Raw genomic sequence first — 72089 nt, 5'->3', positions numbered from 1 at the left:
GGATGCTGCCCTTCCCGTGGTTGTTCCTTCCCGGGGAAAGGCCTGGCTATTCACTGCTTGCGTCGAGAAACACGTGATGGTGTCTCCGCAGCTTCTTTACATGCATCTGCATATTTCCCATAAGGGATGGGGGCAGTGTTCTGGAATCACTGCGTTGAGAAACACGTGATGGTGTCTCCGCGGTGTTGGATGTTTTGGTCTCCCCAAGGCCAATCATCTGTGCCTTTATAGCCTTTTTACTAGGCACTGCTCCTAATAGCCAGATTCCTACTCCACACTGATGAGGGGCAAAAACCCCGAAACAGCTGTCTGTGGATGGATACCATGCTTGGCATAGGTGGCTTTCCTTCATAGGATGCTGCCCTTCCCGTGGTTGTTCCTTCCCAGGGAAAGGCCTGGTTATTCACTGCTTGCGTCGAGAAACACGTGATGGTGTCTCCGCAGCTTCTTTACATGCAACTACACAATGTAAGTGGCACAACGTGGCTGGCAGATATATCAAAAAATACAAGGACTGTAGTACAATTTCAATCTCCCTACAATGATCAAAGGACAAGTATGGCAGCAATAAAAAGGACTGCTGCACACAAAAGTGTGGACAAAGAAACAAGAGAACTGTGCAGAAAGGAGCAACAGGATTTTTGCTTTTAAAAAAGCAGTTGGTTTGCACAGCGGCGTACAAACAGCAATGCAGCTATCAGGGAGCCTTATAGGGCAGCCTAATAAGCTACAGAGCTGATGCACAAAAATATAAACTCCACTGTCCCTGCAAAGAAAAGGTTTTGTTGGACAGTGGAAATCGCTACAGCACAAGCAGTTTGGGGGTTAATCTTCCCTCCCTAACTATATCCTTTCTTCTGCAGCAACCTCTCCCTATGCTGTGATCGGCAGAAATAAGATGGCGGCCGGCGTGCACGCCCCTTTATAGCCCCTGTGACGCCGCAGAAAGCAAGCCAATGACTGTAATGCCCTTCTCTAAGATGGTGGGGACCGAGACCTATGTCATCATGCTGCCCACACTCTGCGTCCGCCTTCATTGGATGAGAAATAGCGCTGAAAGCATCATACGAAACGTGACTTTGGCGCAAAGATCGCCGACCTCATGGCCGAGTCCACACTAGGATCGGCGATTTTTGAAATTGTCCGATCCGTTTCGCTCAACCCTAGCCGTGACAATAGAAAACTTATGGAGGGAGTTGAAGCTCCAAGTTGCCAAGCGACAACCTCAAAATCTTAATGATTTAGAGATGATCTGCAAAAATTCCTCCTGACAGGTGCGCAAACCTCATGTCCTGATCCAGACCAGGTTTTGAGTCCTGTCTTCCCCTGTTTCCGGTCTGGTCATGCCAGGGGTTAACTTTCTCAGCCTCAGTCTGATCTCAGGTTTGCTATTTATCCACGCTGTGTGCTGCAGACCATTTCAGTTATAGCTTCTGCCTACAGCGTGAGTAGCTGACCTCATTTGCCCTGATTTGTCCTGCTGCTTGCTAACTGAGCCCGTGTGTTCATCCTCATTTTCCTTTCCAACTCTCTGTTCCCCTTTGGTGTATTGACTCTGGTTTTTTTTACTCGGCTTGGTCCCTCACCTGTTTTGTCTCTTGTCTTTGGCATATATGCTCCTGACTGCTACTGACCCATTTGGCTTGTTATTGACTCTGTTTGCTTATTCCCTTTGTACTGTGCTACAGTCTTATAGTGACCCGGTTTGTTTTGACTGTTCTGCTGCCACCTAGTGGTGGCTTCGCTGCTGCATTGCAGGTCTGGTCCTGCTGTGTGCAGTCCTCCCTCCACTCTATTGCCACATAGTGGAGCTTGCAATTACCTGTAGTGCAGCAGTGTGACACATCAACTGCAAAAAACATCTGACTGCTGTGCTTGCCAACAAGGGTTTTGCCACCAAGAATTAAGTCTTGTTTGCCAGAGGGATCAAATACTTATTTTTTAAAATTCCTAAATAAAGAAAATAAAATGTTCCAATAAATACATTTATGTAAATAAAAAAACAATAAAAGTACACATATTTAGTATCACCGCGTCCGTAACGACCCGACCTATAAAACTGTCCCACTAGTTAACCCCTTCAGTGAACATCGTAAGGCTACTTTCACACATCAGGCTTTTTGTTTCAGGCACAATCCGGCAATTTTTGGAAAAAAACGAATTTGGGTTTTTTTTACGCCGGATCCGTTTTTTTCCCATAGAGTTGCATTAGCGCCAGATTGTGCCTGATGGCCAGACATTTCATATGTTTTTTTCCGGATCTGTCCAAATAGTCGTTTCCGGTGGACGGGAAAACGTTCACAGCAACGTTTATTTTGTCCGGCGAAAAAATGCACAGTGACAGAAGCGGACAAAAACACATGAAATGGAGGTGTGAAACAATGAATCTGGCACCTGGATCCGGTTTTCAAAGCATTTTCCATACAAATCATGCAGATTTTCCGTTCTGGTCTCTCTCTCTCTCTCGTCCCCGAAACAGGAAGTCAAAAATCAATGTGCATTAAAGAAGGCCGGATCCAGATAAAAAATGGATCTGGCGCATTAGTTTTTCACAATTTGCGCCGGATCCGTTTTTTTACAAATTGGCCGGATTTAGCCTGAAAACAAAAAACTGATGTGTGAAACTAGCCTAAAAAAAAAAAAAAAAACAGGCAAAAAACAATGATTTATCATCATACTGCCGAACAAAAAGTGGAATAACATGCGATCAAAAAGACGGATATAAATAAACATGGTACCGCTGAAAACGTCATCTTGTCCTGCAAAAAACGAGCCGCCATACACAGTCATCAACAACAACAAAAAAAAGTTATAGCCCTCAGAATAAAGCGATGTAAAAATAATTATTTTTTATATAAGTTTTTATTGCTTATAAGCGCCAAAACATAAAAAAAGATATAAATGAGGTATCGCTGTAATCGTGCTGACCCGAAGAATAAAACTGCTTTATCAATTTTACCACACGCGGAACTGTATAAACGCCCCACCCCCCTTCCCCAAAGGAAATTTATGAATTGCTGTTTTTTTGTTCAATCTGCCTCCCAAAAATCGTAATAAAAAGCGATCAAAAAATGTCATGTGCCCGAAAATGGTACCAATAAAAACGTCAACTCATCCCACAAAAAACAAGAGCTCATGTGACTTTGTGGGCCAAAATATGGAAAAATTATAGCTCTCAAAATGTGGTGATGCAAAAACTTTTTAGCAATAAAAATCGTCTTTTAGCGTGTGATCGCTGCCAAACATAAAAATCCGCTATAAATAGTAAATCAAGTCCCCCTTTATCACCCCCTTAGTTAGGGAAAAATAATAAAATACATTTTTTTTGTATAAATCATTTTTATTGGTCACAGCAATAAAGAATAAAGGTAAACAGTACAAACTGGTAAATCTGTGCGATGGTAGGCAGTAATTACAAGTCGAACAAGAGGAGCATTGTTACATCATTTAAGTCTTATAATTTAACTGTCTGATTAATAATGCTATTGGCTGTCCCGAGATTATGAGATAATAACAATAGAAAACAGCCGGGATAGTTGGTAACCATTGATTGGTTCCTTTGTATTCATTTAAAATACTATATATATAATCAAACTGGATATGGGGAGGACAAACATAGAAAGTCAGAAAGGGCAAAGAAAGGAGGGCAGGAAGAAGAAGAGAGGGATGGAAGAGGGTGTGGGAAATTCAGGGAAGGAGTGTGGCTGCCTCCGTACCCCAGCGGACAGAACGCACGCCAAGAAACGGCCCGGAAGTACACGAAAATAGGCTATACAGTGTGTCGGGTTCTGGAAACCCAGAGATCTAGTTCAGGAGTTTCCCTAAAAGCGATCCAGGGTGCCCATACGTTGTAGGTTTTTTCTGCGTTACCTGGTGACTGGTTTATCAGCTGCTCCATTCTATAAATGCTATTAAGTTCCGCCACAAATTCTGTACGGGAAGGAAATTTTTCTTGTTTCCAAAACCGAGGGATTAGATTTCTGACTGCGGTAAGAAAGTGTCTGAGGATACCCCTCTTGAACCTAGATATTGACAAGTCGCATAGAGACAACAATGCTAGACTTGGTGAAGGTTGGATCTGTGTGATAGACAACCTGTTATGAAGTTCAAAGACAGCCAACCACAAATCCTTTATGGGGGGGCAGTCCCACCAGATATGCATGTAAGAGCCTATCTCCTTTAGACATCTCCAGCAGGTGTCAGGGGTCGTGGGGAACACCGCATGCACCATGGAGGGGCATCTATACCATCTTGCTAGAATCTTATAGCTCCTCTCCTGTGATACCGCGCATAATGACGATCTAGACGAGAAGAGAAGAATTTTTCCCCTGTCTTCAGATGACAAGGGCCTTCCCAGATCGCCCTCCCATTTCGAGAAAAACAATGGCCAACCCTGCAGCGGAGCCCTCCCCTCTTGGAAGATTTTATACAGCAGCGAGACAGTATGATCTGGGGGATTTGCTGATATGCAAAGCTTCTCAAAGGGAGTTAGCGGCCTGCTGATATTGGCTTGTTTAGAGATTGAGTGGATATAACTTTTTAGTTGTTCATAGAAGAACCAATCAACAGAGTGTGTTTCCTCCTCTGGGAATAATTCCCGAAGGGACTTCATCCCAGTTTCTTTTACGTAGTCATGGATGATGGGTTTGGAATCTTTTCTCTTATTTAGAAATGTCTCTCTATTCAGCCCCGCCGGAAAAGCAGAATTGTCATAAATTGGAATTAAGGGGCCCGGGAGAGTTGTAATCTGAAGGTCTTTGTTTCGGTTTTTAATAAGAAGCAATATGTTTCGCGTGAGGAAGGGTATGTAGGTGCCTGGTCCTAGCCCCCTGCCTCCTGTCCAAAGAACAACTTGGGAGTCGCATCCATTAAGATCGTTTTCTAGGTTTACCCACTTTTTGTTGTTTTTACTGTGATAAAGGTCTAGGATACAAGTTCCCATTGATGCATAACTATAAATCGCGAGATCCGGGAGACCCAATCCACCCATCAGTTTAGATCTACTTAATGTTGTATATGAAATACGTGCCCGATTATGAGACCAAATAAAACGAGTAATTATTTGTTTGAGGTGGGAAAAGAAGGAAGCCGGTAGGTATAGGGGGATTGTTTGAAAAAAATATAAGAGGCGAGGCAGGAGGTCCATCTTAACTGCATTGATCCTACCCAGCCAGGACAGTTGGAGCTTGTGCCACTTCTCCAAGTCTGAGTTTGTTTTCTGTAGGGTTGGTGCTAGGTTGGTTTCAAACAGTTTAGACGTTTTGCTTGTAATTTTAATACCTAAATAAGTAAGGGAATCAAAGCACCATTTAAATGGGAAGGTCCTCCTTAATTGATCTACCAGAGGGAGTTGGAGTGAAATGTTTAGGATTTCGGATTTATGGGAATTCATTTTGAAGTTACTTAGGTGACCGAATTTATGTAGCTCTGAAATGATGTTTGGTAGACTCGTAGAGGGGGACGTAATATATAGCAGGATGTCATCTGCAAAAAGTGCTAGCTTATGCTCTTCAGAACGTAGTTTTATACCATTAATCGATGGGTTGTTTCTCAAGGCCACAGCTAAATGCTCCATTGTTAGGATATATAAGAGGGGAGAGAGTGGGCACCCCTGCCTTGTACCATTTCTGATCGGGAACATATCTGATAGTGAACCGTTTACCTTGACCTGAGCACTAGGAGAAGAATACAGGGCGGAGATCCTACGCAGCATGTTCTCTTTTAGGCCAATTTCCTCTAAAGTCTGGGAAATAAATTCCCAATGGACCCGGTCAAAGGCCTTTTCAGCATCAATTGACATGATACACAGGGGGTCCCCCTCTCTGCCCGCTCTGTCAATTAGAGAGATGGTTCGGATTGTGTTGTCTCTCGCCTCTCGCCCTGGAATGAAGCCCACCTGGTCCTGGTTTATTAGTTTTGGTAAAAGGGGACATAATCTATTGGCTAACATTTTTGCATATATTTTAATATCTAGGTTTATTAAGGAGATCGGGCGGTAATTATCGCACGTAGAAGGATCCTTGCCCGGCTTAGGGAGAACTGTTATGTGAGCGATGAGTGCCTGTGTAGGGAAAGAGCCCCCAAGAGAGACAAAATTACAAGCCTTCAGAAGTATTGGACTTAGCAGTGTGTTGAATGACTTGTAAAAGCCTGCTGAGTACCTATCAGGGCCCGGGCTCTTGCCCTGTTTCAAGGCGCTAATGGTTTCAGAAACCTCCTCCACTGAGAATTCCTTTTCAAGATCAAGTAGATCACCTTCAGGCAGAGTGGGTAGTTTATGTTCCTGTAAATATGATTTGATTTTATTACGGAGAGAATGTAGTGGAGCCTCTTTATAGTGACCTGCTATGTTATAAAGAGATTTGTAGTATTCGCTGAAATTGGAAAGAATATCTCTGGTATTAAACACTTTCTTCCCCTCTTTGTTTTTAATAAAAGGAATGTAGGTATTGGGGTTACGTTGATTGAGGGCTCTGGCCAAGAGTCTACCACTTTTATTACCGAGCTGGTAGAAGCGGCTCTTGAGTCTTTCTCTGAGGCATTTGGATTTTTGGTCTATTATAGATAGCAGTTTTTGTCTGGCCGAGGAGAGCCTAGCAAATGTGCTGGCTTCAAGGTCTCGTTTATGTTTGTTTTCTAATTGGTGGATTTGTTCTGTTAAGCTAAGTATTTCCGCCGCTCTTTCTTTTTTTAACCTAGCGCCATGAGAGATGAGGACGCCTCTTATTACACTCTTCAAAGCTTCCCATTTTATAGTGGGGGACGTGGTGTCTTCCTCGTGGTCAGTCAGAAAATCTGTAATTGTTTGATCAATCCTGGATTTACATATGGGATCCTGTAGCAGGTTTTCATTCAGGCGCCAAGAGAAACCTGGTCTCGAGGCAGAATGAAGTGAGATTGTTAGGTAAATAGGAGCGTGATCTGACCACAATATCGACCCCACGTCCGCCTTTACCTGCATGTCATGCAACTTATGTGAAACGAAAAAATAGTCTATTCTACTGTAAGTGTTATGTATTTTTGAGAAGAAGCTATCGTCCTTAGTTGTTGGGTTAAGAACCCTCCAGACATCTACCAGTCTCATGCTGCGCATCTGGGATCTTATTTTTTTAATAGAAGATGCAGGATATGAAGACTTACCCAAAGAGACATCCACCGCAGGGTTCATAGGAATATTAAAGTCACCCCCAAGTATCACAGGAGAGGAACCAGCAAACTCCTCGAGACGTCTTTTGCTGTCGGCTCCAAACTTCTGTTGCCCTTGGTTTGGGAAATATACGTTAGCGATTACAAGTTTATGTGCTGCCCATGTGATGAGTAGGAAGATATATCTGCCATTTTTGTCAATTTGTGAGTCTAAGATCTCAGGCACAAAGGATTTGTGGAAGACTATTGAGACACCTTTTGACTTTGAAAATGGATTTGGGCAGTGATACCATTTAGGATAATTTTTCGTGATACAGTGTGGCACCACACCAGTTTTGAAATGTGTCTCTTGGAGCAGTAGCACAGAGACCCCCCGTTTGTGGCTATCAAAGAGGACCCGCCGTCTTTTTTCTGTTATATTTAGCCCCTTAACGTTGAAGGAGCAAAATTTAATTTCATCCATTATCAAATACCTTTGCGCCATTCCGCAATACCATGCGTCCCATCCGCCAGACGACGCGACAGCCAGGGGTAGTAGGGAAGAGACAATAGGAGGGAAGGGAAAAAGGCAGGGTAGAGAAGAAATAATAGAACATGGAAAACATTAAAGAAGGTGCGTTAGGATTGACGCACCAGGTCAGACTATACATCTGTGTAGTTAGGGCAAAAGAATGGAGAAGGAGAAGTCTCCTCCCCTCCCTTCACCCGTGCACCTTAGGTGGATAAGGGAAGCCAATGGAAACACCGACCCCCCCAGTCCCCCCGAACTTGGTAGGTCCCATAAACGAGAACTTGCAAACATGTAACATCTGGTTAAACATAGTAATAGTCCCTGCAGCGGCGAGATGTCCCGCATGCCATCAGAGAACACAGGAGAAAAAAAAAGAAAAGAAAAAAAAAAAAGGGGGGGGGGGAGGGAGGGGAAAAGGGTGGGAATTTAGGGGAGAGGGAAGAAGGACAAATTCACCGATGACAGGCAGGACCCCACGCGCCCGGGTGCTCAAAGAATAGGATCAAACCTCCAAGGCGAGCCCATGGTGAGACAGACCGCCCTGCCAGGAGACTCAGCCGATTAACAATAAGTGTTCATGAGACCACTCAACTGCAGCAGAGTATCTGAGTATATTGCAGCAATGAATAGAAACTAATTGAAACTAAGAAGAAAATGGAACAAGAGAAGAGAGAAAAACTTCATGGAGGATCTGAGGAGCCTTCGGTGGTATGACGATTCTTGGAACGGGGAACCTTGAGCCACCTTGGAGGAGCATCTGGAAGTGTCGGAGCCAGAGGCCAATCCGGAAGATTTATTAGTGGAAGTTCAAACGTGCCTAGGAAGTTAGCCAGGTTCCCAATCCGGCGGAAGTATGCGCTTTTGCCACCTTTGGATGCTGATAGTTGAAATGGGAACCCCCACCTGTAGGGGATATCTCTTTCCTTGAGAACCTCCAGCAAGGGCTTCAGAGCTTTGCGCAAGAATAGAGTGCGCCTGGATAGATCTGACAGGAGTAGGATTGGATGACCTTCAAACTGGAGGGGTCCCTTTTTCCTAGAGACCATCATGATGGTCTCCTTAATTCTGAAGTAATGCACCCTGCAGATGACATCTCTGGGGCGCGACTCAGACGTGGGTTTAGGACCAAGGGATCTATGAATCCTGTCGAACTCGATGGTGTTGTCCTCGTGGTCACCGAGAATGTCCAGAAATATTCTCTGAACTGTACGATCTAGGTCCTGAGGACTGACAGATTCTGGTAGGCCTCGTATACGGATATTGTTACGCCTATTGCGATTTTCCAGGTCTTCAAGACCAGATGACATTTCCTCCAGTTTCATGGTGTGGTCCATTAAGATTTCTCTGTGTGCCTGAAGTTCCTGTGAGATATCCTCCTGAGCCTTTTCCACATCCTCTATACGCGATGTGAATTCTGTCTGCAAATTATGTATCTCCTTTTTGTACGAGTTCTCAAGCCTGCATGCAAAACTTTCCAGGTCCGTTTTGGTTGGAAGAGCTTTAATGTATTTACTCAGTTCAGCTATATTCATGTCATCAAGCAAGTCTCCATCTCCACCACTGTTGTCTGTTGATTTTTTAGGGGAGATATGTGAGGTCTGTGGCTCTTTTGAGGAGGAACTATTTTTATGCGGGGTTTGCGACATTGTTGATCTGGTGTTCCTTGTTTGAAGTGGCTGGTTTAAGAACCGTTCCATGTCCTCTATAGGAGGCTCCTTGTGTAAGCTTGTGGGTTGCCCAGAAGTCCTCTTAGTTTTACCCATATATGTCTGCTGCTATTAATTGCCTGTGGTAGTGTTCAGGGGAACATGGGGGGTGCAGCGATCACCACATTAGGCACAGTCCCCCATCAGCAAGCCCCCTCCGAGGTGCATTTGATTATGATCTTACAGTTAGTGGGGCATATACAATGTCCTGAGCCTGGAAAGATGAACCTCTAGATGTTATACCCGATCCCAGCACTAGGTGTCGCCAGAGGTCTGGGTTTGTAGATTATATGCTTGCTAAGTAGTATGCTGGGATTCTGTTTTCCAGCACCAATGTGGACAAGGCACTGTGACAACTCAGCAAAGGGCAATGGCAGGGTGACTGTCCCACCTCTGCAGTAAGGATAATAAGCAAGGCAATACGCAGGAGTGCCTCTCCGCGAGGGGATCCGTCCCCAAGATGGCGTCCACCCTCCCACTGGCGGGAAAATAATCGGCGCTGGGGGCACTATGGCGGGCGCCCCGGGGGGGGTCTCCTGTCCGACCAGCACCAGTCCTACCTTGTTCACCTTCCTCCTCGGTGGAGCGCGGTCTGCGCACTCCCCAGGGATTTCCCTGCAGGAGTTCCGGCCGAGCGCTCCCGCGGATCTTGTTATATTTTAACCTCCTTCACCCTCCTCTGTTATGTGTCCCCTTTCCACTGGTCCTCAGCGTGCTGTGGCACCTTTCAATATGGCGCCAAATTGTGGCGGGAGACTCCCAGCTCCGTTGCAGTCCGTCACGAACAGAGGTGAGAATGGAGGGAGTCGGGAGAGATCTACAGCGGTGAGTAATCGCCGTGAGCCGTGACCCCACAGCGACCTCCCCGCTCTCTCAGAGGAGCCGGGCAGAGGCGCCCAGGGAGCCGGCAGCAGAACTCTTCACTACTCGGCGTGCCTGTGCCATAAATCAGCTGGTGGAATGTGGAGAGGGCCAGCTCCAGCCCGAGCACTCAGGGGGACGGGAGGTAGGAAGCCCGGACAGTCTATATAAATGTTACCTCCGTGGTATGCACCGCTAGCCAGTCCGCCGACAGTCACGGCTCTTTGTCTTAGGAAGATGGCGTCCGTTCTCTTCCTGGTGCGTCTCCACTGTTTGTCTCCTAGCTCAGCCAGAGCTGCAGCAGAGACACTTTTTGGTACCGATTTTTCCTCCTTATGTCCCAGGATGAGTTCGGGTCAGTTTTCTCGGTTGGTAAAGTTTTATAACTTTAGAAATCCCTGGGTTGGGTAGGAGCTCTCCATTTATGCGACTTGTCTCCTGAGCAGTCAGGCCACGCCCCCAAAATACATTTTTTTATTTATTTCCATTTTCCCATTAGGGTTAGGGTTGGGGCTAAAGTTAGGGTTGAGATTAGGGGTGTGTTAGAGTTAGGTTTGTGGTTAGGGTTATGGTTTGGGATGGGATTAGGGTTAAGGGTGTGTTGGGGTTAGGGTTGGAGTCAGAATTAGGGGGTTTCCACTGTTTAGGCACATCAGGGGCTCTCCAAACGCAACATGGCGTCCGATCTCAATTCCAGCCAATTCTGCTTTGAAAAAGTCAAACGGTGCTCCTTCTCTTCCGAGCTCTACTGTGTGCCCCGTGATTTACCCCCACATATGGGGTATCGGTGTACTCGGGACAAATTGATCAACAACTTTTGGGGTCCAATTTCTCCTGTTACTCTTGGTAAAATAAAATAAAAAATCGGTTCTGAAGTACATTTTTTGTGAAAAAAAAAAGTTAAATGTTCACTTTTTTATAAACATTCCAAAAATTCCTGTGAAGCACCTGAAGGGTTAATAAACTTCTTGAATGTGGTTTTGAGCACCTTGAGGGGTGTTTTTAGAATGGTGTCACTTTTGGGTATTTTCTATCATATAGACCCCTCAAAATGACTTCAAATGTGATATGGTCCCTAAAAAAAAATGGTGGTGTAAAAATGAGAAATCGCTGGTCAACTTTTAACCCTTTATACAAACAACAGAGAACCCTTTATACAGAGAACAGAGAACCTTCCCCTGACGAAGACGCCTTAGTAGCGTCGATACGCGTGGGGCCGTCATCCCCCTCTTGGACTTTTCTCTATCAGCTACCCCCTCGCACTATTCAGCCCTGTGTAGGGACACACAGATTTTGTGTACCTGCCTCCCTGGCAACCCCCCCTTTTTTTGCCCAGTACCCTGGCCACCTAGGGACCATTTCTGTATCGATCTGGATTTGATTCCATACTAGGTGATGTATGATATGGGTTGTCAATATTTAGGTGTGTAGCAGGTGTGCGGGTATAGGGTGCAGCACCTTATTGGTTGTGGTGATATTCGGTGCACTCTTTTCGCATTACTGCTCCCTCACTAGGGGCTATAGACTTTATTTAATAACTGCTATAGTAGGGGTCTAGACGGATTTCAGTACGGGGCCTTGATGATTTCTAGTGTGACCATTTTGGACTATATGAATCTGTTATCCTGATCTCATGCCCCGTGTAACATTTGCATGTTCATCTATATTGTTTAGTCCTGGAGGAGGAGGGTTGGTCTGCTCTGTTTTTAAATGTTTTTAATTGTGTGTCCTGTTTATTGCCTTTTTGTTGTAATGATTTGTTAAAATAAAATTTATTATATACGGTTGATCCCAGTTTGTGCATATCCTTCTCTTGTGCTTTCAACTTTTAACCCTTATAACTCCCTAACAAAAAAAATTTTGGTTACAAAACTGTGCTGATGTAAAGTAGACATGTGGGAAATGTTACATATAAAGTATTTTGTGTGACATTTTTCTGTGATTTAAGGGCATAAAAATACAAAGTTGGAAAATTGAGAAATTGTTAACATTTTCACTAAATTTACGTTTTTTTTCACAAATAAACACAAGTCATATGAAATAAATTTTACCATTACCATGAAGTACAATATGTCTCGAGAAAACAGAATCACCGGGATCCATGGAAGCGTTCCAGAGTTATCTCATGAAGGGACAGTGGTCAGAATTGGCCTGGCCATTAACATGTAAACCACCCTTGGGGGTAAATGGGTTAAAATTATAGACTGTCAGTGTTCATGTCTTTGTTGGTGGGCAAACTTACAAAATCACCAAGGGATCAAATACTTACTTCCCCCACTGTAGAATGATACCATCATCCCCCCGATCCCTTCATAGTGTTACTGTATAATGTCCCAGCATTCCCAGCAGTGTCACCTCTCCAGTCAGCAGCTCAGTCATCTTGTAGGTGAGTTCTAGGATCTTCAGGTCATTGATGTCCTCATGTATCAGGGGGTAAGGTGGAGGCTCATTGTTTGGGCTCAGGGGTCTTCCCCATCCCTCAGACACAGGGTCCTGACAGCGCTCACTAGAGGTCTTCTTCACTACTGTGTAATCCTGGTTATGGAGAGACACATTATAAATCTCACTACAGACATTTCCAGAGTCCTCACCTCTCCAGTTCTGTCCATCTGTTATTCCCATAGATAAGAATGATGTAATGTGACGTCATCAGAATCTCTCACCTCTCCAGTAAGCCGGAAGAGGATCTCTAGGGTGAGGTGTATTATCCTCTCCGCCATCTTATCTCTGTCCACATCCATCCTTGATGGGTCAATCAGGAAAATTCTCTTATATAGAAGATCTTCACTGACAGGATCCGATATTGTAGAGACCTGAATGAGAAGATGAGTCGATGTTTCCAGGATTCTTCTTAAACACGGTGGCTCAGTGAGTTGTGGGTTCAAGTCTCACCAAGGACAAAATCTGCAAGAAGTTTGTATGTTCTCCCCGTGTTTGCGTGGGTTTCCTCCAGGTTCTCCGGTTTCCTCCCACAATCCAAAGACAGACTGATAGGGAATTTAGATTGTGAGCCCCATCGGGGACAGCGATGATAATGTGTGTAACCTGTAAAGAGCTGCGGAATATGTTAGCGCTATATAAAAATAAAGATTATTATTATTATGGGAATTGGCTGTGATATCCCCTGTGCAATATATTTCTAGTATTAATGCCCCAGCAATAGGGAAACTCCACAACCCTCCACCCGCAGAGCTGCACAGTGGCGCTAGTGATGTGTCGCTCGCGAACGATCCGAGTCAAAGAGCCAGCACCTTAGTGAGAGCCACTCTGAATGAATCCACTGGGTGTAAAATCCTTGGGTTCAGCTCAGCGTAGATGGGCGGGGTTTCGGATGCCTTACGTCAGCATAAATATGTATTCCCGTATTGTGAGCACATTTTTATTAGAGATCCATTTAGGATCCAAAAGAGACAGGCTGCCCATCACTACCGCACTCCACATATATGTCAGGGGTGTCAAACTGCATTCCTCGAGGGCTGCAAACAGGTCAAGTTTTCAGGATTTTCTTGCATTGCACAGGTGATAATTTAATCACCTGCAGAGAATGATTCCAGCACCTTGTGCAATGCTAAGGAAATCTTGAAAACATGACCTGTTTGCAGCCCTCAAGGAATGCAGTTTGACACCCCTGACATATATGGCTGCTCTGTGCACACGACCTGTGATGAGGTCACGGGAGGGGAGGAGCCAGGGGTCACATGATCAGGGGCCTCAGTGTATGCAGGACTCTGCTGTGGTTTATATGTGGGGTCAGGAGGGGTTTACAGTGTGGATGTTGCAGAGCCGTGTGTATACGAGGTGTACGGAGCGGAGCCATATGTGTACGAGGTGTACGGAGCGGAGCCCTGTGTATGCGAGGTGTATGGAGCGGAGCCCTGTGTGTACGAGGTGTACGAAGCGGAGCCCTGTGTGTACGAGGTGTACGAAGCGGAGCCCTGTATGTACGAGGTGTACAGAGCAGAGCCGTGTGTGTACGAGGTGTATGGAGTGGAGCCATATGTGTACGAGGTGTACGGAGTGGAGCTGTGTGTGTACGAGGAGTACAGAGCAGAGCCGTATGTATGGAATGGAGCCACGTGTGTACGGAGCAGAGCCGCATGTGTACGAGGTGTACGTAGCGGAGCCGCGTGTGTACAAGGTGTACGGAGCGGAGCCGCGTGTGTACGAGGTGTACGGAGCGGAGCCGCGTGTGTACGAGGTGTACGGAGCGGAGCCGCGTGTGTATTAGGTGTACGGAGCGGAGCCACGTGTGTACAAGGTGTACGGAGCGGAGCCGCGTGTGTACGGAGCGGAGCCCTGTGTGTACGAGGTGTACGGAGCGGATTCGTGTGTGTACGAGGTGTGCGGAGGGGAGCCGTGTGTGTACAAGGTGTATGGAGCGGAGACATGTGTGTACGGAGCTGAGCCGTGTGTGTACGAGGTGTACGGAGCGGAGCCGCGTATGTACGAGGTGTACGGAGCGGAGCCGCATGTCTAAGAGGTGTACGGAGCGGACCCGCGTGTGCACGAGGTGTACGGAGCGGAGCCGCGTGTGTATGAGGTGTACGGAGCGGAGCCGTGAGTGTACGAGGTGTACGGAGCGGAGTCGTGAGTGTACGAGGTGTACGGAGCGGAGCCGTATGTCTACGAGGTGTACGGAGCGGAGCCGTATGTCTACGAGGTGTACGGAGCTGAGCCGTGTGTGTACGAGGTGTACGGAGCGGAGCCGCGTGTGTACGAGGTGTACGGAGCGGAGCCGCGTGTGTACGAGGTGTACGGAGGGGAGCCGCGTGTGTACGAGGTGTACAGAGCGGAGTCGCATGTGTACGAGGTGTACGGAGAGGAGCCGTATGTCTACGAGGTGTACGGAGCGGAGACGTGTGTGCACGAGGTGTGTGGAGCGGAGCCGTGTGTGTACGAGGTGTATGCAGCGGAGCCGTGTGTGTACGGAGCGGAGACGTGTTTGTACGAGGTGTGCGGAGCGGAGCCGTGTGTGTACGAGGTGTATGCAGCGGAGCCGTGTGTGTACGAGGTGTACGGAGCGGAGCCCTGTGTGTACGAGGTGTACGGAGAGGAGCCGTATGTGTACGATGTGTATGGAGCGGAGACGTGTGTCTACGAGGTGTACGGAGCAGAGACGTGTGTATGAGGTGTGCGGAGCAGAGCCGCGTGTGTACGAGGTGTACGGAGCGGAGCCGCGTGTGTACGAGGTGTGCGGAGCGGAGCCGTGTGTGTACGAGGTGTATGCAGCGGAGCCGTGTGTGTACGAGGTGTACGGAGCGGAGCCCTGTGTGTACGAGGTGTACGGAGAGGAGCCGTATGTGTACGATGTGTATGGAGCGGAGACGTGTGTCTACGAGGTGTACGGAGCAGAGACGTGTGTATGAGGTGTGCGGAGCAGAGCCGCGTGTGTACGAGGTGTACGGAGCGGAGCCGCGTGTGTACGAGGTGTACGGAGCGGAGCCCTTTGTGTACGAGGTGTACGGAGAGGAGCCGTGTGTGTACGACGTGTACAGAGCAGAGACGTGTGTGACTGCTGCTGAATATGAGACCTTTTTTTTCCTCCAACAAAATGGCAGCTGCTCTTGCACAGCAGAATCTATCACTTGCCGTTCGTTGTTTGGTTAAAATTGATAAGGCAGCTTTATTCTTTGAGTCAGAACAGTTACAGCAATACCACATTGATATCATTTTTTTATATTTATTTTCGTGCATCACTTTATTCTGAGAGCTATTATTTATTATTATTTTTTCGCTGATGGAGCTTGTTTTTTGGGGTAAATGATGACATTTTCAGCGGTACCATGTTTATGACATTCGTCTTTTTGATCGCATGTTATTCCACTTACTAGATGGTGGCCCGATTCTAACGCATCAGGTATTCTAGACTATGTATGTATGTATATATATAGCAGCCGCATACCATATAGCAGAGGCCACATAACACAGATAGCAGTATATAGCACAGCCATGTAGTATATAGGAGCCACGTAGTATATAACACGGCCACGTATGTTGTGAATTCTGTGGCAGAGCTCCCTCCTGTGGTCACAAGTGGTACTTCGGCTGATTCTCTCTGTAAGCTTCCGTTGGTGGAGGGAATTGGTACTGCGGCTTCTGAGTTTCCTCCCTCAGGTGATGTGGTGAGGTCGTTAGGTGCTGCTCTACCTAACTCCACCTAGTGCTTTGATCCTGGCTTCCTGTCAATGTTCCAGTATTGGACTTGTTTTCCTCCTGGATCGTTCCTGTGGCCTGCTGCTCTGCATAGCTAAGTTTTCCTTTGCTATTTTGTTTGCTTTTCTTCTGTCCAGCTTATCTATTTGTTTGCTGGAAGCTCTGGGACGCAGAGGGTGTACCTCCATGCCGTTAGTTCGGTACGGAGGGCCTTTTTGCCCCCTTTGCGTGGTTTTTAGGGTTTTGTATTGACCGCAAAGTTACCTTTCCTATCCTCGCTCTGTTCAGAAAGTCGGGCCTCACTTTGCTAAATCTATTTCATCTCTACGTTTGTCTTTTCATCTTACTCACAGTCATTATATGTGGGGGGCTGCCTTTTCCTTTGGGGTATTTCTCTGAGGCAAGGTAGGCTTATTTTCTATCTTCAGGCTAGCTAGTTTCTCAGGCTGTGCCGAGTTGCATAGGTAGCGTTAGGCGCAATCCACGGCTGCCTCTAGTGTTGTTGGATAGGATTAGGGATTGCGGTCAACAGAGTTCCCACATCTCAGAGCTCGTTCTATGTTTTTGGATTATTGTCAGATCACTGTATGTGCTCTGACCTCTATGTTCACTGTGGTACTGAATTGCCTAATCATAACACACGTAGTATATAACACAGCCCACGTAGTATATAGCACAGCCCACGTAGTAGATAACACTGCCCACGTAGTATAAAACACAGACAGCCACGCAGTATATAACACAGCCCATGTAGTATATAACACTGCCCACATAGTAACATAACATAGTAACATAGTTAGTGAAGCTGAAAAAAGACATTTGTCCATCCAGTTCAGCCTATATTCCATCATAATAAATCCCCAGATCTACGTCCTTCTACAGAACCTAATAATTGTATATAGTAACATAGTTAGTGATATAACACTGCGCACATAGTATATAACACTGCGCACGTAGCATATAACACAGACAGCCACGCAGTATATAACACAGGCCACGCAGTATATAACACTGCCCACGTAGTATATAACACAGCCCACGTAGTATATAACACTGCTCACGTAGTATATAACACAGCCCACGTAGTATATAACACAGTCCACGTAGTATATAACACTGCCCACGTAATATATAACACTGCCACGCAGTATATAACACAGCCTACATAATATATAGCATCCACGCAGTATATAACACTGCCCACGTAGTATATAACACAGCCCACGTAGTATATAACACTGCCCACGTAGTATATAACACTGCCAAATAGTATATAGCACTGCCCATGTAGTATATAACACTGCCCATGTAGTATATAACACTGCGCACATAATATATAGCATCCACACGGTATATAACACAGCCCACATAGGATTTAACATTGCCCACGTAGTATATAAAATTGCCCACGTAGTATATAACACTGCCCACGCAGTATATAACACAGGCCACACAGTATATAACACGTAGTATATAGCAGCCTCACAGTATATAACACAGCCCAAGTACTATATAGCACTGTGGGCACCATATCCAGGTTGAAAAAAGAATGAAAATAACAAATAGTTATATACTCACCCTCCAGCGTCCAGCGAAGCTGTCCCTATGCGCGTGATGCGGCCACCAGCTTCCGTTCCCAGCGATGCATTGCGAAATTACACAGATGACTTAGCGGTCTCTCGAGATCATCTTGCGAGACCGCAATGCAAGGCCCGGAGCATAGCAATACGCGGGAAAGGCGCCGGACGGTGAGTATATAATGATTTTTTATTTTTTTCTTATTTTTAACATTAGATCTTTTTACTATTGATGCTGCATAGGCAGCATCAATAGTAAAAAGTTGGTCACACAGGGTTAATAGCAGTGTTAACGGACTGCGTTACACCGTGGCATAACGCGGTGTAACGCAGCCATTAACCCTGTCTGAGCGCTGACTGGAGGGGGCACTGACAGAGAGTAAGAAGGGGCGAATTCGCGGCCGGACTGTGCCTGTCGCTGATTGTGTCGCAGGGTTATATATACTTCGGCCGCGGCCAATCAGCCACTCGGGATTTCCGTGACAGACAGACAGACAGACAAACAGACAGATGTGCCCCTTAGACGATTATACAGTTAGGGCCAGAAATATTTGGACAGTGACACAATTTTCGCGAGTTGGGCTCTGCATGCCACCACATTGGATTTGAAATGAAACCTCTACAACAGAATTCAAGTGCAGATTGTAACGTTTAATTTGAAGGGTTGAACAAAAATATCTGATAGAAAATGTAGGAATTGTACACATTTCTTTACAAACACTCCACATTTTAGGAGGTCAAAAGTAATTGGACAAATAAACATAACCCAAACAAAATATTTTTATTTTCAATATTTTGTTGCAAATCCTTTGGAGGCAATCACTGCCTTAAGTCTGGAACCCATGGACATCACCAAACGCTGGGTTTCCTCCTTCTTAATGCTTTGCCAGGCCTTTACAGCCGCAGCCTTCAGGTCTTGCTTGTTTGTGGGTCTTTCCGTCTTAAGTCTGGATTTGAGCAAGTGAAATGCATGCTCAATTGGGTTTAGATCTGGAGATTGACTTGGCCATTGCAGAATGTTCCACTTTTTGGCACTCATGAACTCCTGGGTAGCTTTGGATGTATGCTTGGGGTCATTGTCCATCTGTACTATGAAGCGCCGTCCAATCAACTTTGCAGCATTTGGCTGAATCTGGGCTGAAAGTATATCCCGGTACACTTCAGAATTCATCTGGCTACTCTTGTCTGCTCTTATGTCATCAATAAACACAAGTGACCCAGTGCCATTGAAAGCCATGCATGCCCATGCCATCACGTTGCCTCCACCATGTTTTACAGAGGATGTGGTGTGCCTTGGATCATGTGCCGTTCCCTTTCTTCATCAAACTTTTTTCTTCCCATCATTCTGGTACAGGTTGATCTTTGTCTCATCTGTCCATAGAATACTTTTCCAGAACTGAGCTGGCTTCTTGAGGTGTTTTTCTGCAAATTTAACTCTGGCCTGTCTATTTTTGGTATTGATGAATGGTTTGCATCTAGATGTGAACCCTTTGTATTTACTGTCATGGAGTCTTCTCTTTACTGTTGACTTAGAGACAGATACACCTACTTCACTGAGAGTGTTCTGGACTTCAGTTGATGTTGTAAACGGGTTCTTCTTCACCAAATTAAGTATGCGGCGATCATCCACCACTGTTGTCATCCGTGGACGCCCAGGCCTTTTTGAGTTCCCAAGCTCACCAGTCAATTCCTTTTTTCTCAGAATGTACCCAACTGTTGATTTTGCTACTCCAAGCATGTCTGCTATCTCTCTGATGGATTTTTTCTTTTTTTTCAGCCTCAGGATGTTCTGCTTCACCTCAATTGAGAGTTCCTTTGACCGCATGTTGTCTGCTCACAGCAACAGCTTCCAAATGCAAAACCACACACCTGGAATCCACCCCTGACCTTTTAACTACTTCATTGATTACAGGTTAACGAGGGAGACGCCTTCAGAGTTAATTGCAGCCCTTAGAGTCCATTGTCCAATTACTTTTGGTCCCTTGAAAAAGAGGACGCTATGCATTACAGAGCTATGATTCCTAAACCCTTTCTCCGATTTGGATGTGGAAACTATCATATTGCAGCTGGGAGTGTGCACTTTCAGCCCATATTATATATATAATTGTATTTCTGAACATGTTTTTGTAAACAGCTAAAATAACAAAACTTGTGTCACTGTCCAAATATTTCTGGCCCTAACTGTATATATAGATTATTCAGCGGTATGATGATAAAGCATTGCTTTTTGCCTCGTTTATAAATTATTGATTTTTACTGTGTTCACTGAAGGGGTTAACTAGATGGACGGTTTCATAGGTTGGGTCTGGAAGCGGGGATACCAAATATGTGTACTTTTTAAATAAAAAATTCTAAAATTATTATTTTATATATATATTTTTTACCTTTGTGATTTAGGCTAGTTTCACATTTGCGGTTAAGTCCGCAGCGTATTTTCCGCAACCTCAAATGCATGCAAAAACGTATGTAAACGTCTGATAACACAGTGTTTTTTATCCGCATCAGCTTATAATAATAATAATAATCTTTATTTTTTTACACAGCTTACACATGATTGTAAAAAAAAAAACGCAACGTTTGCATGTGGTTTTACATGTGTTTGCGCATTTTATGCGCATGCGTTTGATATTTCCAGGAGGGTGTGTCTTTAATGGGCATGTCTAAATCAGTTCCTGGACATGCGCAGGCCGAAGTACGCAAGCGCATCAAACGCATGCGTACGCAAAGACATGTGTACGCATGCGTTCCCATAGACAGTAATGCCTTTTTTTGCCGCAATCCTAGCGCTAACAATCGCATGCGTTTCTCGGCGACAAATTGATGCCTCTAAAATTACTACATGTAGCGTTTACAGCGCCAAGCTGCAGACGACGAAATGCCGCATGCGTCATCAAATGCGGCAAAATGCAACCAATCGCAGACACCTGCGTCCCTAATGTTAAAGATAGGAATACACAACGCATGCGGAAAATTGCAGCACAAACGCTGTGGACACAACCGCTAATGTGAAACCAGCCTTAGTCTCATTATGGGACTTTCACTTTCACAGCTCTGATGTTATAAAGCAAAGAAGGGCAGGAACATTGCTAGGCATTAGGGTATGTGCACACGATATGGATTTTGCTGCGGATCCGCAGCGTTTCCGCAGCTGCGGGTCCGCAGCAGTTTCCATGCATTTCCAGTACAATGTAAACCTATGGGAAACCAAAAACGCTGTGCACATGCTGCGGAAAAAAACGTGTGGAAACGCAGCGGTTTACATTCCAAAGCATGTCACTTCTTTCTGCGGATTCCGCAGCAGTTTTACAACTGCTCCAATAGAAATCCGCAGTTGAAAAACCGCGGTGAATCTGCGGTAAATCCGCGATAAATCTGCAGCGGTTTTTCAATTTATCAAATCTGCTGAAATCCGCTGCAGAAAAATCCGCAGTGGACCCAGAATACATGTGCACATACCCTGTCACGATATTGTATGAAATATCATATAAGTTTAGTTTCTCTTGTTAGCCCAGGCTGTGGGCTAAAACCCCCCTTCCCTTTCACTCAGGCAAGAGCTTGCCTTGTCAATGTATGTGGGGGAGTTTTATTGAAGAAAGGTATTTACGACTGGCATAGCTGCAGTGGAAAGTTGTGCTAGCTAAAACCGGCCTGATTCCCTTCTGTAAATGCAAGAAGTCCTTTGTTCCATTATTGTAAGATATTGAGCCAACGATTTAGGCTAGAAAAAGGAAAAGTACATATTGTTAGCATTCATCGGCGGTTCTGTCAGCCACTCTAAACATGAGCTTCTAACTCCATCAGGTAAAAAGTAGGGATTTCTCTGTAATTATGCATCACATATAGGACATATTTGATCTAATTAGAATGCCAATGTTAATACGAGATGAATGCTGGGTGTGTTATGATTCTGACATGTTCGGTAGCGGAGATACAGGCATTAGACAAACTTGTGTGAAATTTAATAAGACTGAAGAGAGATGAGGTCTGGGTAAGCCAGCCCTGTTGGTGATGTCACAAGCTGCGGTTTATAAGTTTTTGCAAGACCCCAGCAGTTAGTCTGTCTGCTGGAGCCTATGTGAGTCTGACTTGAAGAGCTGTTCCTAACCAGAGTTCTAATGCACTGGAACAGATGGAAACTCCACCAACCAGCCTGGTTGCCTGCAATGCTCTGAACACATGTAAATTTAGAGGGTTAAATTGCCGGGGGCATCGTTCCTGGCAATGATTGCTGGCTGTCATCTGTCAAATCAGCTGAGCACCAAGTGACGATTGTGCACACAGCTCCTGGACGTATCTGTACCAAATCTGTGATGTCGGAAAGCCAAACTTCCAACTCCGACTCCTCAATTTCCCTGACTCCGACTCCACAGCACTCGTCACTACTGAGCATGTGCATAAAGTGCAGCACAGATTCATCTCAACTAAAGGCCAAGATTTACGGCACATCCTGCACCCAATGTATTATATATTATTTCATACTCCAACTTCACCAAAATAGACTCCGACTCCACAGCCCTCATGTATATGTCCAAGGTCCAGAAGTCCTTACCATGCTGGACATATGGATACATCTAAGGCTGGCGTCACACTCAGCGTATGAAAATACGGTCCGTTATTTACGGCCGTAATACGCAGAAAAGTCCCCAAAATAGTAATCCATATGTCATCCGTAGGCAGGGTGTGTCAGCGTATTTTGCGCATGGCATCCTCCGCATGTAATCCGTATGGCATCCGTACTGCGGGATTTTCTCGCAGGCTTGCAATACGGACATACAATGGATCCATGGGCTCAATAATCGTAAAAACATATATACTGTCTATATATTTATATATATATATATGTCAGTGAGACACACATATATATATATATTTATATATTGTAAGATTGCTCTCACTAAGTGTGTTGGGGGACACTCGCTTGGCACGGGATTAACATAGTCAGGCACGATTTTTGAACACAAAACAGTCCATGCAGTGTATTAAAGTGTCATAAACCGGGTTATGCACCGTCCATATTATACTTTCATCAAACACAAAAGGCACCAACTGGTGATATTAACTTGCAGCTTTGACTTAACACTTAATTTACGGCTTTAACTCACGTTTACGGCTTTGTCTCACGTTTACGGCTTTGTCTCACAGACACTAAACATGCTGGACCTCTCACTTCGCCCAGTTACCATGGGTGTCTGTACGCCGTACTCTTCACCAATGTCCCAAGTCACATACAGCGCATATGACACTGGGTCGCGGTCTCTAAACACACCGAACCTCACTCCGTTCAGTCATCGTGGGAGACCACACAGATCATAGAACATTACAAGCACCAACAGTCTGTATAGGTACCTGACGGGAGCTCCTGCTCCACCTGCTGACTCCTTGTCAGTCCATTCCTCCGGGAAAGCTGCCTCACAGGGATCACCAACTTGCCTGGCGGCATATCTTAGTCAGTCCAGACCCACCGAAGGATGGTAGCTTCCCCTAACATAGTCCGTCCAGAACCACAGTCACTGTGTGCTATTCAGGGATCCGGTCCTACTCCCAGAACCTCCCAACACTCCAGCATCACCAGGTCCAAAGCCCCACCATGTGCTATTCAGAACTCCTACTCCCAGGAAATTCAACACAGGTTGTTCAGTGTGCTATTCAGGACTCCTACTCCCAGGAAATCCAACACACCAGGCTCACCAGGTCCAAAGCCCCACCATGTGCTATTCAGGACTCCTACTCCCAGGAAATCCAACACAGGTGGTTCAGTGTGCTATTCAGGGATCCGGTCCTACTCCCAGAACCTCCCAACACACAGGCTCTCCAGGACCTTCCACTGGAACCACACAGGAACACACAGGTCACTCACAGCAACCATACACAGGAACTATGTGACCCACACCCTGGTCACATTATATACCCTTAACCACTCCCCTGGATAGGAGTGTGGATGTGTGGCTAGTTTGTCCCACCCATCTCACACAACTAACCTAGTAAGTCTCCCTTACAGCTACACCATACATATACACACTTGAGGGACTACAGGTCCCAGAACAACAACATTGCATCAGACTTACTACGCAGACTCCCTCTGCGACACATATCGGCCATTCACAACACAGCCAGTCACTGTTTCACCACGATTATCACAATAGATATGCCTCCATGCACATCCCAAAGAGCACTAACAGTGCCTCCTAGCTGTCACAGGGGTCACTGCATCACAATATATTAATACTTCATACAGGGCTAGATAGGAGAAAAGCCGGTAATTCAATTGCCGGCTTTTCCTATCTCCTTCTCAAACCCGACATGATATGAGACATGGTTTACATACAGTAAACCATCTCATATCCCTTTTTTTTTGCATATTCCACACTACTAATGTTAGTAGTGTGTATGTTCAAAATTTGGGCGCTCTAGCTATTAAATTAAAGGGTTAAATCGCGGGAAAAAATGGCGTGGGCACCAGCACAATTTTCTCCACCAGAGTGGCAAAGCCAGTGACTGAGGGCAGATATTAATAGCCTGGAGAGGGTCCGCGGTTATTGCCCCCCCCCCTGGCTAAAAACATCTGCCCCCAGCCACCCCAGAAAAGGCACATCTGGAAGATGCGACTATTCTGGCACTTGGTCACTCTCTTCCCATTCCCGTGTAGCAGTGGGATATGGGGTAATGAAGGGTTAATGTCACCTTGCTATTGTAAGGTGACATTAAGCCAGATTAATAATGGAGAGGCGTCAATTATGACACCTATCCATTATTAATCCAATAGTATGAAATGGTTAAAAAACACACACATTATTACAAAGTATTTTAATGAAATAAATACACAGGTTGTTGTAATATTTTATTATACTGGTAATCCACCTGAAGACCCTTGTCAATTGAAACAAATGTAAACAAAACAAACAACAATATTACATACCTTACGACGATCAGTCTCGTCCCACGATGTAAATCCATCTGAAAGGGTTAACTAATTTTACAAGCAGAAGCCTGCTACTGCAGCGCCCCTGCCTGTAAAAACCTGGCGAATTAATGGAATGCAGGGGAATGACCTGTAGTTACCTCGAGTCGCGGTGATGCGCCCTCTGCTGTATGTCCTCATATGAACTCGAGCCTGGGAAAATATTCTGAAAAGTTCCCATCTTCCAGATGTGCCTTTTCTGGGGTGGCTGGGGGCAGATGTTTTTAGCCGGGAGGGGGGGGGGGGGAAATAACCATGGACCCTCTCCAGGCTATTAATATCTGACCTCAGTCACTGGCTTTACCACTCTGGCGGAGAAAATTGCCCGGGAGCCCACACCAATTTTTTCCGCGATTTAATCCTTTAATTTAATAGCTAGAACGGCCAAATTTTGTACATACACACTACTAACATTAGTAGTGTGGAATATGCAAAAAAAAGGGATATGAGATGGTTTACTGTATGTAAACCATGTCTCATATCATGTCGGGTTTAATAATAATAATCTTTATTTTTATATAGCGCTAACATATTCCGCAGCGCTTTACAGTCCTGCACACACCATCATCACTGTCCCCGATTGGGCCCACAATCTAGAATTCCTATCAGTATGTCTTTGGAATGTGGGAGGAAACCGGAGTGCCCGGAGGAAACCCACGCAAACACGGAGAGAACATACAAACTCTTTGCAGATGTTGTCCTGGGTGGGATTAGAACCCAGGACCCCAGCGCTGCAAGGCTGTAGTGCTAACCACTGCGCCACCGTGCCCCAGGAGATTGCAAAAGCCGGCAATTGAATTACCGGCTTTTCTCCTATCTAGCCCTGTATGAAATATTAATATATATACATATACTGTATGTGTCTCACTGACATATATATATATATATATATATATATATATATATATATATACATATATATATACTAGCTATTGAACCCGTTCTACGCCCGGGTGGCGAGCATTTATATTGGTATATGGTCTCCATCCTGGTATGTGCTGCTCCATCCTGCGTCCCCATCCTGTCATGTGCTGCTCCATCCTGCGTCCCCATCCTGTCATGTGCTGCACCCATCCTGCGTCCCCATCCTGTCATGTGCTGCACCCATCCTGCGTCCCCATCCTGTCATGTGCTGCACCCATCCTGCGTCCCCATCCTGTCATGTGCTGCACCCATCCTGCGCCCGCATCCTGTCATGTGCTGCACCCATCCTGCGTCCCCATACTGTCATGTGCTGCACCCATCCTGCGTCCCCATCCTGTCATGTGCTGCACCCATCCTGCGTCCCCATCCTGTCATGTGCTGCACCCATCCTGCGTCCCCATCCTGTCATGTGCTGCACCCATCCTGCATCCCCATCCTGCCATGTGTTGCTCCCATCCTGCCCCCCCGTCCTGTCATGTGCTGCTCCCATCCTGCGCCCCCATTCTGTCATGTGCTGCTCCCATCCTGCACCCCCGTTCTGTCATGTGCTGCCCTATTCTGTCATGTGCTGCTCCCATCCTGCGCCCCCGTTCTGTCATGTGCTGCTCCCATCCTGCGCCACCATTCTTTAATTTGCTGCTCCCATCCATATGCCCCATACACTGCTCCATAAAGGTTTATGGCCCCCATAAAATGCTCCATAGTATATGCCCCGTACACTGCTCCATAAAGGTTGATGGCCCCCATAAGATGCTCCATAGTATATGCCCCCGTACACTGCTCCATAAAGGTTTATGGCCCCCATAAGATGCTCTATAGTGTATGCCCCGTACGCTGTTCCATAAAGGTTTATGGCCCCCATAAGATGCTCCATTCTATATGCCCCCGTACACTGCTCCATTATGGTTGATGGCCCCCTTAACATGCTCCATTCTATATGCCCGGCCGTAGAAGACCGTATAACGGATCAGTAAAATACGGCAGATAGGAGCTGGGCCATAGAGAATCATTGTACCGTGTGCAATCCGTATTTTCTGCACCTCTCATACGTCCGTAAAACTCGCTAGTGTGACGCCGGCCTTAGGAGTTAACGAGGGAAGAGCCCATGCAGCCAATGAAAGAGCTTCTGAGCGAATTGTCCAAATACTTTTGGCAGCTCCATATTACAGAGCTGTAATTCCTTACTCCAATTAGGATCTGAAGACCCTCAAATTAAGGCCGGGATCACACTACAGCGAGATATGGCCGAGTCTCGCAGGTTAAAACCAAGCTCTGGCAGCGGCACTCCAGAGCGGAGCGTGTGGCCGCATAGTAATACATGGAGCCGCACGCTCCGCTCCGGAGTGTCGGTGCCAGAGCTTGGTTTTAACCTGCGAGACTCGGACGTATCTCGCTGTAGTGTGACTCCGGCCTAAGGCTGAGAGTCGGCACTTTAAGCCAAGACTAATTATATTATTGTATCTTCAATATGTTTTGGTAAACAGCTAAAATGCCAAAACTTGTGTCCCTGTCCAAAAATATTCTGGACCTAACTATCTAAAGGTGCTATTGACATGAAATTCTCACCAGATGTCGGTAAGAGCCCATCCAATCCACACAGGCAAAGAAATCAAACCAAAGATGGCCATAAATTGTGTGTAATAATGAGGAATGACCCAGGGGAGATACAAATACGTAGAAGGAGCCGACTCTCCTGCTGTGGATCAATGTTTGGGAGCGCGGAGCATTCGACCAGGCGTGAAGTAACCAGTATAAAGGTGGGTTTCCGGCTCCAGGTAACAATGTGTTTATTTGGGGCCTCGGATTCCAATCTTCTTTCCATGACGGTGGGGATCCTGCATATGACGGACATAAAGTGACGCGTTTCAGACCTGCTAAGATGAATCCAGCACCGGAGATGTAATAAACGGCGGTGACAGGAAGAATCTCCGCTCCGTACATACACATCATACATATGGCATACACTGATCATGTGACCCCCTGACTCCTCCCCTCCTGTGACCTCATCACAGGTCCTGTGCGCACAGAACAGCCATATATGTGGAGTGCGGCTCTGCAGGTGGAGGTAAGTGCAGATCATAGAATGGTAGAGTTGGAAGGGCCTCCTGGGTCATCTGGTCCAACCTCCTGCTCAATGCAGGAGTCACTAAACTCTCTCTGGCAGATGTCTGTCCAGCCTCTGTTTGAAGACTTCCATTGAAGGAGAACTCACCGCCTCTCGTGGCCGCCTGCTCCACTCATTGATCACCCTCACTGTCAAAAAGTGTTTTCTAATATCTAATCTTTATCCTCTTCCTCTCAGTTTCATTTCTTTGCTTCTGGTGTTTCCATGTGTGACGTCCCTTCAGATATTTGTAGACCATTGTTTTTTTGTTTGTTTTTTTACTGAATCATATTTATAAAAAAAAAAAATCAGATTAAACAGATAAACACAACAATTCTGCAAACAGAGCAGAGTAGAATAACAATACAATAAGAAAACCGACAATCCAACGCAAGGGGGGGGGGGGAGGGGGTAGGTACACATAGGTATGCAACTGTAGATTATTTAGATCGAAGGTCTAAACATTAACTAATCTACCAAAATACCGGTTCCTGAAAGTCAAAGCTCCATATAAACTAAACAGCCAGGCACAGAGCAAGAATTTGTCACGGGCCGAGATATCAGATCCCGGATCACCACAGCACAATCCTCTACACGAAGGGATAAAGGAAAACCGGCTATCAAGCCACGGCTTCCAGATCTGAGACTTTTTTGTTTTTGATGACGCAGATAACACCTGCGCCCGTTCGTATTGGCAATGAAGGTTCATCCTATCAATCACAGATTGTATGGTCGGTGCGCTAGTCACTCTCCACTTGGAAGCTATTGCCAGTCTAGCGGCTATAAACAAATGTGAGAACACACCTCTCAGTTCATGTGGGATCTCATCCAAACCAATATGCAATAAAACCATACTAGGTCGCAGGGCCATCCGAATCCCAGTCGCCTCCGCTATCACGTCCTCCAAACTAACCCAAAGATTCAGTAATTTCGGACACGACCACCACATATGGCTAAGCGTCCCCAATATACCGCAGCCTCTCCAGCACAATGGGGAGCATTGAGGGCCAAAATGGGCAACTTTAACTGGGTAGTAGTACCAGCGTAAGTGGACTTTTTTCAATTGCTCCAGATGGTTTACACAGGAGGATACTCTCCAAACCTCTAACACCGCATCCCGCCACCCATCAGGCGCTAGGGTGACCTGCAAGTCATCCTCCCACTGACACATTCAGGGCTCTATACAAAATAGATACATTGCGAGTACTAGGACAGCGCACCAAGAAAAGACCATTTACTGTACGAACTAAGTTGTTATTAAAAAAAGACGACAGTTGTGTAGTGTGTATAAGATGTCTTAATTGTAAAAACTGATAAAATCCATGCCCAATATCAGGGTGTTTCACAACTAGGCGATCAAATGGTTTAATCATTGTGTCATCAAGCAGCTGATGAAGTGATTTTACACCAGCCCGTATCCATGGCTGTAAATCTAAATATGGAATATGTAATTCTAGCGCCTTCAGTGACACTTCAGTTAATGGAATTTTAATAAGAGTCGGGACCGTCTGTCTCCAAAAATGCAGTGCAGTAGACATGGTCGGTAGAGGGAGCCTACCTGTCCGTGGCCCCAAAGCTTCAACCTCTAACATGAATCGGGTGGAACCTCTAGTTGCATAGAAATTTTCAATTTGCAACCATCTATGATCCTTATCAAGCTGCCACCAGTCCCGCAACCCTGCCACCACCGAAGCCTTATAGTACGCCATCAAGTTTGGTAATCCCATTCCCCCCAAATCATAAGGGTAGTACATAAGGGATTTAGCCACTCTAGGAGTTTTGTGGGCCCATATGTATCTATTTGTTAAGCGTTGAAGGTTTGCTATAATTTTGCTTCGAACCCTCAAAGGGAGACATCTAAAATAATATAATATCTTGGGGAGACTTTTCATTTTGAAAATGTTGATTCTGGCCACCCAGGATGTCATAAACATATGCAAGGAGTCTAACTCAGTCTTAATCTCCCTGGATAGAGCAGAATAATTCACCTCTATAATCTGTTGAGAACATGTAAGCTTTATACCACGAAAAAGGGATACCCTGATCAGTCCAACGAAAGGGAAACTTATTCTCTAATTCAGTTCTGACGACCAAAGGGACCGCGACAGGGAATTCCAAAGATTTGGATGCGTTCAGTTTGTAATAGGATACCGCCGCAAACTCCTCTAGCTCAGCCATTACGGCCGAGAACGACCGCTCCACACACAGTTTATGATAATGTCATCCGCGTAAAGACCAATCTTATGAGCAGCCGGGCCAACCATCAAACCTGAAATATCAAGAGTTAACACGGATTTTCTCCGCCAAAGGCTCCATGCATAATGCAAATATAATTGGGGATAGTGGACATCCCTGCCGCATCCCATTGGTGATCAGAAAGGGAGCAGACACTACTCCAGAGGCGAGAACTCTGGCAGATGGAGTGAATATATGGCTGAAATCGCTGATAGGCCCTCCAAACCGAACTTCCAAAGAACACTTCCCAAATAACCCCAATGTACCCTATCAAAAACCTTCTCAGCATCCAAAGACAGAAAGGCACTGGGAAGGCCTGACAGTTCCCCACCCTGATGAGATTCAACATTCGGCGGGTACCATCCTTAGTTTCTCGGCCAGCCACAAAACCGACCTGGTCGGGAGAGACAAGAGAGGGGATTATCAAATGAAGGCGGGAGGCTAACAATTTGGTATATATCTTTAAATCACAATTCAATAAACCAATGGGCCTAAAATTTCCAGGACTATCAGGGGTCTTACCTGGCTTAGGGAGAGTGGTAATAATAGATTCCAGATTGGAGACAGCAACTTTGCCTGAATCCCGCCAACTTGAAAACAACCTCAATAGATATGGGGCCAGAATATCTTGGAAAGTGCGATAATATTCATTTGATAGCCCATCCGAACCAGGTGCGGCGTGCAACTTACTACTTTTAATGTTTTTTTTAATCTCCTACTCTGTAAATGGGGCATTTAACAAGAGTAATTGTTCTTGGGATACGCATGGTAAATTAACTGACTGTAGGTATGAGTCTTTTGATACCTGGGTGGGTTGACGGGTCTGCTGGTCAGAATGTAAGTTATATAAATGGGAGTAATACTTTGCAAAAGTCTCTGCGATTTCAATCGGATTCCTAACCAAACACCCATTCTGACCTAGCAAACCATCCAATCTGGATTTAGCCTCTCGTTTGCGTACCCTACGGGCCAGTATATTTCCCGCCCTGTCTCCAGTGGCATAAAAGTGAGTTTTGAATTTACGTAAATTATGGGCATAGGTAGAAAGAAAATTCTCCCGCAATTTAAAGCGAACCCTGTATATCTCATCTGATACTGCCTGAGAGGGTGAGGTTTTGTTCAGTGATTCCAATTGATCAAGTCTAGTTAAGAGGTCATCCCGTAACCCCCTATTGCGCTTCAGTATGGAGGCTTGTTGGATGAGATATCCCCGAATAACCACTTTATGTGCAGCCCATAACGTTTCATCTGAAACTTCCCCATTATCGTTAACGTGGAAATAGTGGGTCAGCTCATTAGAGATACCACACGTCACCCTCTCATTTAGCAAGAGAGAAGGGTTCAGACGCCATCTAAAGGCAGGGTTCACATGATGTTTTAATGCTAACTGTAACACAATGGGGGCATGGTCAGACCAGGTAATTAGTCCTATGTTGGAGGAGATGCATCTGGAAAGAACCGTAGTATCTACCAGAATATGGTCTATCCGAGAGTATGTACGGTGTCGGAAAGAATAGAAGGTATAATCTTTTTCGCTCGCATGGGAGTATCTCCAGAAATCATGTAGATGATATTCTTTGGTTAAACCTTTCAACTCCCCCCTAGGCCGAATACCACCTCGTGAGCAGTCTAGATCTCTATCCATGGGGAGATTAAAGTCTCCGCAATATAACTTTTCACCCTGTGCCAAACCATCCACTCTTTGTAATACCATGCGGATAAATGATTGCTGCGAGTGATTTGGGGCATACAGGACTGTGATAGTGTGCAACTCGCCATTCAATGTGCATACGAGGATCAGAAATCTGCCTGCAGGATCCGCCACCCTCTGAATATACTTAAAGGCTAAGGTATTTTTAACCCCTTTCTGCCATTAGACGTACTATTGCGTCCATGTGGGGTGGGCTTTACTTCTCAAGGACGCAATAGTACGTCATATGCGATCGGCAGCGCTCACGGGGAGAGCGCCGCCGATCGCGGCCGGGTGTCAGCTGCTTATCGCAGCTGACATCCGGCACTATGTGCCAGGAGCGGTCACGGACCGCCCCCGGCACATTAACCCCCGGCACACCGCGATCAAAGATGATCGCGATGTGCCGGCGGTGCAGGGAAGCACCGCGCAGGGAGGGGGCTCCCTGCGGGCTTCCCTGAGACCCCCGGAGCAACGCGATGTGATCGCGTTGCTGCGAGGGTCTCACCTCCCTCCCTGCTCCCTCCAGCCCCGGATCCAAGATGGCCGCGGATCCGGGTCCTGCAGGGAGGGAGGTGGCTTCACAGAGCCTGCTCAGAGCAGGCACTGTGAAGCCTGCAGCGCTGCTAGTCAGATCAGTGATCTGACAGAGTGCTGTGCAAACTGTCAGATCACTGATCTGTGATGTCCCCCCCTGGGACAAAGTAAAAAAGTTAAAAAAAAAAATTTCAAATGTGTAAAAAAAATAAAAAAAAATATTCCAAAATAATGAAAAAAAAAATAAAAATATTATTCCCATAAATACATTTCTTTATCTAAATAAAAAAAACAAAACAATAAAAGTACACATATTTAGTATCGCCGCGTCCGTAACGGCCCGACCTATAAAACTGGCCCACTAGTTAACCCCTTCAGTAAACACCGTAAGAAAAAAAAAAAAAAACGAGGCAAAAAACAACGCTTTATTATCATACCGCCGAACAAAAAGTGGAATAACACGCGATCAAAAAGACAGATATAACTAACCATGGTACCGCTGAAAATGTCATCTTGTCCCGCAAAAAACGAGCCACAATACAGCATCATCAGCAAAAAAATAAAAAAGTTATAGTCCTGAGAATAAAGCGATGCAAAAATAATTATTTTTTCTATAAAATAGTTTTTATCGTATAAAAGCGCCAAAACATAAAAAAATGATATAAATGAGGTGTCGCTGTAATCGTACTGACCCGAAGAATAAAACTGCTTCATCAATTTTACCAAACGCGGAACGGTATAAACGCCTCCCCCAAAAGAAATTCATGAATAGCTGGTTTTTGGTCATTCTGCCTCACAAAAATCGGAATAAAAAGCGATCAAAAAATGTCACGTGCCCGAAAATGTTACCAATAAAAACATCAACTCGTCCCGCAAAAAACAAGACCTCACATGACTCTGTGGACCAAAATATAGAAAAATTATAGCTCTCAAAATGTGGTAACGCAAAAAATATTTTTTGCAATAAAAAGCGTCTTTCAGTGTGTGACGGCTGCCAATCATAAAAATCCGCTAAAAAACTCGCTATAAAAGTAAATCAAACCCCCCTTCATCACCCCCTTAGTTAGGGAAAAATAAAAAAAATGTATTTATTTCCATTTTCCCATTAGGGCTAGGGTTAGAGTTAGGGCTAGGGTTAGAGTTAGGGCTAGGGTTAGGGCTAGGGTTAGGGTTAGGGCTAGGGTTAGGGTTAGGTCTAGGGCTAGGGTTAGGGCTAGGGTTAGGGCTAGGGTTAGGGTTAGGGTTAGGGCTAGGGTTAGGGCTAGGGTTAGGGCTAGGGTTAGGGCTAGGGTTAGGATTAGGGCTAGGGTTAGGGCTAGGGCTAGGGCTACAGTTTGGGTTGGGGCTAAAGTTACAGTTAGGGTTTAGATTACATTTACGGTTGGGATTAGGGTTAGGGGTGTGTCAGGGTTAGAGGTGTGGTTAGGGTTACTGTTGGGATTAGGGATAGGGATGTGTTTGGATTAGGGTTTCAGTTATAATTGGGGGGTTTCCACTGTTTAGGCACATCAGGGGCTCTCCAAACGCGACATGGCGTCCGATCTCAATTCCAGCCAATTCTGCGTTGAAAAAGTAAAACAGTGCTTCTTCCCTTCCGAGCTCTCCCGTGTGCCCAAACAGGGGTTTACCCCAACATATGGGGTATCAGCATACTCAGGACAAATAGGACAACAACTTTTGGGGTCCAATTTCTCCTGCTACCCTTGGGAAAATACAAAACTCGGGGCTAAAACATATTTTTTGTGGGAAAAAAAAAGATTTTTTATTTTCACGGCTCTGCGTTATAAACTGTAGTGAAACACTTGGGGGTTCAAAGTTCTCACAACACATCTAGATTAGTTCCCTGGGGGGTCTAGTTTCCAATATGGGGTCACTTGTGGGGGGTTTCTACTGTTTAGGTACATTAGGGGTTCTGCAAACGCAATGTGACGTCTGCAGACCATTCCATCTAAGTCTGCATTCCAAATGGCGCTCCTTCCCTTCCGAGCTCTGCCATGCGCTCAAACGTTGGTTTCCCCCAACATACGGGGTATCAGCGTACTCAGGACAAATTGGACAACAACTTTTGGGGTCGAATTTCTCCTCTTACCCTCGGAAAAATACAAAACTGGGGGCTAAAAAATAATTTTGGGGGGAAAGATTTTTTTTTTTAATTTTCACGGCTCTGCGTTACAAACTGTAGTGAAACACTTGGGGGTTCAAAGCTATCACAACACATCTAGATGAGTTCCTTAGGGGGTCTAGTTTCCAAAATGGTGTCACTTGTGGGAGGTTTCTACTGTTTAGGTACATTAGGGGCTCTGCAAATGCAATGTGACACCTGCAGACCATTCCATCTAAGTCCTCATTCCAAATGGAGCTCCTTCCCTTCCGAGCCCTCCCATGCGCCCAAACAGTGGTTCCCCCCCACATATGGGGTATCAGCGCACTCAGGACAAATTGGACAACAAATTGTGGGGTCGAATTTCTCCTGTTACCCTCGGGAAAATACAAAACTGGGGGCTAAAAAACAATTTTTGTGGGAAAAAATTTTTGTTTTATTTTTACGGCTCTGCATTATAAACTTCTGTGAAGCCCTTGGTGGGTGAAAGCGCTCAGCACACATCTAGATAAGTTCCTAAGGGGGTCTACTTTCCAAAATGGTGTCACTTGTGGGGGGTTTCTACTGTTTAGGTACATTAGGGGCTCTGCAAACGCAATGTGACACCTGCAGACCATTCCATCTAAGTCTGCATTCAAATGGCACTCCTTCCCTTCTGAGCCCTCCCATGTGCCCAAACAGTGGTTCCCCCCACATATGGTGTATCATCGCACTCAGGAAAAATTGGGCAACAAATTTTGGGGTCCAATTTCTCCTGTTACCCTCAGCAAAATACAAAACTGGGGGCTAAAAAAATAATTTTTGTGGGAAAAAAATTTTGTTTTATTTTTACGGCTCTGCATTATAAACTTCTGTGAAGCACTTGGTGGGTCAAAGTGCTCACCACATCTCTAGATAAGTTCCTTAGGGGGTCTACTTTCCAAAATGGTGTCATTTGTGGGAGGTTTCAATGTTTAGGCACATCAGTGGCTCTTCAAACGCAACATGGCGTCCCATCTCAATTCCTGTCAATTTTGCTTTGAAAAGTCAAACGGCGCTCCTTTCCTTCCGAGCTCTCCCATCCACCCAAACAGTGGTTTACCCCCACATATGGGGTATCAGCGCACTCAGGACAAATTGTACAACAACTTTTGGGGTCCAATTTCTTCTCTTACCCTTGGGAAAATAAAAAATTGGGGGCAAAAAGATAATTTTTGTGAAAAAATATGATTTTTTATTTTTACGGTTCTACATTATAAACTTCTGTGAAGCACTTGGTGGGTCAAAGTGCTCACCACACCTCTATATAAGTTCCTTAGGGGGTCTACTTTCCAAAATGGTGTCACTTGTGGGGGGTTTCAATGTTTAGGCACATCAGTGGCTCTTCAAACGCAACATGACGTCCCATCTCAATTCCTGTCAATTTTGCATTGAAAAGTCAAACGGCGCTCCTTCACTTCCGAGCTCTCCCATCCGCCCAAACAGTGGTTTACCCCCACATATGGGCTATCAGCGTACTCAGGACAAATTGTACAACAACTTTTGGGGTCCAATTTCTTCTCTTACCCTTGGGAAAATAAAAAATTGGGGGCGAAAAAATAATTTTTGTGAAAAAATATGATTTTTTATTTTTACGGTTCTACATTATAAACTTCTGTGAAGCACTTGTTGGGTCAAAGTGCTCACCACACCTCTAGATAAGTTCCTTAGGGGGTCTACTTTCCAAAATGGTGTCACTTGTGGGGGGTTTCAATGTTTAGCCACATCAGGGGCTCTCCAAACGAAACATGGCGTCCCATCTCAATTCCAGTCAATTTTGCATTGAAAAGTCAAACTCCTTCGCTTCCGAGCTCTGCCATGCGCCCAAACAGTGGTTTACCCCCACATGTGGGGTATTGGCATACTCAGGACAAATTGTACAACAATGTTTGGGGTCCATTTTCTCCTGTTACCCTTGGTAAAATAAAACAAATTGGAGCTGAATTAAATTTTTTGTGAAAAAAAGTTAAATGTTCATTTTTATTTAAACATTCAAAAAATTCCTGTGAAGCACCAGAAGGGTTAATAAACTTCTTGAATATGGTTTTGAGCACCTTGAGGGGTGTAGTTTTTAGAATGGTGTCACACTTGGGTATTTTCTATCATATAGACCCCTCAAAATGACTTCAAATGAGATGTGGTCCCTAAAATAAAATGGGAGGTGGAGCCGCATATTGATTACTGTAATGAGCGGTACCATGTGACCGCTCAGTACAGGAAGAAGCTGCCGGCGCCGGGGAAGCCAGGGACCTGCAGGGACCGCGCCAGGAGCAGGTGTGTATAATTAGACAGCCCCCGCACCCCCTCCCCTGCCGCCCCCTGGGTATGACTCGAGTATAAGCCGAGAGGGGGATTTTCAGCCCCAAAAAATGGGCTGAAAATCTCGGCTTATACTCGAGTATATAAGGTGATAGATCACTTCATAGAGGATCTTCTAAAATTCACTCTTACACATAACTTCTTTCTTATTGGCAGGAAGTATTTCCACCAGCTCAGGGGTACTGCGATGGGGAGACCCTGTGCCCCCTCATATGCTAACCTATTCCTGGGCTGGTGGGAGGAAACCACAGAATTTAGGGATGATCATACGTGGTGCCATCCATATATTGGGGTATGGTATAGATAAATTGATGGCATTTTTATCATCTAGTCGGAGAACTCAATGTCAATAAAGTGGGCCTGTGATTTACATGGAGTTTAATTATTACCAATTGTCTTTCCTGGATGTATTAATCAAGACAGAACGGGATGAGACCCTAGGGACACTCATCTACCATAGACCTACAAGCACTAATAACCTGCTGAAGTGGGATAGCCACCACTACATTCTCCTAAAAAAAAAAAGGAATACCCAAGAACCAAGAATTGTTCTAATGTCACAGATTCTAATATACAGGCAATAGACATGAACACCAGATTCAGGAAAAAAGGGTACTCACAGTACATTTTGGGTTCGACACAAATGTTTGTAGAGAAACGGGATGGATAAGGGTAACGGGGTCTACCAAGCTGGGGTACCTCTTCTAGTACCACCCCGTATTTCAGGAGGTCCACTTTGCTTTGGCTGGAGTCTGAATGAAGGACGCTGGCTGGAATCGCTTGGTTACATGGGCGCATATAAAATCTCACTGCTTCTCCACGTATCTCCAGTCTGACAACACTTTATTCACAGGACACAGAATATATCACACAGATACAGAGGGCAGACCAATAGAAAAGCAGCAGGCCAGACATACATTACAATAGCCGCAGGGGGCCTGAGCCTGCCGATATTTACTGAGGGAATTACAAAGGTGGGGGGAGGACAGAAGGGGGATATTTTGTCCCCTCTGCCCAGGGGCGCAGCCTGTGGGCTGATGCATCTCACATGGAACCTATTATACATACATATAACTCAAAATATTCTGGGTGCTGTGGGGTTCTGTAACACGTATCAAGGCTCCCTTTTTCAGCGACGCGATCGACATACACAGTCTGATCCTTAACGGATCGGCTTGGGGATGTCCGAAGTTTATGGGGTTGGTACAAGTTCTGTTTGTCGACTTAGGGTACCGTCACACTATACGATTTAGCTACGATCACGACCAGCGATATGACCTGGCCGTGATCGTAGGTAAATCGTAGTGTGGTCGCTGGGGAGCTGTCACACAGACAGCTCTCCAGCGACCAATGATGCCGAGGTCCCTGTGTAACCAGGGTAAACATCGGGTAACTAAGCGCAGGACCGCGCTTAGTTACCCGATGTTTACCCTGGTTACAAGCGTTAAACTAAAAAAAAACAAACAGCACATACTTACATTCTGGTGTCCGTCAGATCCCTTGCAGTCTGGTTCCCGCACTCAGTGACTGCCGGCCGTAAAGTGAAAGTGAAAGCACAGCCGCTGTGCTCTGCTTTCACTTTACGGCCGGCAGTCACAGTGCGGGAAGCAGACTGCAAGGGACCTGACGGACACCAGAATGTAAGTATGTGCTGTTTGTTTTTTTTTAGTTTAACGCTTGTAACCAGGGTAAACATCGGGTAACTAAGCGCGGTCCTGCGCTTAGTTACCCGATGTTTACCCTGGTTACAAGCGAACGCATCGCTGGATCGCATCGCTAGATCGCTAGATCGGTGTCACACACACCGATCTAGCGATGACAGCGGGAGATCCAGCGATGAAAGAAAGTTCTAAACGATCTGCTACGACGTACGATTCTCAGCAGGATCCCTGATCGCTGCTGCGTGTCAGACACAGCGATATCGTAACGATATCGCTGGAACGTCACGAATCGTGCCGTCGTAGCGATCAAAATTGCACTGTGTGACGGTACCCTTAGTCCATCGGCGTTACCATTTTGCCGGGTCTGTAGTGGATAGTGAAGTCCAGAGGTTGTAGGGCTAAACTCCACCGCAGTAATCTGGCATTGTCCCTGGACACCCGATTAAGGCAGACTAGGGGATTATGGTCCGTTAGGGAAAACTGTCATCCATACAAATATGGTTGCAACTTTTTGAGTGCCCATACTACCGCCAGGCACTCCCTCTTGATGGCCGCATAGCTTACTTCACGGGGCAGTCAGGTAAGCTACCGGGTGTTCTTGGCCGTCCGGCCCGACTTGGCTCAGTACTGCCCCCAATCCAAACATAGAAGCGTCGGTGTGAACAAGGAAACGTTTAGTTGGATCGGGTGTGGCCAATACAGGGGTATTGGTGAGGGCGTCCTTTAGCTGGCAGAAGGCTTCCTCACACTCTGGGGTCCAGGTTACCTGGCGAGGTTGGTTCTTATGGGTCAGATCAGTGAGGGGCTTGGCTACGCTGCTGTAATTGGGAACGAATTTCCTGTAATACCCCGCTGTCCCTAGAAACGCCATGACCTGGGTTTTAGTGCATGGGGTGGGCCATTTGGCTATGGCCTCAATCTTGGCTGGTTCTGGTCTCTGTTTCCCACTTCCCACCCAATGCCCTAAATACTGAACCTCTGCTTTGCCCACGTGACACTTGTTTGAGTTCAGGGTGATTCCGGCCTTGTGGATCCTGTCCAGTACTGTCTCTATGTGATTTAGATGCTCTTCCCATGTCGAGCTGTAGATGGCGATGTCGTCCAGGTAGGCACAAGCATAGTCCTGGAGACCATCCAGATGCCGGTCAGCCAGCTTCTGGAAGGTCGCCGGGGCATTCTTCATCCCGAACGGCATAACTCGAATCTGGAATAAGCCAAAAGGGGTGACAAATGCAGACTTGGGAATAGCGTCAGGACTAAGGGGAATCTGCCAGTAGCCTTTGCATAGATCGATGGTGGTCAAAAACTTTGCCCCCGCCAGCCAGTCTAACAACTCATCCACACACGGCATGGGATACGCATCTGTCACTGTTTTCTCATTGAGCTTATGATAGTCTACACAAAACCGTGTAGTCCCATCCTTCTTGGGCACTAACACTATGGGGGATGCCCAGGGATTATCCGACTCTTCAATGACCCCTAAACGCAACATCTCTTGTATCTCTTGTCGCATCCCTTCTCGTACAGACTCAGGGACGTGGAAGGGGGGTTGTCGCAGGGGGGTCTGATCCTGGGTCTCAACCTTGTGTTGTGCCAGGCGAGTGTACCCTGGTCTCCCCGAAAACATTCTCTGTCACTGCCTCAACAACTCCACCGCCTGCTGTCTCTCCCGGGGGCCTAGGTCTTCACCCAAATGTACCTGCTCCCATGTTTTAGACTGAGTCCTTTCCCCTAAGACTTCAGGCAAGGGAAGTCCGGCTAAATCCTCTGCTTCAGGTGCACAGATGGCCACTACCTCTTCAGGGCGCTCCCGGTAGGGTTTCAGTATATTCACGTGGAACATGCGGATAACCCTGGGATTGTCACAATCGGTGACATTATAGATGGTGTCGACTATTTTCCCCACTACCTGGTAGGGCCCCTGCCATGTAGCTTGGAACTTGTTCTGCCTAGTGGGCTCTAACACCAGGATCTTCTGTCCTATTTCCAAGGTTCGCTCTCTGGCCCTCCGATCGTACCATACGCGCTGGTGCCGCTGGGCCACCTGCATGTTCTCACGTACAACCTGGGTCAGCTCCTGTAGGCGGTCCCGGAATTCCAGGACATAGGGTACAATAGGTACCCCTTCTATGATGCCCTCCCCTTCCCAGTGTTCTAGCACTAAGTCTAGGGGTCCCCTTACCGACCTCACATGACTCTGTGGACTCAAATATGGAAAAATTATAGCTCTCAAAATGTGGTAACGCAAAAAATATTTTTTGCAATAAAAAGCGTCTTATAGTGTGTGACGGCTGCCAATCATATAAATCCGCTAAAAAAACCGCTAGAAAAGTAAATCAAAACCCCCTTCATCACCCCCTTAGTTAGGGAAAAATTAAAAAATTAAAAAAATTTACTTATTTCCATTTTCCCATTAGGGTTAGGGCTAGGGTTAGGGCTAGGGTTAGGGCTAGGGTTAGGGTTAGGGCTAGGTTTAGGGTTGGGGCTAGGGTTAAGGCTACAGTGAGGGTTGGGGCTAAAGTTAGGGTTAGGGTTGGGGCTAAAGTTAGGGTTAGGGTTTGGATTACATTTACGGTTGGGAATAGGGTTGGGAATAGGGTTAGGGGGGTGTCTGGGTTAGAGGTGTGGTTAGGGTTACCGTTGTGCTTAGGGTTAGGGGTGTGTTTGGATTAGGGTTTCAGTTATAATTGGGGGGTTTCCACTGTTTAGGCACATCAGGGGCTCTCCAAACGCGACATGGCGTCCGATCTCAATTCCAGCCAATTCTGCGTTGAAAAAGTAAAACAGTGCTCCTTCCCTTCCGAGCTCTCCCGTGTGCCCAAACAGGGGTTTACCCCCACATATGGGGTATCAGCGTACTCAGGGCAAATTGTACAACAACTTTTGGGGTTCAATTTTTTCTCTTACCCTTGGGAAAATAAAAAATTGGGGGCGAAAAGATAATTTTTGTGAAATAATATGATTTTTTATTTTTACGGTTCTGCATTATAAACTTCTGTGAAGCACTTGGTGGGTCAAACTGCTCACCACAACTGTAGATAAGTTCCTTTGGGGGTCTACTTTTCAAAATGGTGTCACTTGTGGGGGGTTTCGATGTTTAGGCACATCAGTGGCTCTCCAAATGCAACATGGCGTCCCATCTCAATTCCTGTCAATTTTGCATTGAAAAGTCAAACGGCGCTCCTTTCCTTCTGAGCTCTCCCATGTGCTCAAACAGTGGTTTACCCCCACATATGAGGTATCAGCGTACTCAGGACAAATTGTACAGCAACTTTTGGGGTCCAATTTCTTCTCTTACCCTTGGGAAAATAAGAAATTGGGGCGAAAAGATAATTTATGTGAAAAAATATGATTTTTTATTTTTACGGTTCTGCATTATAAACTTCTGTGAAGCACTTGGTGGGTCAAAGTGCTCACCACACCTGTATATAAGTTCCTTAGGGGGTCTACTTTCCAAAATGGTGTCACGTGGGGGGGGGTTTCAATGTTTAGGCACATCTCCAAACGCAACGTGGCGTCCCATCTCAATTCCAGTCAATTTTGCATTGAAAAGTCAAATGGCGCTCCTTTGCTTCCGAGCTCTGTCATGCGCCCAAACAGTGGTTTACCCCCACATATGGGGTATCGGTGTACTCAGGACAAATTGTACAACAACTTTTGGGGTCCATTTTCTCCTGTTACCCTTGGTAAAATAAAACAAATTGGAGCTGAAATAAATTTTTTGTGAAAAAAGTTAAATGTTCATTTTTATTTAAACATTCCAAAAATTCCTGTGAAACACCTGAAGGGTTAATAAACTTCTTGAATGTGGTTTTGAGCACCTTGAGGAGTGCAGTTTATAGAATGGTGTCACACTTGGGTATTTTCTATCATATAGACCCCTCAAAATGACTTCAAATAAGATGTGATCCCTAAAAAAAAATATGGTGCTGTAAAAATGGGAAATTGCTGGTCAACTTTTAACCCTTATAACTCCCTAACAAAAAAAAAATTTATTTCCAAAATTGTGCTGTTGTAAAGTAGACATGTGGGAAATGTTAATTATTAAGTATTTTGTTTGACATATCTCTGTGATTTAATTGCATAAAAATTCAAATTTGGAAAATTGCAAAATTTTCTAAATTTTCGCCAAATTTCCAATTTTTTCACAAATAAACACAGGTAATATCAAATAAATTTTACCAATATCATGAAGTACAATATGTCACGAGAAAACAATGTCAGAATCACTGGGATCCGTTGAATCGTTCCAGAGTTATAACCTCATAAAGGGACAGTGGTCAGAATTGTAAAAATTGGCCCGGTCATTAACGTGCAAACCACCCTTGGGGGTAAAGGGGTTAAGGACGATTTTACATACAGACACACCCCTCCCCCTCGCTTATCCATTCGGTCATTTCTGAACAGACTATAACCCTGTAAGTTAACAGCCCAGTCATGGCTCTCATCCAGCCACGTTTCAGATATCCCCACCATGTCATAATTATGCTCCAACAACATTAATTCTAATTCGTCCATTTTGTTGGCGAGGCTTCTGGCATTAGTATACATACATTTTACGTATCTCTCTGCACCTCTATTCTTTCTTAAATTATTAACTGTTCTAACCCCACCCTCCATGCCACCGCCACCCCATCTTCCTTATTTGTGCCCAGGTCTCTATCTGCACTATCTTCCCCTCCTATAAAATGAATACCCTCCCCCCAATTCCTAGTTTAAACACTCCTCCAACCTTCTAGCCATTTTCTCCCCCAGCACAGCTGCACACTCCCCATGGAGGTGCAGCCCGTCCCTAGCGTAGAGCCTGTAGCCAACTGAGAAGTCTGCCCAGTTCTGAGGGAACCCAAACCCCTCCTTCCTACACCAATTCTTGAGCCACTTATTAACCTCCCTAATCTCCCCTTGCCTCTCTGGCGTGGCACATGGTACAGGCAGTATTTCGGAAAATACCACGTTGGAGGTCTTTGCTTTCAGCTTGCAGCCTAATTCCCTGAAATCATCTTTAAGGACCTTCCACCTACCTCTAACTTTGTCATTTGTGCCAATGTGCACTATGACCGCTGGGTCCTCACCAGCCCCTCCCAGTAATCTGTCCACCCGATCAGCGATGTGTCGGACTCGAGCGCCAGGTAGGCAGCACATCGTTCGACGATCCCTGTCTTTGTGACAGATTGCCCTTTCTGTTCCCCTAATAATTGAGTCGCCCACTACCAGCACCTGTCTGGCCTGCCCTGCTCTCCTATTTCCCTCCTTACTGGAGCAGTCACTCCTCCGGCTTTCAGAGGACATGCCTGGCTGCAGCAGTGCTACCCCTGTACTGGCACCCCCTTATCTGCCAACTTAGCAAACTTATTGGGGTGTGCCAGATCAGAACTAGCCTCCCTGGCACTCTTTCCTCTACCCCGTTTCCTAACTGTCACTGTCACGCTCATGCCCTGACTGGTGGGCGTGAGCTCGGGGGGTTTGTGGCCCCACTGTGCCACAAACCAGACTACCCTGGAAGGGGCGTGACTATGACAGCTGCCTGGGTTTTCACTGGAGCCTCTGATGGTGAGGTCAGGCTTGTGCAGCAGGCAGCTGCCAGGTGCTACTCCAGGGTGGTGTCTGGCTGTGGCTGCTGATCCCACTTGGGAGACAGGAACACCAGGATTGGTGCGGGCATTAGGCAGGACTGGTAGAAGAGCACGGCTGGAACTCAGACGAGTAGGCTGGCAGAGACACGGCAGAGAACACAGGACTGGCTAGGACAGCAGGAACACAGGACTGGAAGGCAGGGCAGGAACGGCAGGACTGGCAGGAACACAGGATTGGGAGGCACTGCAGAGAACACAGGACTGGAAGGCAGGGCAGGAACGGCAGGACTGGCAGGAACACAGGATTGGTTGATGTGGTATATGAAGGAACAGGTAGGGGCCTGTTCACACTGGAGGTGCAGGTACAGATATGTAGTTTGGAGGAACAGGTAGGGGCCTGTTCACACTGGAGGTGCAGGTACAGATATGTAGTTTGGAGGAACAGGTAGGGGCCTGTTCACACTGGAGGTGCAGGTACAGATATGTAGTTTGGAGGAACAGGTAGGGACCTGTTCACACTGGAGGTGCAGGTACAGATATATAGTTTGGAGGAACAGGTAGGGGCCTGTTCACACTGGAGGTGCAGGAACAGATATGAAATATGAAGGAACAGGTAGGGACCTGTTCACACTGGAGGTGCAGGTACAGATATATAGTTTGGAGGAACAGGTAGGGACCTGTTCACACTGGAGGTGCAGGAACAGATATGAAATATGAAGGAACAGGTAGGGACCTGTTCACACAGGAGGTGCAGGAAAGGAAACAAGCAGAAAGGAATGAGGTATGAAGAAACAGGTAGGGACCTGTTCACACAGGAGAGGAGTGCAAGACTGCAGATAGGAGTGGAAAAGCAGCAAGAGATAGCGTAGCAACAAAAGCTGAGCAGAGCCACAAAGAATGTGGAGAGAAGCTGCAGCAAGAGATACTGCAGAAGCTAAGCAGAGTGGAACCGCAAGAATTGCAGAGAGGAATTGCAGAAAGAGGTTTCTGCAGCAACGGGAGCGGAGCAGAGTAGAACGGAGCAGAACCGCAGGAGTGCGGAGCAGCGGTAAAGCTACCAAGATACAGAGCAGGCAGAGCCGCAAGAGTGCAGAGTGTAAGCAGACTGAGAACACAATGAAAGACACAGCAGGGAAGGAAGCCATAGACAAGGAGACAGAGATAAGACTAAGTACAGACAAGGCAAAGGAACAAGACACAAGGAGAAAGACACAGGGACAAAGACACAGGGACCAGGATATACTGCCTCCTGGAGGGCGGACAACAAGATCAAGGCAATAGCACAGAGAAAAGCCTCCAGCGAGGGAGAAACTCAGAACAGGACCTGGCATACTCAGAAGCAAGAAACAAACTGAGCTAACACATTGCACAGGCCCAGACCACAGGGAGGAGCTGCACTATATACAGGAGGCCTCTTGATAATTGGTCAGGAACTGATTAGACAGATGCACCTGATTCCTATAAGAACCAGAGAGTTCAGGTGCCGGCCCCCTATGCACACAGCCATGAGGCATGCAGAGAGCAGAGACACAGAACATGGAGCTGGCATGAAACAGAAACCACATCATGACCTGGAGCAGTGGGTAAGATAGTGTGAGAGATGTGAGGCCATGACGTGATGCCAGCAGAGTTGTTACAGTCACCCAGCTTGCTACTTCACTGTCCTGCGGCTCCATCCTACCATCCCCCCTCATCTATCCCATTGAGCGTTTGCTCAGTGAGCAGAAGACTCCTCTCCATATTGTCTGTGGATCTCAGTGTTGCCAGCTGCACATTTAGATCCAGAATCTGGGTTTACAAATGCACAATGTGCTCACATCTCGCACAGCAGTATGCACCCTCGACCGGCTGATCAAGGACTGCATACATGTGGCAAGATGTGCACTGGATGGCATTAACCCCTTTACCCCCAAGGGTGGTTTGCACGTTAATGACCGGGCCAATTTTTACAATTCTGACCACTGTCCCTTTATGAGGTTATAACTCTGGAACGCTTCAATGGATCCTGGTGATTCTGACATTGTTTTCTCGTGACATATTGTACTTCATGACAATGGTAAAAATTATTTGATAGTACCTGCGTTTATTTGTGAAAAAAACGGAAATTTGGCGAAAATTATGAAAATTTCGCAATTTTCCAACTTTGAATTTTTATGCAATTAAATCACAGAGATATGTCACACAAAATACTTAATAAGTAACATTTCCCACATGTCTACTTTACATCAGCACAATTTTGGAACCAAAATTTTTTTTTGTTAGGGAGTTATAAGGGTTAAAAGTTGACCAGCAATTTCTCATATCTACAACACCATTTTATTTTAGGGACCACATCTCATTTGAAGTCATTTTGAGGGGTCTATATGATAGAAAATACCCAAGTGTGACACCATTCTAAAAACTACACCCCTCAAGGTGCTCAAAACCATATTCAAGAAGTTTATTAACCCTTCTGGTGCTTCACAGGAATTTTTTGAATGTTTAAATAAAAATGAACATTTAACTTTTTTTCACAAAAAATGTAATTCAGCTCCAATTTGTTTTATTTTACCAAGGGTAACAGGAGAAAATGGACCCCAAACATTGTTGTACAATTTGTCCTGAGTATGCCAATACCCCACATGTGGGGGTAAACCACTGTTTGGGCGCATGGCAGAGCTCGGAAGCGAAGGAGTGCCATTTGACTTTTCAATGCAAAATTGACTGGAATTGAGATGGGACGCCATGTTTCGTTTGGAGAGCCCCTGATGTGGCTAAACATTGAAACCCCCCACAAGTGACACCATTTTGGAAAGTAGACCCCCTAAGGAACTTATCTAGAGGTGTGGTGAGCACTTTGACCCAACAAGTGCTTCACAGAAGTTTATAATGTAGAACCGTAAAAATAAAAAATCATATTTTTTCACAAAAATTATCTTTTCGCCCCCAATTTTTTATTTTCCCAAGGGTAAGAGAAGAAATTGGACCCCAAAAGTTGTTGTACAATTTGTCCTGAGTACGCTGATAGCCCATATGTGGGGGTAAACCACTGTTTGGGCGGATGGGAGAGCTCGGAAGGGAAGGAGCGCCGTTTGACTTTTCAATGCAAAATTGACAGCAATTGAGATGGGACATCATGTTGCGTTTGAAGAGCCACTGATGTGCCTAAACATTGAAACCCCCCACAAGTGACACCATTTTGGAAAGTAGACCCCCTAAGGAACTTATCTAGAGGTGTGGTGAGCACTTTGACCCACCAAGTGCTTCACAGAAGTTTATAATGTAGAACCGTAAAAATAAAAAATCATATTTTTTCACAAAAATTATCTTTTTGCCCCCAATTTTTTATTTTCCCAAGGGTAAGAGAAGAAATTGGACCCCAAAAGTTGTTGTACAATTTGTCCTGAGTACGCGGATACCCCATATGTGGGGGTAAACCACTGTTTGGGTGGATGGGAGAGCTCGGAAGGGAAGGAGCGCCGTTTGACTTTTCAAAGCAAAATTGACAGGAATTGAGATGGGACGCCATGTTGCGTTTGAAGAGCCACTGATGTGCCTAAACATTGAAACCCCCCACAAATGACACCATTTTGGAAAGTAGACCCCCTAAGGAACTTATCTAGAGGTGTGGTGAGCACTTTGACCCACCAAGTGCTTCACAGAAGTTTATAATGCAGAGCCGTAAAAATAAAACAAAATTTTTTTCCCACAAAAATTATTTTTTTAGCCCCCAGTTTTGTATTTTCCTGAGGGTAACAGGAGAAATTGGACCCCAAAATTTGTTGCCCAATTTGTCCTGAGTGCGATGATACACCATATGTGGGGGGAACCACTGTTTGGGCACATGGGAGGGCTCAGAAGGGAAGGAGTGCCATTTGAATGCAGACTTAGATGGAATGGTCTGCAGGTGTCACATTGCGTTTGCAGAGCCCCTAATGTACCTAAACAGTAGAAACCCCCCACAAGTGACACCATTTTGGAAAGTAGACCCCCTTAGGAACTTATCTAGATGTGTGCTGAGCGCTTTGACCCACCAAGGGCTTCACAGAAGTTTATAATGGAGAGCCGTAAAAATAAAACAAAAATTTTTTCCCACAAAAATTATTTTTTAGCCCCCAGTTTTGTATTTTTCCGAGGGTAAAAGGAGAAATTCGACCCCACAATTTGTTGTCCAATTTGTCCTGAGTGCGCTGATACCCCATATGTGGGGGGGAACCACTGTTTGGGCGCATGGGAGGGCTCGGAAGGGAAGGAGCTCCATTTGGAATGAGGACTTAGATGGAATGGTCTGCAGGTGTCACATTGCATTTGCAGAGCCCCTAATGTACCTAAACAGTAGAAACCTCCCACAAGTGACACCATTTTGGAAACTAGACCCCCTAAGGAGCTCATCTAGATGTGTTGTGATAGCTTTGAACCCCCAAGTGTTTCACTACAGTTTGTAACGCAGAGCCGTGAAAATTAAAAAAAAAAATCTTTCCCCCCAAAATTATTTTTTAGCCCCCAGTTTTGTATTTTCCCGAGGGTAAGAGGAGAAATTCGACCCCAAAAGTTGTTGTCCAATTTGTCCTGAGTACGCTGATACCCCGTATGTTGGGGGAAACCAACGTTTGAGCGCATGGCAGAGCTCGGAAGGGAAGGAGCGCCATTTGGAATGCAGACTTAGATGGAATGGTCTGCAGACGTCACATTGCATTTGCAGAACCCCTAATGTACCTAAACAGTAGAAACCCCCCACAAGTGACCCCATATTGGAAACTAGACCCCCCAGGGAACTAATCTAGATGTGTTGTGAGAACTTTGAACCCCCAAGTGTTTCACTACAGTTTATAACGCAGAGCCGTGAAAATAAAAAATCTTTTTTTTCCCACAAAAAATATGTTTTAGCCCCGAGTTTTGTATTTTCCCAAGGGTAGCAGGAGAAATTGGACCCCAAAAGTTGTTGTCCTATTTGTCCTGAGTACGCTGATACCCCATATGTTGGGGTAAACCCCTGCTTGGGCACACGGGAGAGCTCGGAAGGGAAGAAGCACTGTTTTACTTTTTCAACGCAGAATTGGCTGGAATTGAGATCAGACGCCATGTCGCGTTTGGAGAGCCCCTGATGTGCCTAAACAGTGGAAACCCCCCAATTATAACTGAAACCCTAATCCAAACACATCCCTAACCCTAATCCCAACAGTAACCCTAACCACACCTCTAACCCTGACACACCCCTAACCCTAATCCCAACCCTATTCCCAACCGTAAATGTAATCTAAACCCTAACTGTAACTTTAGCCCCAACCCAAACTGTAGCCCTAGCCCTAACCCTAGCCCTAACCCTAGCCCTAACCCTAGCCCTAGCCCTAACCCTAGCCCTAACCCTAGCCCTAACCCTAGCCCTAACCTTAGCCCTAACCCTAGCCCTAACCCTAGCCCTAACCCTAGCCCTAGCCCTAGCCCTAACCCTAGCCCTAACCCTAGCCCTAACCCTAGCCCTAACCCTAGCCCTAACCCTAGCCCTAACCCTAGCCCTAACTCTAACCCTAGCCCTAATGGGAAAATGGAAATAAATACATTTTTTTAATTTTTCCCTAACTAAGGGGGTGATGAAGGGGGGTTTGATTTACTTTTATAGCGGGTTTTTTAGCGGATTTTTATGATTGGCAGCCGTCACACACTGAAAGACGCTTTTTATTGCAAAAAATATTTTTTGCGTTACCACATTTTGAGAGCTATAATTTTTCTATATTCTGGTCCACAGAGTCATGTGAGGTCTTGGTTTTTGCGGGACGAGTTGATGTTTTTATTGGTAACATTTTCGGGCACGTGACATTTTTTGATCGCTTTTTATTCCGATTTTTGTGAGGCAGAATGACCAAAAACCAGCTATTCATGAATTTCTTTTGGGGGAGGCGTTTATACCGTTCCGCGTTTGGTAAAATTGATGAAGCAGTTTTATTCTTCGGGTCAGTACGATTACAGCGACACCTCATTTATATCATTTTTTTATGTTTTGGCGCTTTTATACGATAAAAACTATTTTATAGAAAAAATAATTATTTTTGCATCGCTTTATTCTCAGGACTATAACTTTTTTATTTTTTTGCTGATGATGCTGTATGGCGGCTCGTTTTTTGCGGGACAAGATGACGTTTTTAGCGGTACCATGGTTAGTTATATCTGTCTTTTTGATCGCGTGTTATTCCACTTTTTGTTCGGCGGTATGATTATCAAGCGTTGTTTTTTGCCTCGTTTTTTTTTTTTTTTTCTTACGGTGTTTACTGAAGGGGTTAACTAGTGGGCCAGTTTTATAGGTCGGGCCGTTACGGACGCGGCGATACTAAATATGTGTACTTTTATTGTTTTGTTTTTTTTATTTAGATAAAGAAATGTATTTATGGGAATAATATTTTTATTTTTTTTTTCATTATTTTGGAATATTTTTTTTTATTTTTTTTTACACATTTGAAATTTTTTTTTTTACTTTTTTACTTTGTCCCAGGGGGGGACATCACAGATCAGTGATCTGACAGTTTGCACAGCACTCTGTCAGATCACTGATCTGATAGGAGTGCAGGCTGCTTCACAGTGCCTGCTCTGAGCAGGCTCTGTGAAGCCACCTCCCTCCCTGCAGGACCCGGATCCGCGGCCATCTTGGATCCGGGGCTGGAGGGAGCAGGGAGGGAGGTGAGACCCTCGCAGCAACGCGATCACATCGCGTTGCTGCGGGGGGCTCAGGGAAGCCCGCAGGGAGCCCCCTCCCTGCGCGGTGCTTCCCTGTACCGCCGGCACATCGCGATCATCTTTGATCGCGGTGTGCCGGGGGTTAATGTGCCGGGGGCGGTCCGTGACCGCTCCTGGCACATAGTGCCGGATGTCAGCTGCGATAAACAGCTGACACCCGGCCGCGATCGGCGGCGCTCCCCCCGTGAGCGCTGCCGATCGCACATGACGTACTATTGCGTCCTTGGGAAGTAAAGCCCACCCCACATGGACGCAATAGTACGTCTAATGGCAGAAAGGGGTTAGCAATAGTGGAGCACATTTCCTGATGGGGATTGCACCAGACAAATGTGATGTGGTCCCTAAAAAATAATGGTGTTGTAAAAATTAGAAATCGCTGGTCAACTTTTAACCCTTATAACTCCTTAACAAAAAAAAATTGTGGTTCCAAAATTGTTCTGATGTAAAGTAGACATGTGGGAAATGTCACTTATTAAGTATTTTGAGTGATATATCTGTGTGATTTAAAGGCATGAAAATTCAAAGTTGTAAAATTGCGAAATTTTGGCAACATTTCTGCGTTTTTTTACAAATAAACGCAAGTCTTATCAAAGAAATTGTACCACTCCCATGAAGTACAATATGTCTCGAGAAAACAATGTCAGAATTGTAAAAATTGGCCTGGTCCTTAACGTGCAAACCACCCTTGGGGATTAAGGGGTTAATAGCCAGTAAAGGCTAAATATACAGCTGTAGATGATATTAATAGCCTGGGAAGATCCATGGGTATTAACCCCTTCCTAGGCTATAAACATCGGCCCCCAGTTGCTGGCTTTCCCTCTCTGATGTAGAAAATTGCGCGGGAGCTTTCACCATTTTTTTTGTAAATTAAACAGATATTGCGTTTAAGGCCAGGGTCACACTTGCGAGAAACTTGCACGAGTCTCGCACCTCAATACCAGCACTGCCGCTGGTACTCAGATCAGAGCGTTCAGCTGCATAGAAAAACATGCAGCCGTACGCTCTGGTCCCGAGTGCTGGCGGCAGTGCTGGGTTTTGCGGTGCCAGAGTCATGCGAGTTTCTGTGGCCTAACACAGATTTTGTGTGTGTGTGTGTGTGTGTGTCTTTATTTAACTCTTTATGTACCATTTTATTATGTTTATTACTGAACATCGGGCTTGGTATTATCTATCTATCTCTCTATCTATACATAAATCTATCCATCTATCTATAGATATATCTGTCCAGGATGATGGCACCATCTGCCTAGAAGTAAGATGGTGCAGAATTTTAATGCGATCAACGCGACTTCGGTCGCAATGTCGCATTAAAAAATGATGTAATATTCCATTCATGGTCAAATAGACCCAGTTCATATGGACAGAATATGATGTCCGATGTCAGAAAGGGGTTAAACAAATGTTTTACATGTGAAAAAATAATATAATGTGCCTTCTGCCTTTTGCATGTTTTTTTCTTTTTTCAAGAATTGTTGGTGCCAACTTCCTTTTGAAGCATTTTAATATTTTTTTTTCTGGAGTTTTTATTGTAATATAGGAAAGCCTAATGCCAGAAATAAATTCCATAAAACACTGTGTAACAGTGTCTCCCCAACCAGTTTTCATGAACCGTACTGTTCAAGCCTACATTAATAATCCTTGTCCTGCAATTGGTGGGGGCATGGGTGTCTGTTTTACTGCCTGTAGGGGTATCTCAAATACACAAACCTGCAGACAGGGCTTCTGGAGCATTCTTCATCCTCTGAGCTATGCTTAAGAGGCTGGGTGTTGGTATCTCTGCCCAACAAGGGGACTGATCCTAAGATAGGTAGGACAGTAAGCCACATGTTGAGTTAGTTGATGTTGTGTCTTGGGAAGGGCAAGAATCTGCAGCTGCGGCCCGATCCTGTGCCATCTATGGAGATTGGAGATAATTTGCCACTTTGGATTGTTTCTTCTCGTGACCCTGCTTGATTTCAGGATCGAATCTAAAGACTGTTGTTGCATATACCTTGGCGTCGGATTACTGGGTGGCGCCCATGGACTTGTCCCTTTTGTGTGGCCACCTTGCAGTCTCCAAAGAACCATATCTACGCTTGATGTTATATTCTCCCAATTTCAATAAAAGTTGTTGGATTGTTCATCGGCCTGCTGCCCCTGCCGGATTTGTCCTACCACTGTACATGGAGACTTTTGTATCAAATCATTTCTGTCAGCGGTGTTTGTGGAAACAAAAAAGCTTTTAAAAAAGCTTCAAACTTCTGTGTGTGAATCAGACGTGAGTTCTAACGTGATAGAAGATTACAGTCCAGGGAAGATGGGAAACATTCATATAGACGGCAGGTGGTGATCAAGTCAGTAACGGACTTTGGCCAAATATGTTTCTAGAGCCATAGTATAAGATGAAGATGTCATCTGTGGAGGCACGGGGGTCAGCAGGTGCTTTACTCCGCTGGCTTGAGATCGCATGCTCCAGGGATTATCCCACTGAACTCCTGCTCTCCTTTTACCATGGGCATAATACTACTCAGACAACACAGGGTGAGGGTAACACAGTATGGCAATACTTTATTGAACCACAAAACAGGCAATTAACACATAGAACAAGTCCCAGCAAAATACCTTCAAGCCATCATTCACAGGTCAAGGGAAAGGGGTTATGAGGGTAACCCACATTATTTGATTATAGTTTATCTTTCCATATTTGCAATCCAACAAACTGCATGGCCTGGTGTAATGTGTAATCAACATATTAGCAAACATCATTGTTCAGTGACTTTGCGTCCCTGATTTGCAAAGATAACAGTACAATACACTACAGGAGCTAATATAAGAGGTAAATAACAACAACCATTCATCAATTTACAAATATCAATTCAACCGACAAGAAGAGCCAATAATTCAGACAATATTCCATGATTCTGCGAATACGAAATTTATGTCTGGCATAATTAAGAAGAAATGCTGTGTTGTCACATCATCCTTATCATGAAGTAGCAATTTCTCATGTACGTGTAATGAATATCTCCTGCAGTATTGCTAATGCCGATTCCAGTGTCAGTAAATGAGACAAGAATTAGCTTTATGGAAGATGGGTCTATGAAAAACTTATTTAGCTGCGGACTCCGAGGAAGAAACTGCTTGTTATCTGTGGCCGAAAATATATTGATTTTATTAGTAGATGTAAAGAAGAAAACTAAATACTGTAAAATAATAAATCTCCTCATATGTTTCCCTTATTATCTCCAGTAATTGTATTATTACACAGGATTTTTATCATGTAACATTGGCTCATCTTCTTCTCATTCAGGTCTCTACAATATTGAACCCTATCAGTAAAGATCTTCTATAAAAGAAAATTTTCCTGATTTACCCACCAAAGATGGATATGGACAGAGACAAGATGGCGGAGAGGATATTACACCTCACCCTAGAGATCCTCTTCCGGCTTACTGGAGAGGTGAGAGATTCTGATGACGTCACATTACATCATTCTTATCTATGGGAATTACAGATGGACAGAACTGGAGAGGTGAGGACTCTGTAAATATCTGTTTTGAGCTTTACTAATGTGTCTCTCTATAACCAGGATTACACAGTTGTCAAGAAGACTTCTAGTAACTGCTGTCAGGCCCCTGTGTCTGAGGGACGGGGAAGACCTCTGAGCCCAATAATGGGGCCTCCACCTCACCCCCTGATACACGAGGATGTCAATGACCAGAAGATCCTAGAACTCACCTATAAGATGATTGAGCTGCTGACTGGAGAGGTGACACTGCTGGGAATGCTGGGACATTATACAGTAAAGCTATGAAGTGATCGGGGATGACAGTATCATTGTATGTGTCAGGTTCCTATAAGGTATCAGGATGTCGCTGTCTATTTCTCCATGGAGGAGTGGGAGTATTTAGAAGGACACAAAGATCTGTACGAGGACATCATAATGGAGGTTCCCCAGCCCCTCACATCACCAGGTAATAGACAGGGCTAAATACACATGGCCTATAATTATCTGTTTGCAAAAAATTAATTTAGTCCATGCTTTCTCCAGATCTATCCAGTAAGACGAAAACACCAATGAGATGTCGCCATCCTCTTCTTCCACAGGACTGTAAACAAGAACCCAATATTCCTCAGGATCATCAGGTAGATGGAGAGAAGGTGTCATGAGATCTCCCCTATGATGTGTAGACGGCTATGAAGGTCTTGTGTTCAGTCTTGTTTTATCCACCAGTATTATATGTTTTGTTCTTGTGTAATGAGAACGGTGGAGATGGCAGGATTAGAGCTGATCATAGATGTGACTTCTCCATCTGTCTGTGACTTTTACAATATTTGTTTCAGGGTGAAGATCTGACCAATATTAATACTACAGAGACATATGTGAGGGGTGATGAGTGGTGTAAAGAGGAGTTTCCTACATATGACTACCCAGGTGAGTAGCAAGCACTAAATACAGAGAAGTTACAGATTCTTCACCGTCACCGGTTGTGGCTGCTTTATCGGTGGTGTAGTCCGGCCGTATCACAATGGTGTAATCACTGCTTTGCCTCTAGACCACAACATTCTCCTCCACCCAAAGTTGTTCAAATGACTTTACACATTTAAAGCCCTTTTCTATAGAATTTAGAACGTTGAGGATCTATTTACCCCCTGGGATTAGAAGTTGCTGACCGTCACCTACCCAGATCTGTAAACGACAAAGTAAAATGACAGTGTACGTAGAATGTGCTAATAAGTTAGAAAATCACTTAAAGAAAATTATCATGATGGGCCTGTAAGAGAAAGCGGAGGGTAATGATGCTGATGGCTTCCTAGATCCCTGATATCTTATTGGATGAATCTACCTTATCTCCCTTCTGTGCTGGTGAATGTGCTCATATTGTCCCTACAAGACGAGGTCCAGTCTTTCTCACCAAACTTCACTTTTATGATTGACAACATTAAATGTGCAGTGAGGCCAAGTGAGAATTTCTGTACAATAACAACAGAATTTCCTTTTATACTGAATTTTCAATTTCTTTTAAAACCAACTAATGTCAAATAGGATTGTGATAAACTGTATAAAGAACATTACACCGGTGCCATGATGTAACTCTAAGCTGTGCATGGCTGACGGCTGTAATATACATTTACTCAGGAGATGTGTTGGCATAGCTCGAGTCCTGGTTTCATGGATTCACTCTATGTCATAAATTCCAGTATGTTTTCAAGGAATTCAGATTACTGCACAATCTCGCCATAAATGGGGAGCACTAATACTTTCCCTACTCTTCTGGTCAGGACTCATAGTAGCTCCAATGGTCCACCATACATGAATGCATCTCTGGTTTAATATTGAAGTTCTCCCTTCAACTATATGCTTTTTTACAGTTTGATTGTGGTGGGATTGGCCTGCCTCACTTATGTGAGTCTGTAACTCCCTAGTAGTCTTTTTTACATTACCTCTTCCAAATGCCCTAGATCTAAATTTAAGACACCTCAGTATTCTAAAAAGTTTTCTTTAACCCCCCTTAGTGACTGAACCATATTTTTTAAAATTTGACCAGTGTCAATTTATGTGGTGATAACTCTGGAACGCTTCAACAAATCCCAGTGATTTTGAGATTGTTTTTTCGTGACACATTATTCTTTATGATAATGGTAAATTTAGGTCGATTTGTTTTGTGTTTATTTATAAAAAAATATTAGAAATGTGAGAAAAAAGGAAAAAAAAATAGCAATTTTCAAACTTTGAATGATTATGAATGATTATCCCTTTTATTCACATAGTTACACCACAGCAAAACATTAATAAATAAGATTTCCCTCGTGTCTGCTTTACATCAGCACCATTTGAACATTTTATTTAATTTTGTTAGCATTTTAGGAGCTATAAAAAATGTAGCAGCAATTTTTCATTTTTTTAAGGAAATTCACAAAATGTATTTTTTAAGGGACTTATCCGTGTTTGAAGTGCCTTTTTGGGTCCTATATATTGGGAAACCCCCAAAAGTTATACCATTTTAAACATCAAGACCACACAATCATGATCTGAGGGCACCAATTGGGATAAAGAGGAAGCCCCCACACTCAGTTAACCATTTATATGCTGTAGTCACTATTGACAGCAGAATCTAAGGGGTTAAACAGATTTGGATGGTGCAAACACTGATCGTGGCTGATGCAGCAAGTTGTCAGCTATAGTGTACAGCCGACAGCTGCTGGATTGTTACCTGTATGGGGAGGCTATTCCCTTATATCTCAGGTCAGTTAAAAGAGGCATTGGCAGTCATTAAGGGGATAAATGAATAATAATTATTCTTTAAACTCATCTGACAGAAAATATTAGCCCTTATTATAATTTAGATTACCAAGAGCAACCGAGCCCCATAATCTAATTACCCCAGAGAGGTTTCAAAACTAGTTACTTTTTTTCCTGAAGAAGACTTGATCATTTCAGTAGATGTGTTACTGTCTATCGTCACAGTTTTGCCCATTGTACTTTAACTTCTTTAACCCCTCTACATGGATCTGGACTTACACAGAGACCCCTAGGCTTGGGCCACAGTGTTACCTGCTGTTCTGTAGAGTGAGATGCCAAGAAGAATAGTCAAGTAGTTGGGTCAGAACCAAGTGGGCAGATAAAATACAAAATCAGAAGACACAAAAGTAGTCAGTAAATGGGTATGATCACAACAAGAAACAATACACAAGCCGGGAGCTGAGCACAGAGGACTGAACCAGAAGAGAAAAAAGCTGTATCTGGCAGATTCCAGCAATATGGTTTGAGCTTTAGTAGTGCGGTGCTTTCCAATGGGGTGAAGCGGGGAGCCGATTACTCCAGCTAGACAGAACTGTTGTGAATTCGGTTGTCGGGCTCCCTCCTGTGGTCATGAATGGTACTTCGGCTAGTTTTGTCCATGGACTTCCTCTGGTGGGTGTTTCTGAGTTTCACAGGTGACGAGGTTAATTCGTTAGCTGCTGCTCTATTTAACTCCACTTAGATCTTTGCTCCATGCCACCTGTCAATGTTCCAGTATTGGTCTAGTTCACTCCTGGATCGTTCTTGTGACCTGTCTTCCCATCAGAAGCTAAGTTCCAGCTTGTATTTCTTTGGTTTGCTATTTTTCTGTCCAGCTTGCTATTTAATTTGTTGTCTTGCTTGCTGGAAGCTCTGGGACGCAGAGGGAGCGCCTCCGCACCGTGAGTCGGTGCGGAGGGTCTTTTTGCGCCCTCTGCGTGGTCTTTTTGTAGGTTTTTGTGCTGACCGCAAAGTAACCTTTCCTATCCTCGGTCTGTTCAGTAAGTCGGGCCTCACTTTGCTAAATCTATTTCATCTCTGTGTTTGTATTTTCATCTTTACTCACAGTCATTATATGTGGGGGGCTGCCTTTTCCTTTGGGGAATTTCTCTGAGGCAAGGTAGGCTTTATTTTTCTATCTTCAGGGCTAGCTAGTTTCTTAGGCTGTGCTGAGTTGCATAGGGAGCGTTAGGCGCAATCCATGGCTATTTCTAGTGTGTTTGATAGGTTTAGGGATTGCGGTCAGCAGAGTTCCCACGTCCCAGAGCTCGTCCTTATTATCAGTAACTATCAGGTCCATTATTGTCCTGACCACCAGGTCATAACAGTACAGGTGGCCCAAAGTACTAATGCATCTCAATAGAGGGATAAGAGAAGTTCTGAGACCATTTTTTTTTCTTTGCAGTGTGTTTTGTCTCTATTTTCCCCTTTACCTCTGGGTGGTTCAGGACACTGGTGTAAACATGGACATTCAAGGTCTTTCCTCTTGGATGGATAATCTCACTACAAGGATGCAAAACATTCAAGATTTTGTGGTTCAGAATCCGATGTCAGAGCCTAGGATTCCAATTCCTGATTTATTTTTTGGTGATAGATCTAAGTTCTTGAATTTCAAAAATAATTGTAAATTGTTTCTTGCCTTGAAATCTTGCTCCTCAGGTGACCCTGTTCAACAAGTAAAGATCATTATTTCTTTGTTACGTGGTGACCCTCAAGACTGGGCATTTTCCCTTGCGCCAGGAGATCCGGCATTGCGTGATGTTGATGCATTTTTCCTGGCGCTTGGATTGCTTTATGACGAACCTAATTCAGTGGATCAGGCAGAGAAAATCTTGCTAGCTCTGTGTCAGGGTCAGGATGAAGCGGAGATATATTGTCAGAAGTTTATAAAGTGGTCTGTGCTCACTCAGTGGAATGAATGTGCCCTGGTAGCAATCTTCAGACAGGGTCTCTCTGAAGCCCTTAAGGATGTCATGGTGGGGTTTCCCATGCCTGCTGGTCTGAATGAGTCTATGTCCTTGGCCATTCAGATCGATCGACGCTTGCGTGAGCGTAAAGCTGTGCACCATTTGGCGGTACTATCTGAGCATGGGCCTGAGCCTATGCAATGTGATAGGACTTTGACCAGAGCTGAACGGCAAGAACACAGACGTCGGAATGGGCTATGTTTTTACTGTGGTGATTCCACTCATGCTATCTCCGATTGTCCTAAGCGCACTAAGCGGTTCGCTAGGTCTGCCACCATTGGTACGGTACAGTCTAAATTTCTATTGTCTGTTACTCTGATTTGCTCATTGTCATCCTATTCTGTTATGGCATTTGTTGGACAGGCGCTGCCCTGAATTTGATAGACTTGGAGTATGCTAGGCACTGTGGTTTTTTCTTGGAGCCCTTGCAGTGTCCTATTCCATTGAGAGGAATTGATGCTACGCCTTTGGCCAAGAATAAGCCTCAGTATTGGACCCAATTGACCATGTGCATGGCTCCTGCACATCAGGAGGATATCCGCTTTCTGGTGTTGCATAATCTGCATGATGTGGTCGTTTTGGGGTTGCCATGGCTACAGGTTCATAATCCAGTATTGGACTGGAAATCTATGTCTGTGTCCAGCTGGGGTTGCCAGGGGGTACATGGTGATGTTCCATTTTTGTCTATTTCGTCTTCCACTCCTTCTGAAGTTCCATAGTTTTTGTCGGATTATCGGGATGTATTTGATGAGCCCAAAGCCAGTGCCCTACCTCCTCATAGGGATTGCGATTGTGCAATTAATTTGATTCCTGGTAGTAAGTTTCCTAAGGGCCGATTGTTCAATTTATCTGTGCCAGAACACGCCGCTATGCGGAGTTATATAAAGGAATCCTTGGAGAAAGGCCATATTCGCCCGTCATCATCACCGTTAGGAGCAGGGTTCTTTTTTGTGGCCAAGAAGGATGGTTCTTTGAGACCTTGTATTGATTACCGCCTTCTTAATAAAATTATTGTCAAATTTCAGTATCCTTTGCCGTTGCTGTCTGATTTGTTTGCTCATATTAAAGGGGCTAGTTGGTTCACCAAGATAGATCTTCGAGGGGCGTATAATCTTGTGCGTATTAGACAAGGCGATGAATGGAAAACAGCATTTAATACGCCCGAGGGCCATTTTGAGTACCTGGTTATGCCATTCGGGCTTTCCAATGCTCCATCAGTATTTCAGTCCTTTATGCATGACATCTTCCGAGAGTACATGGATAAATTCCTGATTGTGTATTTGGATGATATTTTGGTCTTTTCGGATGATTGGGAGTCTCATGTGAAGCAGGTCAGAATGGTGTTCCAGGTCCTTCGTGCGAATTCCTTGTTTGTGAAGGGGTCAAAGTGTCTCTTTGGAGTTCAGAAGGTTTCATTTTTGGGGTTCATTTTTTCCCCTTCTACTATCGAGATGGACCCTGTTAAAGTCCAGGCCATTTACGATTGGACTCAGCCGACATCTGTGAAGAGCCTGCAAAAGTTCCTGGGCTTTGCTAATTTTTATCGGCGCTTCATCGCTAATTTTTCTACTGTTGCTAAACCGTTGACTGATTTGACCAAGAAGGGTGCTGATGTGGTCAATTGGTCTTCTGCGGCTGTAGAGGCTTTTCAGGAGTTGAAGCGTCGTTTTTCTTCTGCCCCTGTGTTGTGCCAGCCAGATGTTTCGCTTCCGTTTCAGGTTGAGGTTGATGCTTCTGAGATTTTAGCAGGGGCTGTTTTGTCGCAGAGACGTTCTGATGGCTCGGTGATGAAGCCATGTGCTTTCTTTTCTAGAAAGTTTTCGCCTGCTGAGCGTAACTATGATGTTGGTAATCGTGAATTGTTGGCCATGAAGTGGGCATTCGAGGAGTGGCGTCATTGGCTGGAAGGAGCCAAGCATCGCGTGGTGGTCTTGACAGATCACAAGAATTTGACTTATCTTGAGTCTGCCAAACGGTTGAATCCGAGACAGGCTCGATGGTCGTTATTTTTCTCCCGTTTTGATTTTGTGGTTTCGTACCTTCCGGGCTCTAAGAATGTGAAGGCTGATGCCCTGTCAAGGAGTTTTGTGCCTGACTCTCCGGGTGTTCCTGAGCCGGCGGGTATTCTCAAAGAGGGGGTAATTTTGTCTGCCATCTCCCCTGATTTGCGGCGGGTGCTGCAAAAATTTCAGGCTGATAGACCTGACCGTTGCCCAGCGGAAAAACTGTTTGTCCCTGATAGATGGACTAGTAGAGTTATCTCTGAGATTCATTGTTCAGTGTTGGCTGGGCATCCTGGAATCTTTGGTACCAGAGATTTGGTGGCTAGATCCTTCTGGTGGCCGTCTTTGTCGCGGGATGTGCGTTCTTTTGTGCAGTCCTGTGGGACTTGTGCTCGGGCTAAGCCCTGCTGTTCTCGTGCCAGTGGGTTGCTTTTGCCCTTGCAGGTCCCGAAGAGGCCCTGGACGCATATTTCTATGGATTTTATTTCGGATCTCACCGTCTCTCAAAAGATGTCGGTCATTTGGGTGGTTTGTGATCGCTTTTCTAAGATGGTCCATTTGGTACCTTTGTCTAAATTGCCTTCCTCCTCTGATTTGGAAGGGGACAGAGGAGGAAGCGGCACAATTAATAAAGGAGCTCAATAATAACACCTGGGGGATTACCTTTACATCACAAATTAATAAAGAAAAAATGGTATTTCTTGATTTAGAGATCAGCCATAGTGGTAAAAAAATCATCACAAAATCCCACTTCAAAAAAGTGGATTCAAATGGCTTTTTAGATTTCAATAGTGCACATTACAAGAAGTGGAAGGTTAATATACCCCACAGCCAATTTTATCGCATCAGAAAGAATTGTACAAGAGAATCTGATTATGTAGCTCAGTCTAAAATTTTAAAAAGAAAATTCAAGGAAAAAAGATACCCGAAAAATTTGATAAATGGTGCATATAGGGACAACAAAATAAAAACACAGGAGGAATGTTTAAAAGGAAAAACCAGGAAGGGGGATACTTTGACTACTGGTAAGGAAAAAAGTGATGTTCGCTGGAAATTGAATTTTGTGACAGCATTCAATAGGGGCAATAAAATCATAAGAACTGTGCTTTCTAAATATTGGTACATCTTGAAGCGTGACCCTGTCTTGGGAAAACATCTCCCTGATAAACCAGGGATTACATATAGAAGGGGGAAAACTTTGAAAAATTTGGTGGCCCCCAGTAAATTAAAAAAATTGTTGGATCCAAAAAGAAAAAACATTTATAAAAATAAGGATCAAACTTTATGTGGAGTTCTTCAAGGCACCGGAGTTTTTAAATGCAACTCCAAAAAATGTTGTACCTGTGGGATCCTAGATCATGGGGCTAAAACTATTAAATGCAATAATACTGGTGATGTCTTTGAAATCTCACAAAGACTCACCTGTAGTAGTGATCATGTTGTATATGTCATCACATGCAGTTGTGGTTTGCAGTATGTGGGACGCACTGTACAGACACTGCGGTCCCGCATTAATGGCCACAGAAATAGAGCAAAAAATGTTTTTTTAAAACATAGTCTCTCAAGGCATCTACTAGTTAAACATAATAAAATTTTTAACATAAAAGTAACTCCAGTGGAGCAGATACCCTCTGGAGTTGCAAACAGGAATGCTCTTTTAAACAGGAAAGAAACGTTTTGGATATATCATTTGGGAACATTATTTCCAAATGGATTGAATGATATCATAGAGAGAGTTTAAAGGATATTTTATTTTTATTTTTTATTTTTATTTATTTATTTATTTATTTTTTTTTTTTCTTGTGTTTTTTTTTTTTTTTTTTTTTATATATATATATTTTTTTTCTTTGATATATATATATATATTTTTTTTGCTCTCTTTCTTGCATCAATGTTAACAAGGCTGTATCAATCAGTGGGTGTTTTCCTGAACTTGGTCCACACCCCAATTCAAGTTTCTGAGACTGGGATAAAAGGTTTGATACTATATATAAGTGTAATTGAATTTTATACTAGTAGGATTTGTACTGTGTTTTTATGATACCTGAAGAAGGATATATACTGTATCCGAAACGCGTTGTATCTCTTCTATTTTAAGTTATGAAATAAAAAAATATGAAATATCATCTTTGAATGTGAGTCCTGGGAAGTGCTGCCATTCATGGGCTGGATGTGCTTTTCTTGAACTCCTCTGATTTGGTGCCATTATTTTTCCAGCATGTGGTTCGTTTACATGGTATCCCGGAGAACATCGTTTCTGACAGAGGTTCCCAGTTTGTTTCAAGGTTTTGGCGATCCTTTTGTGCTAGGATGGGCATTGATTTGTCTTTTTCCTCGGCTTTCCACCCTCAGACAAATGGCCAAACCGAACGAACTAATCAAACTTTGGAAACATATCTGAGATTCTTTTGTTTCTGCTGATCAGGATGATTGGGTGTCATTTTTGCCGTTGGCTGAGTTCGCCCTTAATAATCGGGCCAGCTCGGCTACTTTGGTTTCGCGGTTTTTCTGCAATTCTGGTTTCCATCCTCGTTTCTCTTCAGGGCAGGTTGAGTCTTCAGACTGTCCTGGTGTAGATACTGTGGTGGATAGGTTGCAGCAGATTTGGACTCATGTGGTGGACAATTTGACATTGTCCCAGGAGAAGGCTCAACGTTTCGCTAACCGCCGGCGCTGTGTGGGTCCCCGACTTCGTGTTGGGGATTTGGTTTGGTTGTCATCTCGTTATGTTCCTATGAAGGTTTCCTCTCCTAAGTTTAAGCCTCGTTTCATTGGTCCGTATAAGATTTCTGAGGTTATCAATCCTGTGTCATTTCGTTTGGCCCTTCCTGCTTCTTTTGCCATCCATAATGTGTTCCATAGGTCGTTGTTGCGGAGCTACGTGGCGCCTGTGGTTCCATCCGTTCATCCTCCTGCCCCGGTGTTAGTTGAGGGGGAGTTGGAGTATGTGGTGGAGAAGATTTTGGATTCTCGTGTTTCGAGACGGAAACTCCAGTACCTGGTCAAGTGGAAGGGTTATGGTCAGGAAGATAATTCCTGGGTTTTTGCCTCTGATGTTCATGCTGCCGATCTGGTTCGTGCCTTTCATTTGGCTCATTCTGGTCGGCCTGGGGGCTCTGGTGAGGGTTCGGTGACCCCTCCTGAAGGGGGGGGTACTGTTGTGAATTCGGTTGTCGGGCTCCCTCCTGTGGTCATGAATGGTACTTCGGCTGGTTCTGTCCATGGACTTCCTCTGGTGGGTGTTTCTGAGTTTCACAGGTGATGAGGTTAATTCGTTAGCTGCTGTTCTATTTAACTCCACTTAGATCTTTGCTCCATGCCAGCTGTCAATGTTCCAGTATTGGTCTAGTTCACTCCTGGATCGTTCTTGTGACCTGTCTTCCCATCAGAAGCTAAGTTCCAGCTTGTATTTCTTTGGTTTGCTATTTTTCTGTCCAGCTTGCTATTTAATTTGTTGTCTTGCTTGCTGGAAGCTCTGGGACGCAGAGGGAGCGCCTCCGCACCGTGAGTCGGTGCGGAGGGTCTTTTTGCGCCCTCTGCGTGGTCTTTTTGTAGGTTTTTGTGCTGACCGCAAAGTAACCTTTCCTATCCTCGGTCTGTTCAGTAAGTCGGGCCTCACTTTGCTAAATCTATTTCATCTCTGTGTTTGTATTTTCATCTTTACTCACAGTCATTATATGTGGGGGGCTGCCTTTTCCTTTGGGGAATTTCTCTGAGGCAAGGTAGGCTTTATTTTTCTATCTTCAGGGCTAGCTAGTTTCTTAGGCTGTGCCGAGTTGCATAGGGAGCGTTAGGCGCAATCCACGGCTATTTCTAGGGTGTTTGATAGGTTTAGGGATTGTGGTCAGCAGAGTTCCCACGTCCCAGAGCTCGTCCTTATTATCAGTAACTATCAGGTCCATTATTGTCCTGACCACCAGGTCATAACACAGAACACATACACACATACTGCCAGACCGGATGGTACTACAAGTCCCAGGCACCCTAATCTTAGTGGCTGGACAGAGCCTGCTTCACCCAGGCCTTCTGGTTTCAAAGTCTCCTCCATCACCAGCTCTGCCTGAAGAATGAATAAATGTAGGAATAATGGTGTGCACTCGAGTCTGGGACACGGAGGTGCTGGTAAAACGGACCGTGTGGTCTAAGTCAATCAAGTATAGAAATTTACCGCACACTCAATTCTGGTATGTTGCAAAAAAGGGTTTTGTGCCAAATTTATTCAAATACAATATACAAAAAGTTGCCACATTGAAACTTGTAGAGAGAACTCAACGTTTCGACCCTCCCGGGTCTTATTCATGGGGTTGCTAGGAAAGTAAAAAACAACAGTATAAGCAACTGTCTGTAGTATAGCAACATTATAGACACTGGTAACAAAATCAAATAGGACAAAATAGCACAAAATAACACAAATAAACAAAACAAAATAACAATATTACACCAAAAGAATATAGGGATAAGATTAAAAACAGGCAGCCAGAGGTGGTGAAGGACTGGCAATAGGAAGCAACGGGAATCAGCATCTGTTGATAAGCTAGGTCAGGTGAGATACAATGCATTTTAATTACCTCTGATCCTTGGTATATCTATACAAAACAGTGGCAGTGGTAGAGGATAAACAAGCGATCCCTTCCAGGTATGACCTGTCATTATGATAAGATGTAAATTATATTAGACTACAAGAGTAAATAGTATGTATGCAAAAGATCTTGTTGGTATCGGGAACAGGGTTTCTGTTCCCGATACCAACAAGATCTTTTGCATACATACTATTTACTCTTGTAGTCTAATATAATTTACATCTTATCATAATGACAGGTCATACCTGGAAGGGATCGCTTGTTTATCCTCTACCACTGCCACTGTTTTTATAGATATACCAAGGATCAGAGGTAATTAAAATGCATTGTATCTCACCTGACCTAGCTTATCAACAGATGCTGATTCCCGTTGCTTCCTATTGCCAGTCCTTCACCACCTCTGGCTGCCTGTTTTTAATCTTATCCCTATATTCTTTTGGTGTAATATTGTTATTTTGTTTTGTTTATTTGTGTTATTTTGTCCTATTTGATTTTGTTACCAGTGTCTATAATGTTGCTATACTACAGACAGTTGCTTATACTGTTGTTTTTTACTTTCCTAGCAACCCCATGAATAAGACTCGGAAGGGTCGAAACGTCGGGTTCTCTCTACAAGTTTCAATGTGGCAACTTTTTGTATATTGTATTTGAATAAATTTGGCACAAAACCCTTTTTTGCAACATACCAGAATTGAGTGTGCGGTAAATTTCTATACTTGAAGAATGAATAAGGCGGTGCATGGTGACAGAAGCAGGCATTGCAGGAGCAGATCCCAGAGAAAATGGGGCACACCATTATTATTATTATTATTATTATACATTTTTATAGCGCCATTTATTCCATGGCGCTTTACATGTGAATACGGGGCAAATATAGACAAATACATTAAACATGAGCAGATAACAAGGCACACGAGTACATAAGGAGGGAGGACCCTGCCCGCGAGGGCTCACAGTCTGCAGGGGGTGGGTGAGGATACACTAGGAGAGGGTAGACCATTTGCAGAAGCCCATATATGACAATATGGCAGAAAACCAGAGCAGCAGAAATCCCTATAATGTGACTCCATTTTGGAAATTAAAACCCTCAGTGACTTAATCTATAGAAGTTGTGACTATTTTGATTCTGCACAGTTAGAATGAACAACTACTGGTTCATCCTATGAAGTTTTGATTAAACTATGAACTGTCATTGTCTTCGTGAATAATTCAATATTTTTAGATAAACTTTTGGTGAAACTGGCAAGTTAGGTCAAAATATTCAAAAATATAAAATTTTATTAAAAAATAATAATTGGTTTTATTCTTAGCAGATGACTGTACCAGGAGATCAGAGGGAACGCTGACATCTTCACTGTTTAAATCAGATGATCTTGAGATCCCACAGGATACAATTGAAATGAATGCCATGGCTCCAGATATACCATCATCCCTTCACAGCAAAGATCTATTATTTGATCCTTTGAAACAGGTCCTATCTTCTGATTCATTACCGACTACTAAGGAAAATCAAATTCACAGAATAAGCTTAAAAAAACAAATTGCTCCGAAAGCACACAAGTCATTTTCATGTTCAGAATGTGGGAAATGTTTTAACAAAAAATGTAATTTTGTTACGCACCAAAGAACTCACACAGGCGAGAAGCCCTTTTCCTGTTCAGAATGTGGGAAATGTTTTAACCAGAAATCAAATTTTGTTAAGCATCAAAGAACACACACAGGGGAGAAGCCCTTTTCATGTTCAGAATGTGGGAAATGTTTTACAGAGAAATCAAGTCTTATCAAACATCAGAGAACTCACACAGGGGAGAAACCTTTTTCATGTTCAGAATGTGGGAAATGTTTTAACCAGAAATCAGATGTTGTTAAGCACCAGAGAATCCACACAGGGACAAAACCTTTTTCATGTTCAGAATGTGGGAAATGTTGTAACCAGAAATCAGATTTGGTTAGGCACCAGAGAACTCACACAGGGGAGAAGCCTGTTACATATTTTTAATGTGGGAAATGTTTTACACAGAAATCAAGTCTTAACCACTTTCTGGCATTGGACGTACTCTTCCATCTATGTGACCTGAGACTTAATTCCGATGGACGGAATAGTACATCATCAGCGATCAGCCGCTCTCACGGGGCAAGCGCGGCTGATTGCGGCCGGGTGTCAGCTGATTGTCACAGCTGACACCCGGCATTAGGTGTTAGGAGCAGTCCCGGACTGCTCCCGACACTTTAATCCAAGGAACACCACGATCAAACATGATTGCAGCGTTCCGGTGCCGGCAGAGGGGCTGACAGCCCCTCTGCCATTGGATTGGAGACCCCACAGCATTACACGGGGTCCCGATCGCTGCCATGGAGTCCCGATGTCGTCAGCGCTGACAGCATCTATAGCATGCAAATCTGCATGCTATAGAAGTGATCATCCTGCAAAAAATGAGTGTCCCATAGTGGGACACAGTGTAAAAGTAAGAATATATTAAAAAAACAAAATTAATAATTGTAAAAATAATTTTTAAAAATAATAACAAAAAAAAATAATAAATCAATATTTATTCCATCAATAAAAAATATTTGAATAAAAAAATCTAAACAATAAAAGTACACATATTTAGTATTGCGGCGTCTATAACAACCTGACCTATAAAGCTGTCCCACTAATTAACCCCTTTAGTGAACATCATTAAAAAAAAACAAAAAACAATGCTTTATCATCATACCACTGAACAAAAAGTGAAATAACACGCGATCAAAAAGATTGATATAAATAAACATGGTACCGCTGAAAAAGTCATCTTGTCCTGCAAAAAACAAGCCACCACATAGCTCCATCACCAGAAAAATAAAAGTTATAGCTTTCAGAATAGTTTTTATTGTATAAAAGTGTCAAAACATAAAAAAAGATATAAATGAGGTTTCACTGTCATCATATTAACCCAAAGAATAAAAAAGCTTTATCAATTTTACCACACGCGGAACGGTATAAACGCCCCCCCAAAAGAAATTCATGATTTGCTGTTTTTTGTTCATTCTGACTCACAAAAATCGGAATAAAAAGTGATCAAAAAATGTCATGTGCCCGAAAATTATACCAATAAAAACGTCAACTCATCCCGCAAAAAACAAGACCTCACATGACTCTGTGGACCAAAATATGGAAAAATTATAGCTCTCAAAATGTGGTGATGCAAAAGCTATTTTTTGCAATAAAATGCATCTTTTAGAGTGTGACAGCTGCCAAACATAAAAACCCGCTAAATCAAACCCCCTTTATCACCCCCTTAGTTAGGGAAAAATAATAAACTAAAATAAATGTGTTTATTTCCATTTTCCCATCAGGGTTAGGGTTGGGGCTAAAGTTAGGATTACGGTTACGGTTGGGATTAGGGATAGGGTTGGGATTTGGGTTAGGGGTGTGTTGGAGTTAGGTTTGTGGTTAGGGTTATGGTTAGCGTTGAGATTAGGGTTAAGGGTGTGTTGGAATTAGAGTTAAAGTTAGAAATGGGGGTTTCCACTGTTTAGGCACATCAGGGGTCTCCAAATGTGATATGGCATCTGATCTCAATTGCAGCCAATTCTGCATTGAAAAAGTCTAACGGTGCTCCTTCCGAGCTCTGCCTTACACCCAAACAGTGGTTTACCCCCACATATGGGGTATCCGTGTACTCAGGACAAATTGCGCAACAACTTTTTTGGTATATTTTCTCCTGTTACCATTGGGAAAATAAAAAAATTTGGATCTGAAGTAATTTTTTTGTGAAAAAGTTAAATGTTCATTTTTTTTAAACATTCCTGTGAAGCACCAGAAGGATTAATAAACTTCTTGAATGTGGTTTTGCGCACCATAAAGGGTGCAGTTTTTATAATGGTGTGACTTTTGGGTATTTTATATCTTATAGACCCCTCAATGTGACTTTGAATGTGATGTGGTCCCTAAAAAAAATGGTGTTGCAAAAATGAGAAATTGCTGGTCAACTTTTAACCCTTATAACTTCCTAACAAAAAAAATTTAGGTTCCAAAATTGTGATGATGTAAAGTAGACATGTGGGAAATGTTACTTATTAAGTATTTTGTGTGACATATCTGTGTGATTTAAGGGCATGAAAATTCAAAGTTGGAAAACCTCATTTTTTCACAAATAAGTCATATCAAAGAAATGTTACCACTATTATGAAGTACAATATGTCACGAGAAAAGAATGTCGGAATCACCAGGATCCGTTGAAGCGTTCCAGAGTTATAACCTCATAAAGGGACAGTGGTCAGAATTGGAAAAATTGGCCCAGTCATTAACATGTAAACCACCTTTGGGGGTAAAGGGGTTAATAAACATCAAAGAAGTCACACAGGGGAAAAGCCTTTTTGTTCAAAATGTTGGAAATCTTTTAACCAAAAATTATATCTTGATAAAGGGGTTGTCCACTGCTAGGACAACCCTTTGTCATTCCCCATGTTTGGCTTTGTCAAAATAACCTCACCTTCTGTGCTAGCACTGCTGGAACACATTGGAAGTTTGAATCATTGTTTTTATTTTAACAAGACCAAACATGAGGAATGAAGCGGTCATATAACTAAATGAGAAAGGGAAATTACTTTAAAACTTAATGTATTTATTGGACTATAAGACATTTTAGCAAGAAAAATATCTTGCTAATAAGTGTGTCTTATAAACTGGAGGCAGCTACCTGTGACAGAGGAGAACGCCGAGACAGTGTCCTTCTTCATCACTGAGAGAGAACTGCTCTTTCTGCTCCAGACCCCACACTTATCTAACTGATTGGTGCAGAGCAGGAGAGGAAGGTACCCAGACCTGCACGTCCTGAGTGAGCAGCTGAAGGACCTTCCATCTAACTAGATCAAGGACCTTTCAGATCATGTAATTAATCACATGATATGAAAGGAACTGCAAAATATGGTAATGTATATACAGTGTATATGTATGCTAATGTGCCTATGCAGTAGAGCTATGTGCATGTAAATGTGCTTATGTAGAAGACCTGTGAGTGTATGTGTTAGGGGTCGAGTTCCCGCCTCTGCACAAGGGGAATCTCGGGCCATCTCCGCTGCGGTCTCCCATTCTTCTCCTGCCGCAGCGGAGCCTGCTCAGCAGAGACGTCAGTCCCAGCGTCTCGCTCAGTCTGACCCTGTACAAAGAGTTACTGCTGCTTTTCCTGCTTCTGCCATTGAAGCCAGTATTGGGCAGCGGCGAGCAGACACTTCTAGGACTAAGTCCTGCTTTTCTCGTTCTGAACATGCCCAGAGTAAGATCTCTCAGTGGAGATCGAGGGTCACATGTTCAGATACTGCAGCTAAATCCATTGGTCCTCCAGGAAGGTCCTGTAGGTGCTCAGGCTCTGTGGCAGCCTCTCATTGGTCCTTCTAGGAAGGTCCTGTACTTGCTGCAACTATTTAAGGTTCGCACGGCCATGCGCTAGTATCTTTCTAAGTTATGTGCTTTGCGCCAGTGTGGTCATGTAAGATTGTGTCAGGGACCCGGCTGAAATAAGCCCCAAGAATGCTGGCACCTACGGCGAGGAGATTGTGTTTGTATGTATTCAGGGACCAGGCTGAAATAAGCCCCTAGAATGCTGGCACCCCCGGCGAGGATATTTGTGTGCATGTGTGACCACTGACTGCTCTCTGTTGGGCAGTTAGCCTGTGCCTCTGTGAAGTCTAACAGGGTGTAGTGCTTTGCTTTCACGGTTACTCTGTGAAATAACAGAGTTAGTCTACACCGCCATATAGTGCCACCGTTTGCTAGCAGCAGGTTCTCCTGCACGGTGGACCCCGGGCTGCGAATGCATCAATAACAATAAAACATCTATATTTACTTGGTGCGTTCCGCTAGTCCTAACAGAATACTAGCGCCAGGGTCTGGCTAGTAAATGGCGGACATACAGCAGTCCTTGAGGTATATCCAACAGCTGGAGGGAAGGATGGCGGCTCTCGAGAGCACAACCTCAGCTGTGGATGTTACCGCAGTTGCTGTACAGGCTGCTAGCTTGGCTGCAGCAACCTTGTCCACTGCCACCCCTGTTACGACATTATCTCGCCTCCCGCTGCCAGAAAAAATTTCTGGAGATAGTAAATCTTGTAGGGGTTTCGTGAGTCAGTGCTCTATTTACCTCGAGCTCCTGGCTGCACGTTTTCCCACAGAGCGGGCAAAGGTAGGATTTATTGTGTCTCTCTTGTTGGACAGGGCGCTGGAATGGGCTATGCCGCTGTGGGAGCGTGGTGATCATGTGGTGCAGAGTGCTCCGCTGTTCCTGAGCACTCTGAAACAGGTCTTTTTAGGACCTCGAGTCACCCATGACACGGCGGTCCAACTGCTGGCATTGACTCAGGGTTTGTCCTTGGTCAGCCATTTTGCCGTCCACTTCCGTACCCTAGCATCTGAGCTGGAGTGGCCGGATAAAGCCCTTATCCCCATATTTTGGAGGGGGCTGGCTGATCACGTGAAGGACGCTCTGGCCACTAGGGAGATTCCTGCCACACTGG

The 72089-nt window shown here is 44.5% G+C and overlaps 1 protein-coding gene across 2 annotated transcripts; it reads left to right on the top strand.

Annotated features, from left to right (window-relative positions):
- The first annotated feature begins 54076 nt into the window (after positions 1–54076).
- LOC138663658 (oocyte zinc finger protein XlCOF8.4-like) lies at positions 54077–69926 on the top strand. 2 transcript variants are annotated; one of them, XM_069749940.1, is made up of 6 exons: positions 54077–54221; positions 54351–54530; positions 54612–54735; positions 54813–54907; positions 55106–55196; positions 66908–69926. In XM_069749940.1, exons 1-6 carry the CDS (start codon positions 54144–54146, stop codon positions 67591–67593), a joined length of 1254 nt encoding a protein of 417 aa, XP_069606041.1. In that variant the 5' UTR covers positions 54077–54143; the 3' UTR covers positions 67594–69926. The 2 variants fall into 2 exon arrangements, with proteins under 2 accessions (XP_069606041.1, XP_069606040.1); XM_069749939.1 differs by having other exon boundaries at positions 66905–69926.
- The last annotated feature ends 2163 nt before the right edge of the window (positions 69927–72089 follow it).

The sequence above is a fragment of the Ranitomeya imitator genome, chromosome 2 (genome assembly GCF_032444005.1).
Source record: "Ranitomeya imitator isolate aRanImi1 chromosome 2, aRanImi1.pri, whole genome shotgun sequence".
Classification (NCBI taxonomy): domain Eukaryota; kingdom Metazoa; phylum Chordata; class Amphibia; order Anura; family Dendrobatidae; genus Ranitomeya; species Ranitomeya imitator.
The sequence above is the reverse complement of the archived record's forward strand: the minus strand, read 5'-3'. Positions and strand labels throughout refer to the sequence as shown.

Coding starts and splice junctions, on each gene's coding strand:
- LOC138663658 (XM_069749939.1), top strand. CDS start 54,144: ATGGATATGGACAGAGACAAGATGGCGGAGAGGATATTACACCTCACC. Junction 54,531..54,611: donor TTGAGCTGCTGACTGGAGAG/GTGACACTGCTG, acceptor TGTATGTGTCAG/GTTCCTATAAGGTATCAGGA. Junction 54,736..54,812: donor CCAGCCCCTCACATCACCAG/GTAATAGACAGG, acceptor TGCTTTCTCCAG/ATCTATCCAGTAAGACGAAA.